The 72,089-nt window shown below is 35.4% G+C and overlaps 2 protein-coding genes, 2 long non-coding RNA genes and 1 pseudogene across 5 annotated transcripts; 3 read left to right on the plus strand and 2 right to left on the minus strand.

Annotated features, from left to right (window-relative positions):
- The first annotated feature begins 21,714 nt into the window (after positions 1 to 21,714).
- Positions 21,715 to 23,929, plus strand: LOC113743240 (GEM-like protein 5; annotated as a pseudogene).
- A 236-nt stretch (positions 23,930 to 24,165) lies between these two features.
- Positions 24,166 to 26,031, minus strand: LOC113743830 (uncharacterized protein At4g26485-like). The gene is made up of 3 exons (XM_027271927.2): positions 25,854 to 26,031; positions 25,362 to 25,566; positions 24,166 to 24,535 (listed from the first exon to the last, which is right to left on the minus strand). Exons 1-3 carry the CDS (start codon positions 26,029 to 26,031, stop codon positions 24,166 to 24,168), a joined length of 753 nt encoding a protein of 250 aa, XP_027127728.2.
- A 9,565-nt stretch (positions 26,032 to 35,596) lies between these two features.
- Positions 35,597 to 38,908, minus strand: LOC140006465 (uncharacterized). The gene is made up of 2 exons (XR_011814095.1): positions 38,606 to 38,908; positions 35,597 to 38,191 (listed from the first exon to the last, which is right to left on the minus strand). It is a non-coding gene; the product is annotated as an uncharacterized lncRNA (long non-coding RNA).
- A 14,988-nt stretch (positions 38,909 to 53,896) lies between these two features.
- LOC140006205 (uncharacterized) lies at positions 53,897 to 57,285 on the plus strand. Its single transcript, XR_011813838.1, has 2 exons — positions 53,897 to 54,434; positions 56,763 to 57,285. It is a non-coding gene; the product is annotated as an uncharacterized lncRNA (long non-coding RNA).
- A 4,899-nt stretch (positions 57,286 to 62,184) lies between these two features.
- On the plus strand, positions 62,185 to 71,113 carry LOC113743298 (uncharacterized membrane protein At3g27390). Of its 2 annotated transcripts, XM_027271279.2 has the most exons (10): positions 62,189 to 62,614; positions 63,051 to 63,159; positions 63,293 to 63,485; positions 64,311 to 64,447; positions 64,541 to 64,829; positions 64,970 to 65,076; positions 65,218 to 65,374; positions 65,847 to 66,042; positions 66,130 to 66,370; positions 70,715 to 71,113. In XM_027271279.2, exons 1-10 carry the CDS (start codon positions 62,521 to 62,523, stop codon positions 70,938 to 70,940), a joined length of 1,749 nt encoding a protein of 582 aa, XP_027127080.1. In that variant the 5' UTR covers positions 62,189 to 62,520; the 3' UTR covers positions 70,941 to 71,113. The 2 variants fall into 2 exon arrangements, with proteins under 2 accessions (XP_071904493.1, XP_027127080.1); XM_072048392.1 differs by lacking the exon at positions 63,051 to 63,159 and having other exon boundaries at positions 62,185 to 62,614.
- The last annotated feature ends 976 nt before the right edge of the window (positions 71,114 to 72,089 follow it).

Raw genomic sequence — 72,089 nt, forward strand, 5'->3', positions numbered from 1 at the left:
CCTCGTAAATAGGTTATTGCACGTTTAAAGATTTTGGTATATTGCATTCATAGATTAATAATGCCATGCCATTTTTAAGCCTACCTTGGCGTATAAAAGGTCCTTTTAGGTCATGATTTCATTTCAAATTGCATGTTTTACTGCTTTAATAAATGGCATAATGCATAAACCATAGAAAGGGAATGCCACATAGGGAATCCCGTGTTTAGGAATAAGCCACCTTGTGTCTCGGATACTTAATCCAGTGAGACTTGCACGTTTACATTTTTGTACCATCCAAAGGGGTAGTGCACAAGGTAAGGTAGGATCCGATCGTCTTCATAAGAGCGACTTTTGGAATATGAGCGTCTAATAATCACTTTTTGGCCATTTTATCAAAGTTGGTAAAAATCCCTTGCGCAAAGGACATTAATTTGAAGAAATTCACAAATGATTCCTCCTATTGAGACGATAAATAAATTGAGGCCAAAATTTGATTTTAGAAGGCTCATAGGCTAATGCATCGCAATAAATTTTTGAACTACCAGCGGATAGCTTGATTTTTTAATAAGCTCCCAATTCCATTCAATCCATTGGACCTTTTCATTCATCAATTTCATCCAGTCCATTTTATCAACTTGTTCATTTTTAAGGCAACCTAGTCGATTTGGAATTCATTTGACCAGTTTACCCTTTTTTTAGGGCAATCTAGTTGATTTTGAATAAATCATCAATTTCAATCAATTCATTTGACTAATTTACCCTTTTTGGGTGATTTGGTCGATTTTTGAATAAATCATCAATTTCAATCAATTCATTTGACTAATTTACCCTTTTTGGGTAATTTGGTCGATTTTTGAATAAATCATCAATTTCAATCAATTCATTTGACTAATTTACCCTTTTTGGGTAATTTGGTCGATTTTTGAATAAATCATCAATTTCAATCAATTCATTTGACTAATTTACCCTTTTTGGGTGATTTGGTCGATTTTTGAATAAATCATCAATTTCAATCAATTCATTTGACTAATTTACCCTTTTGGTGATATTGGTTGATTCTTGAATAAATCATCAATTTCATTAAATTCTTTTGACCAGTTTACCCTTTTTTAGGGCGATCTGGTCAATTTTGAATAAATTCTCGATTTCATTCAACTCATTTGACCGATTTCTTTTTTAGGAAGATCCGGTCAATTTTGAGTAAGTTATTAAATTTCACTCAATTCATTTGACCCGTTTCCCTTTTTAGGGTAATCCGGTCGATTTTAAATAAATTGTCAATGCCATTCAATCCATTTGACTAATTAGGGTTTCAATGTCGAATTCCAAATTGAGAAATTTAGTCGATTTTGGGAAAACCATCCATTGCATCCAGCCATTTGATCAGTTGGGGTTTTGACCCGTGATTCACTGAGAAATCTAGTCAACGAATTCAAATTTTTTCGATAGGAATTTCGTTAAGGTCAAACCCATGCGTTTTTTGCAAAAATCTTGTATTGATCAGAAGTGGTCAATCCATTCGGACGTGGACCTCATTTTGCAAAAAATTACTTTCACTCAATGAGGTGATCAGATCCATCAGGTATGGTATGGTGCCTACCCTAGAGGATTGCATTTTCATGCTTGGCCTACCCTTGGCACAAAAAGGGTTCCCCCATAGGACATGCATCCGAATTTCTTGGATATCTACTAACTCTTGCCTTTTTCTCTTTCTTTTCTTTATTTTTATTGTAATAACTAAGCAAGGGGTTAAATCTAAAGGCAATCTTTTCAAAAATTCTCAGGTAATATTTAAACATAGCTTCTCGTCAAAGCCCCATCATAACACGATCCCGTAGCCAAGCTCAAAGGAGTCGTGTAAACATGAGTTCACAGCCGGAACCGTCGGATAAGTCTGCTACTACAGCCCAACCTGAGACTGCAAGTTTGGGGGTCCAACTGACCGAGATGCTCACGAAGTTTGGTGAGATGGCATCTGAAATGGCCGCCCAAAAGAAATTAATCGATGAGCTTATCAGTAGCGGAGTTCAACCCGAGCCTGTACTCGTCAGTCAATCGGGGCCAGAATCATTGGTCATGCCCACGACCCAAACCACTTTTACTCCACCCTTCATCATTCCACCCGAAGGAACTTTCACCTATCCCACCATAAATCTGCCATACACTTACCCTCCTAATCCTTCATTTTTTCTTACTCACATGCAAGGCCCACAACCCCAAACCACTTCAAACATACCCCCCGAGCCTCATACTTTTTATCACACTGCCGCTGAGCCATTCCTACCAGACCATATTATTCAAACCAAACCAGAAATGGGAGAATCTTCTGCTCCCGTTGATGTGAAGCTGCTTAAGCGCCTTGACCGCTTTGATGAATTTATGAAGAAAAGTCAAGGCTTGAACAAACAAGGAGTCTTGGATTACGATGAGCTTTGCCTTTTCCCGAATGTGCAATTGCCTGAGGGGTTCAAAACTCCGAAGTTTAACAAGTATGATGGGACGGGCAATCCCAAGACACACCTCCGATTGTTCGCCAACAAGTTGGGTAGGCCAACAGATGATGAAAATCTGCCTTTGAGGCTATTCCCAGAAAGTCTGGAGGGGGATGCACTCGACTGGTATTCCAAGCTGAAACCCGAAGAAGCAAAGACCTGGCTGGATCTGTCCAATGCTTTTGTAAGGCAATACGAGTATAATTGTGAGCTAGCTCCAACACGGACTACGCTGGAAGGAACAAAAAGAAAACCCTCTGAGGACCACAAGACTTATGCCAAGAGGTGGAAGAAAATAGCTGCCAAAGTCGAGCCACCAATGACTGAGGACGAAATCATACGAACTTTCATTAAGGCACATGATCCGCCGTACTTTGAAGAAATTTTCCGCATGACTGGATGCTCATTTGCCGCAATTGTTAATAAGCTTGAAGAATTCGATGACTTCATGAAAGCTGGGAAGATTGTTAATGTCTCTGCCCTCAAGTCCCAGCTGGATGCTTTGCAAAGCCAAGGTAGTAATGGAAAGAAGCAACAATTCCAAAAGAAAGAGGGGAAAACTGCTTTTGTCTGGAATCGAAACCCTGTTCCAATACCCAGACCTCGACAATACCCTACCTACTCAAACCCTTACCCTTACTATTCAAACCCTCATCCTGTTTATCACATTAATACCCCTCATCCTCAACCTCGACCAAATTACCCAAACACACCTATAACACCATTTCATATTTCTCCACATAATTTTCAAACTAGACCTCGCTCTCCTTATCATCCAAGACCCACATTACCCATCAACCATAATTATAACTATCAACAAACCGCTGGCACCCAAGATCCGGCCCGATATAGAACTTTTACCAATTTAGGTCGGCCCTTGGATCAACTATATGAGCAGCTCAAGGCCGCAGGGAAAATTGGTACAATACCTCCTAAAGCCTATGCTAAAGGATTTCCTCCTGATTATAATCCTCAATCTTTTTGTGCCTATCATTCCGGAGCTCCTGGACATTCTACTGCTAATTGTCGGGTACTTAAGCACAAAATTCAAGACATGATTGAGGCCGGAGACATAATTTTGAGGGGGAAAGAAGAACAAGGACCAAGTATAAGTACAAACCCCTTTCCCAGACACGAGGACACCTTTGAGGCATCTACCTCCAACGATGAGATTTGAAAATCCTGAAGAAGCTCTGCACAATTTGGATGGCTGATTATCCTCCCTCTCGAAGGAAATTTCAATGAATCTAGGGGTTGTCATTTACTAAGATTCACGAAAACTTTTTTTTGCATATGTAAATAGCTTAACGAAAGCATCTTCTGCAATTGAGTTTTGTCTTGTTTCTGTTTTGATTTGGAGTTTCATGAAATGCATAATTTGTTTATTTTGTTTATTTGATTATTCTTTGCGATGGCCAAAGAGGAAATTATTTGACCCTTTGAATAACATTGTTCTGGAATCCGATAATCCCTTCTTTGAGAATTCCTTCATTAAAAAATCCCTTCATTTGAAAAATCTCTTCATCGAGAAATCCCTTCTTTGAGAATTCCTTCATTAAAAAAAAAAAAATCCCTTCATTTGAAAAATCTCTTCATCGAGAAATCCTTTTTTTGAAAAAGCCTTCATTGAGAAAACCCTTCATTAAGAACTCCCTCATTGAGAAATCCTTTCTTTGAGGAAGCCATACATTGGAAAATACCTCCATTTGGAAAATTCCTTCATTGAAGAAAATCCCTTTCCGACCAGGTTGAAAGCTGATTGGTTAAGGCAGTATCATCGACGATTGATTCTGATTAATGAAAAGCAGTTGAATGCTATGTACCATGACCAATTTTGTCAAAATGCATGGCCTGTGTTCATAATAAAAGGGGCCGCCACTGATCTTCCGAAGAAGGGAACAAAGTGCTAAAGTAATGAAAGATGAAGTCGAAGGCAAATTTGCTTCAAATAGGCAAAGCTCATTGGGCGTTCAAAAGGTATTACCTGGCGGAGCATTCATGGATAGACAGACATTCTCTCAAACCTGTCAACTCAGACACGTGTAAGAAATTCTTTATTTGATTATGCAAATTCCTTCTAGGAAATCATGCAAGAGACGAGGCAAAAGTCAGGCCATCTTCCTTTCCAATCAAAACATTTCATCCCTAGTCGTCCCTTTTGAGCTATCAGAACAATAATTTTTTTTTCGTTTGGCAGCCCCTGAAGATTGCAAACCCCACACTGGGGCAAATTTATTTTGAAAAGAGATGATTAGAAGGGGAAAGCCCTACACTGGGGCAAATTTATTTTTGAAAATGCAAAAAAAAAAAAAAGAGAAAGGAAAAGAAAAAGAAGAAAGAACCCCACACTGGGGCAAATTTAGTTTTGAAGGAAAAATGCAAAAAGTAAGAAGAATGCAATGAAGAAAATGCAAAGAAAGAAAAATCCAATCAGACTGGGGCAAATTTCCTCGGTTTTGTTCAGAAATTGGAGATAATTGCAAAATGATGCAATCTCAGGTTATTTCACCTCGCATAAGCACAAATTACTTTCAAACCTCAACTCTTCTTGAAAACACCCCACCTGACTTCATTACAAAAGCCCAAAGTCCTGGCTTTCGTCACTTGATGTATTTCTATTGGGAAGTTTGCTAGTCAACTGACAAATGATGTCCATGATGCCTTCGTTTAAGTCTATAAGGGAAGCGCGTTTTACTGATGTCAGTAATTTTTCAACTTACATTTCTGAGTCGATCATGGTTGAGCTCTTCCATTTGCTTCTTTAGGTGAAAACCCGAAAGGATACCTCAAAAGAAAAGAAAGAAAAGAGAAAAACACGAAACAAAAAGAGAAAAAAAAGGAAAAAGAAAAAAGAGAGAGAAAAACAAAACAAAACAGAAAAGGGTGGGGGCAACCTTGGTGAAGACCCGAAAGGGCGCCAAGGTAAGGTTTTTGCAGTAAGCGAGCACGAGGAGGAACGGTTGGCGACCTGGTTCATGTGGATTTCTCCTCATTTTTGTCATACTTCTGTCAATACTGAATCCCAGAACAAGGATACCCAGAGATTCGAATATGACATCCGTTGGCCAAAACTCTGTCATTTTGTAAAACATTCTTTTGCAAATACATTCTTAGGAAACTCATTTTTTCTAAATTACTTGCATTCATGGCATTTTTTGTAGAATTTAAGCACAAATGGTTAAGTGTGCATTCTTGTGCATAATTATTTTTACATGACATGTGAATTTTCTTGCATACCTCATTCTTTATCATTGAATTGTGGTGAATGACAATCCCCATGGTTTATTGCAAAAGCATGCTTAGATTCAGTCATCTTTTGGAAACAGTTGAAATTCAGCCAAGCCAGCTACACAGACTTCACAATATGGCAAAGCACATACCTGGTCAGTTTGAAAATCGGAAAAGCCTGGGTGAGAAATCCAACTCAATCGGCTGCCGCAGCAAAAGTTGATAAGGGCGTCGAAAGACTCATGTTTACACGATTCTCGAAGGAAAACGGATCAAATGGTGGTGGCAATTTCTTTGTTTTTCTCTTTCACAGGAAAATTGCATGCACAGATGAAAGTAATCACACCTCGCACTGGAATTGGTGTCGGGAAGAGTCCTCCGATGAACAAGGGCAGATTTGAAAATGTTGCAAGCGAATTTGATCAAAAGGTGCAACAACATGGCGATACAGAATCAACTATGGGCTCAAATTGCAAAAATTCATCCAACTGGGGAAAATTAATTTTTGGAAAGGTTCTCAAAAGTCAAAAAGAAAAGTCAAAAATCAAATCAAAAATCAAAAATCATCACCAGAAAAGTCAAAAATCAAATCAAAAATCAAAAATCATCACCAGAAAAGTCAAAAAATCAAATCTAGTTCATCTCGGCAGGCTCGGGTTGTATCCCACTGACCGCTTTTATTTTCGTTTGGGCATGGGTTTTATCCCTCCGACCTCGGCAGGCTCGGGTTGTATCCCACTGACCGCTTTTATTTTCGTTTGGGCATGGGTTTTATCCCTCCGACCTCGGCAGGCTCGGGTTGTATCCCACTGACCGCTTTTATTTTCGTTTGGGCATGGGTTTTATCCCAATGACCGCTTTTATTTTCGTTTGGGCATGGGTATTATCCCTCCGACCTCGGCAGGCTCGGGTTTTATCCCACTGACCGCTTTTATTTTCGTTGGGCATGGGTTTTATCCCTCCGACCTCGGCAGGCTCGGGTTGTATCCCACTGTCCGATTGTCAAAAGCATTTCATTGCTATTGGAGCTGGGTTTGTCCCGCCGGTGAGCATTTCATTTTCTTAGCCACTGGAGCTGAGGTTAGTCCCGCCAGTAAGCATTTCATTTTCATAACCGCTGGAACGTGGATCAGTCCCATTAACACTTCATTTCGCTTCTTTCATTTGCGTCACCAATAAACATGGGTCAACCCCACCAACACTCCATTTCACTTCAATTCATCGAATTTAAATTCCTGTTCGGGTCAGTCCCGTCTACATTTTTGTCTGGGTCTATCCCATTTACATTTTATCCGGATCTATCCCGTGGGTCTATCCCAATTCTAAATTCTTATTCGGGTCAGTCCCGTGTTAGAATTCCTGTTCGTTGGAGTCTTTTGCAGCCCAATAACACAGGTAAGTATTTGGTGTCTACTTCTTTGTCTCAAGTTTTTCCAAAACTCAGACAAAGAGGGGCAAACTGTAGACACCAAATTTTTGGTGTAATTTCATTTTTAGTTTTTTATTTGTTGTGTTCATTTTTAGTTTTTAGTTTCCAGTTTTATTTTTATTTTTAAGTTTTATCATAGAATTTGTTGAAAAAAAAAAGAAAAAAAGAAAAAACATTCAAAAAAAAATATGATTTAGTCGTTTGTAATTTAAATTCAATGCTTTCTTAAAAGAAAAATGAAAATGAAAAATCATAAAAAAGGAGAAAAGAGAAAATTGAAGAAAAAGAGGGAAAAGAAGAAAAATTCAAAAAAAATAGGCTTTAGTTGGATTGGAAAAATGAAAAAAAGAGAAAAAGAAAAAAAGAGGAAAAATTGTTCACAAAAATATGTTTATTTCTTTAAATTCAATCTTTGGGCACTTTAGTTATTTTTATTAAGTTATTGTGAGAAAAAGAAAATGATGAAAAACGAAAAATTGAAAAATTAAAAATGGCCATTTTTTTGTTTAAGTTTTTTGTTTAAAATTATTTTTGTTTTGTTATTATTATTACCCGGTTTGTGTAATCTTGTTATTATTATTATTTATGTTTTATTTTATCATTTCTGTAATTATCAAGTTGTGTTAAAAAAAAAAAAAAAGAAAAAGAAAAAAAAAAGATTTTGGCCGCGCATGCACGCTGCATTTTGTTTTTGCAGCGTGCCAAGGACGAGGGGCTGGTTCATCGGATGGCCAAGAAAAATGGGTTGAAGGGGATGATTTTCTGACCATTGAATACAGGGTTTAGGGGTTGTGAGTTGATATAAATAGAAAAAGGCAAGACAGCCGCAGGGGGGGGGATGGAAGAAAGGTCGACGGCTAAAAATTATCAGAGAGAGCCGAGAGAGTTTCTTGGAGAAACAAAAAAGTGACGGCGAGAAAATTTTAGGACAGGGGAGAGGGCTGATGAACGAGCAAAACCAGAGAGACTGAGAGTGGTAGGGGGCTGAGTGAAAAGCTGTGAGCTTGAGGATGGAAAAAGAAGATTGTTAGGGGAGCTGTTGGCTGCTGGAGAGGAGCGAAACCAAAAGGGTCTTCAGTCGCGAAGACGAAGAAGGGCTTGTGTCATCGCCTGCGCTCTTTCGCTGACGTTTTGAGGTTTCTGGCCGAATCATCTTGAGCCTTTTCTCCATTCAGGTATTGGATTCTTACCTGTTTTACGTCTTGGCCGAAAGGGAATTGCAGAAAGCTTGCGGCTTTGCTTGTTTTTATGCTTGGATTTGTTTAGCTTGGACTGGTTTTGAGAGACAGAAACTCGAATGTGGTCTATCATGAATGTTCATCCCAAGTCCCTCTCCTAGCCTCTATGCTGAACTTATGACTCTGATGGAAATAAATTAATGCATAAGGCTCGGATAAGTTTCATCTGCACGAACAAATTTGCAGAATTTTTATTTCCCTAGCTTTCTGTATGCGCATTCTTTTCCCTGATTCTGTGAATTCCATGCTCAAGGCTAGTAAAGGGTTTTGATGAACCTTGTCGCCTGTTTCTAGGATGTTTTGTGTCTAAATGTCTAATGATGTAAACTCTTGGTCACACGGTTGCATGGGTCCTCGTATGGTTGCAGATTTTGTGCATGAAAGCTTGCTGCAACAAGCTTGACGTTGGCTTGTTGCAGCAGCGTGGATTTTCTTTTTCGATTGCCCAAAGCTCGAAGTTTTCTTTCCTTGGCTTTCTGTCCAGCATGATTTTGTATAAAAGAGAGTAGATCCATGTTTGAGGATATTTGACTAGTGCTGGGTTTCTTTGGCTGAACAATTTTGCTGAATGTTTGCATCTGCATTTTATTATTTTTCTGAGTTGCTGTAAGCTGCGGAAGTAGCAGCAGCAATTGCAGAAGTAAAGAGGTCTTTGGCATTTGTTTGCTTGCGTGCAAAAATCAAAAACTTTGTTCAGGTTATGCTAACTAAACGCTTGAGATATTTACTGGTTTGGGGTTGATAAACCTATGAGCTTAGTGCATTTTTTTTTGTGTGTATGAGTGGAGCCGCAGGGTTGCAACAGGAAGCCGCAAGTGTCGTCCTTTCTTTTGCTGCATTTCGTCTTCATCATTTGCTGCTTTCTTTTCTTCCCATAACAGCCCATACAAGCTAGTTTTTTTTTTTGGTCATCTTGTTAGCTGAATCTGGTGTAACTAATTAAGGATAGAATTGCATGTTTTCGTCTAAATGTCTCATGATTTGCGGATGCACAAACAAGAGGGAACATTGCAGCAAGATTGTTGACCGAAAACTTTGCAGAAACCTGAGGACAGTGAAAACGCAGCAGATTCTATTTTGTTGTTGCAGCCACTGTTTCTAGTTGTCATTAGCATGAAGTGCTGCCATGAATTATATTTTTCAGAGGTGTTTAGCCATGTTTGTTAATTGAAGTTGGTTGAAAGCTTTGAATGGATCTTGCTTGCCGAATCTTGTTGAGAAATCATGGAAGCTGTTGAATGAATTGGCATGATAATCACTTGGTTTGTTTGATGCAGAGAATGCTTTCGTACGTTTGCATGCATGCATGTACTAATTCCAGAAAATTGCATCCTCACCCCCCAAGTCTCCCCTTCTCCTGCTATGGCCCAATCAATTGAATAATTTCATCAAATTGGTCCTTGATAATTTTAATTTGTGCAACTTCATTGCTTGTTTGCTTCAATTAACTACCATGCTTAGCTTAAATTGGACTTAAGTTATGACTTTAGGGACTTTATGACTAAGTGAGCCTTGTTTTGCCCATTTCTTTTAATTTTTCTTAAATAAAGTGGTGCCTTGACCTTTTTATTATTTTGGAGGGTAATTGAATAATTTCACTTCATTGGGGCGTCAATTCAAGGGAGGTACACTCTATCCCTCATTTGCACTACATTTGACCTTACGTGCTCCTACGTGTTGTGTGAATATGCCTGTCTACTTCGCTTTCCTTACCTCCTTGCATGCATTTACTTGCTTTTTACTGTTATTTAAGTTTTTATGGGGTATGTGTACACCTCTTGGCTTGTAATAGATAGTGCTCGGAGAGCATCTGGTCCATTCACCCTTTCCCTTTTATGCTTTTATGGGGTATGTGTACACCTCTTGGCTTGTAATAGATAGCACTCGGAGAGCACCTGGTCCATTTCCCCTTCCCCTTGGTTGCTTGTTTTTGTTGCTACATGTTTAATTGCTTTATTAGGCTCTTGCATCTAGTCGAGCATGCTAAGTGCTATGTGCTATGTGTTTACGAGTGTTTTGGCATGTCTACTTGCTTTCATAGCCATGAATGAGTGGAATGGATGAATGTACGTTTCCGCTAGTCCAGCGCTAGTCGGAATTCATAAAATGGGCTAGTCCAACGCTAGACCCTTAGGGATTTCCCCTCGTTAGCACATCATTTGCCTGTTCACTACATATCATGCATTTTTCCTTAGTTTTATCATTTGGCATGATCCTCGACCCCCTTTTCCCCTCATTTTAGGTTTTGCATCCCATACTAGCTATAGGGTTCATTTTGCTTGAGTGTCCCCTTCCGATAAGGGAAACGAGCGAGTGTGGCTACTCGATAGCCTTAGCACGCTAGTTTCGCCTTCTAATCAAAGGGAAAATCAAATCACGATTTAGGTCTCCCCGTACCCAATATGCATGAATTCCCTAGGCTCATGCATTCTCAATCCACTCTATCATTACACTTTCACTTTTGTCTCATTTGCACACATGCACCTTTTTATCACCTTCACTTGCACATGAACACTTTTTTGTCTCCACTTGCAGACGAACCCTTTTATCTTCACTCGCACACGAACATTTTTATCTTCACTCGCACACGAGTACTTTCATCTACATTTGCACACCTTCACTCTTATCTTATTACTTTTATCATTTTTCTCACTTCATACAAACTCACATTTTCGCATGGCATGCATTCCACTCATTTTTCACGTCATTTAGGTTTAGGTGTGACCTCTCCAAAAGGATCATTATTGGGCTTCACAATTAATGTGATTGGCACCACTCAACCTTTGAAGAGAAATTTCCCCCAATCCCCCTAGGTCTAGGTTTTTGCATTCATATAGACATATCCAATACGCGATACATACCTTGGGTAGAAAAATTAGGAAAAATTGGTTCAAGTCACGCAACTAGCCTTGGCTAGGTCGAAGGGGTGCCTTGGATTTTTATCCTTGCCTTCCCCTTCGTCAAATGTGACCCCCGATCCCTCTTTTGGTTACGTAGACCCAAAAGTTCTTAAAAAGGTTTATTTACTTTTTTATTCAAAAACAAAAAATCATTTTTGGGTGACTTGGTACACCCTAACTCTATACCAAGTGGCGACTCCATTTTTGATACAAAAAACCCTTTTGAACTTCACTTGGCCAAATCGTCGCATTCTAAGTCCCATGGCCTTTTACTTTTCATTTTACACACGTTCACACATTGCACACCACACACCACACAATTCAACTCGAATCAAAAAGTGGGGCGCGACAATTATGACTAATATTTACCAATAGAACCTTAATTTGCATATTCTTATTGTATTTTGACCAAAAATAGCTTTATTAGCCAACTTGACAATGAATGCAAGATTTTTTACTAGCTAATACCAGACGAAATCAAATGATCACGTATAATATATGGTATTCGTATTGTTAAGTGAAATCAAATAGACACATACATATATTTATGCTATTCGTATTATTAAGCAAAATCAAATAGACATATACATGTGTTTAAACAAAATGTATTTACACACTTTTTTTTTTAGGGTTTCCCTCACACACATAATTAGTGAGGGATGGAAATATTCATTTTTTGAAATGTGAGGGATGGAGAAATTCATTTTGTGAAATGTGAGGGATGAAAAAATCATTTTATAAAATATGAGGGACGAAAAAATTTGTTTTATAAAATGTGGAGGACTATAGATTAGATTATATAAAATATAATTTGACAAATTTACCCTTAAAAAATGATCACGTGCCTTGCACGTGATGGATTCCGGCCAAAAAATGATCGGAAACCTAGTTATGGACTAAATTTGACCGATGTGAATATGTAAGGGATATAAAATTACACTTTTAAAAGTGAGGGACGAAAAAAGTCATTTTACAAAATGTGAGAGACGTTTTAGACGATTTTCCCTAATATTATTTATGCTTGTAGGCTAAGAAATGGGCTGTTTGTTTATTTTTTGTTTGGGTTTATGGTTGGGCTGCAGAATTCAAGCCCAATATTTTGCTAAGTTTGAGTCTGGTAAAATAAGTTGGGTTGGAATGATACGATCTAGTTTAATTTTTGCGGACCAAGGTGGTGTAGCCCAATTACCCTAAGATAGCCCAACATTTTTTATGAAATTTAAACAAATTTTGTAATTTGGCTCCTAATCTTTTGAATTATTTTATTGTGACCCTAAAATTTTAGATTTATTTCACTTAGTTCCTTAATTTCATTGTATTTTGGTCCCAAAACTTTATTTTTATGCACTTTTGACCCTTAATTTTTTGAGAATTGTAATTTGACCCAAAAACTTCTCAATTTTTTGTAATTAGTTCCCTGATCTTTATTATTTTTTAATGAGAATTGTTTATCTTCTTTAATTGTTAATCATGCTTCATTTAAATGCATTTAATTTATAAATTTTAGGAATTTTTATGTTCATTCATACTTCTTTAAAATAATAAAGTGAATTTGCTATGTGTTTACATCTTTTTCAAAGTGTTATCAATTAAATTGGTTCCTTGACCTTTTTGTTGATTTTAGAATATAAATAAGGCAAACTCTACCTCATTTAGCCATTACTTCAAAGGAGGTATCCTCTATTATTTTTTTAATCTCTTTTTTTTATGTGCTCCTATGCGTTTTATGTGTGATTGCATGTTTTAAATACTTTTTCTTTTATTTACTCATTTTATTTATTTTAAGCTTCATTTATTTAATTTTGTTATTTTTTTGGAAGGCATTTTAATGCCAAATTGTAATGGATAGGTTTTCCCCTTTTACCCAAGAAAATATATTTAGATAGATAAATTTAATAGATAGGTTTATTATTTCCAAAGGTCCCCTCTTAGATTGTTGTTAGTGCTCTCAAATGTAATAATTAGGTCTTATTTGCTTGCATGCTTGTGTGCTTGGATGCTTACGTGTTTCTTCGCCTGCTTAGGGTTTTTTTTACATCTAAATATTATACTTTTGTGTTATGTGCTCTATATGATTTATGTGTTTATTTGCATTATGCTTTATATGATTTATTTATTTATTTATAATGAGTGTATGGCTTCATTACACTAGTCCAATGCTAGCTGTGACTTTTCTCCTGATTTTTCACTAGTCTAACATTAGTGAAAACTTGTAAAAATGAGTTACTCCAATGCTAGATCCTTTAGGCCATTCGTGTACTAGATTCATACTTTGTATGACACTTATTGCATTTCATTCATTTTTTCCATTTTTAGGTTATTTTCATTTGCATGGAATATCCTCTTGTATTATTCCCCTTATTCTTATATGCATGAATCATACCATTTAGACTTACATTTCATCTAGATCATTTAGTTCATTTGCTTGTTTAGGTTAGAAGAGTCACCCTTTGAATATGGAAAATGGGTAAGTATGACTTTTTAACCTTAGCATGCTATTACCTCTCTATAAGAAGAAAATTGTGTCACAAATCTTAGTCTCCTGTACCCGTTATATTGCATTCCCCACTTTTAGGTCATATATATTTATTTATTTTTCTTTTTCTGAGTTTCATCTGTTGCATATTCGTGATCTCTTTAAAAAATCATTTTTGGATTTCACAATTAATGTGATTTACACCAATTAAACTTTTAAAAGACATCTCATCCCTCTCGATACCCCTAAGTCTAGGTTTACACCCATATAGAAGCATCCAAATATGATAAATTTTATAAGTTATATTAGAAAAATTTTCTACTAAATCTCACAAATAGTCTTAGTTAGGTTGAAAAGGTGTCTTAGATCAAATCTTTGTCTTTCCGTTCTTCAACTATGACTCCTGAACCCTTTTCTCTCGTTTTCAAAGATCTGGAGTCGTCTAAAACCCTAAACTCCATTAAAAATATATATTTTGAATGACTTGGCACACCTAAACTTCATACCAAATGACGACTCTTCTTTTCTAAAAACCCTTTTTAGATTAATATTTTGGGTCCAAACCGTCGCATTCTCTAAATCCCATTTTAGGCCTTTTTTCTTTATTTTTTAAAATCAAAAACTCATTTTTCTAACACTATTATTTTTATTTTCAAAAATGGGGCGCGACAACAAGTACTTCAAATGTTATGATGGAAGTGAAGAAGAAGTTAGCAACAAAAGAAGAGATGACAATTGAGTGAGAGAAAAAGTTAGCAGCAGGAGAGCAGATGGCAATTTTGTGAGGCAATTGCAATTATTATTGTTAATTACACATAAAAAAATTTGGAAGAGTGACGGTAATTTTAGTTATTGTTGTAATTACATGTCAAAAAATAATTATTCCTCTTAAACATGGTTATATCTTTTGATTAATTCATGGGATAATTTTTTTTCAAATAAATGTTAGTAATAAACCCAATATCTTTGGACACATAAGTAATTTTAACCTTGATGATATAGGTAGAGGGTCCAAAAAATCTAATAGAGAAGGTCAGTGTAATTTTTAAAACTCAGGGGAGGTCAATAAAAGTGTCAAAATCTTAGGAGAGGTTTCTAAAATCATCCCTTTTTAATTTAAAAAATGCAATAGTGGTGTCTATAGAAACTATAATAATGATCAAAGCACTATTGTTTATTATTGCCATTTGGCTAGAGTTTTTGTTACGTTATACGTTGTAGACACCAAATTTTTGGTGAAATTTCATTTTTAGTTTTTTATTTGTTGTGTTCATTTTTAGTTTTTAGTTTCCAGTTTTATTTTTATTTTTAAGTTTTATCATAGAATTTGTTGAAAAAGAAAAAAAAGAAAAAAGAAAAGCATTCAAAAAAAAAATATGATTTAGTCGTTTGTAATTTAAATTTAATGCTTTCTTGAAAGAAAAAATGAAAAATGATGAAAAATGAAAAATGAAACAAAAAAGATGGAAAAATGGCCATTTTTGTTGTTTTTAGTTGTTTAGTTTTTAAATTATTTTCATTATTATTATTATTATTATTACCTGATTTTTGTCAATTTATATTTTATCATTTCTGTATTTATTAAGTTGAAAGTTAAAAATAAAAAAATAAAAAAAAAGAAGGAAACGCGGCAAGCTGCGTTTTGGTGCAGCTTGCAAGGAAAGATTGAGACGGCTCCTTTGGCTGCAAATATGGAAAGAGGGCTGAGTTGTTTGAGGGCTAGGGATTCCCATATAAATAGAAAGAGAGGAGGTAGCCGCAAAGAGATAATCTGGGGGAAAGACAGAAAACAGAAAAGGCAAAAGAAAAGAGCCGAAAGAAAATTTGGGGAATGGGGGGCTCAAGAAAAGAAACCTACGGGCTGAGGTCTGAGAGAGAAAGGGAGGAAACAGAGGGCTGTGCAAAAGGCTAGAGCTTTGAAGGAGGGTTTAAGTGGGCGGCGGAGAGCAGAAAACAAGAAAAGGGTTACGAAGGTTTTGGGGAGGAAGCGGCGGCAGTGAAAGAAACAAGAAAGGAAAATGGAGTGACGGGGGAAATCTGGAAAAGAAGAAAACAGAAAAGGAGAGATCGAGTGAGAGGACCGAGAGCAAGAGCTGGAGAATAGCATCAGGTGGTTGGCGGCTGAGAAAGAACCAGAAGAGTGGAGGAAGAGAAACCCATCGAAGGAAACCGTAAAGAGATGAAGCCCAAAGCTCGAAGCTCCACGGCCCTTTGTCAAAGTTCGCAGTTCGGGTTCGGCCAATCCGGGACTACCCACGGTGATTTAACTCCTGGAGCAGCGAAATAGGTAATCTTCAATCTCTTCTCTGTTCGTTTTAAAGTTTGGGTCGCAAAGCCAGTTTCGTACGTCCACCCTGACTGCATTTTTGCTATGGATTGTCTCGTGGGTTTGTTTTAAAAATCTGGTTTACTAAAGTTGAAGTCAGACAAGGTTTTGCGTTGTTCTGTTCTTTAAAGATGAAGTATAAGCCTGGGATTGCGTTTGTTGTATGTTTGACTAAATAAAGTTCTGTGCTTTGTGGTTTAAATATGTGAAGGGTAGTTCGCATCATCAGCCTGGGTATTACCAGAAGTTCATGATCGTGCCTCTGGTTTCCTTTTGTGCGTGAATCTGGATTGGGTTAGCTTAGAACCACTGAAGCTTATGTGTTTCTCTTGATTTGATCTGACTGTAAAAGGGGGGGGGTTCGATGGATAAACCCACGAGCTTCATGACTCCATTTCCGTTTGCATGATAGACTGAAAATTCTGGACAAGTCATGGCTAAAAATTGCAGCAAGGTTTCTGATTTTCCAGATTTGCGTGATAAGCTTTCTTGAGTTTTTTGTTTCCTTGTTTGGGCTTGCGGTTTGGCTAGCTGTTGTTTACTCTAAAGCCTTTGATGCTTGGTTAAAAATTCTGATTCATTATGGGTTGCCGAAAGCTTCCTGGTTTTGCAGAAATTCTTGCGGCATGCTGTCTTGCTGTTTTTCTTTATTTTGGGCGGTCATCAACTTGGATTTGCCATCTTATTCTTGCAAACAAAATGTCATGTTTGATTTGGGTTAATAATTTCTGTTTTGGTGAACTTGTTTGTATGATGAATTGGGTGTAGTTGTTGCTAGACATTGCCGAAGCTTTGTGCATACAAGGAAGCAGCCTTTGTTTTTTAGTTGCAGAATTTTAAGCTTCTACGTAGCATGCATGTAAATGCTTTTAAAAAATTGCACTCCAACCCCTTGGCTTCTATCTAATCCTTCTAAGGCCCGTAAGCTTTGAAAATCAATCAATTGGGTCCCTGAAATTTGGCAGCAATATTACAAAGACTCAACTAAGTTCTAATTTTTGCAAATAGATCTTAGAATAGTTGGATTTCAAGCCATTACTTGACTTTATCTTTGCCTTTGGATTTCGAAGTGCCTAGAAGTGTTTGATAAGCTTGAGTGTTTGGTTAATGTTCGCATTTGAGTCCTTGGTAGCCTCAATTTTTCAACTCGATTGCTTGTTTGTTTTCATTTGTTTAAGTGGCACTTAATGCATGATTTTGTGAACCTTATGTCTACATGAGCTTATGTTTGCCTTTTCTCTTTAATTTTCCTAAATCAATTTGTTGCTTGACCTTTTTCTTGCTCTGGGACCTTTAAGGTTTTTAAAACGTTTTAATTGATTTCGGTTTGATTGATTAATGGTTGCTTTTGGATCCCAAAATGCAAGTGAAACCACTCATTGACCCGTATTTGATCTTGGGCCCTTGAAATTCTATAATAATTAATTGGACTTGAGGGGTTGTTAATATTCATGTTGAGATGGTTTAGATGATCGATTGGTCTAATTTGTTTTTTATTTGATCATTTCTAAGTTGCAAAGTGAGGACGGATTCGATGCTTGATGGATTCCAATTGTCATGTTTGTATTTTATCATTATATTGGTGCATTAATCCTTTCCTTTGAATGGTTTTAGCCCAAATTAGCTTCTTCTTTAGTGACCATAGCCCAAGTTGAGTCTCGTTCACCTTACTAGCATTACACACGGGGGAGGTACAATTTCTTTTTATCTCTTTTCGTTTCTCCTATGTGCTCTTATGTGTTATGTGAATATGCCTGTCTACTTCGCTTTCCTTGCCTCCTTGCATGCATTTACTTGCTTTTACTTTTATTTAAGTTTTATGGGGTATGTGTACACCTCTTGGCTTGTAATAGATAGGGCTCGAAGAGCATTTGGTCCATTTTCCCTTCCCCTTTATGTTTTTATGGGGTATGTGTACACCTCTTGGCTTGTAATAGATAGGGCTCGAAGAGCATTTGGTCCATTTTCCCTTCCCCTTTATGCTTTTATGGGGTATGTGTACACCTCTTGGCTTGTAATAGATAGTGCTCGTAGAGCATCTGGTCCATTTCCCCTTCCCCTTGGTTGCTTGCTTTTGTTGTTACATGTTAAATTGCTTTAGTAGGCTCTTGCATCTAGTCGAGCATGCTAAGTGCTACGTGCTACGTGTTTACGAGCGTTTTGGCATGTCTACTTGCTTTCATAACCATGAATGAATGGAATGGATGAATGTACGTCACCACACTAGCCTAACGCTAGTTGTGGCTCATTATTTCATTAGGAATTCATAGAAAGGGCTAGTCCAACGCTAGACCCAATAGGATTTTTCCTTTGTTTTTCTTCATTAATGCATTATTTGCCTGTTCACTACATATCACGCATTTTCCTTAGTTTTATCATTTGGCATGATCCTCGACCCCCCCCCCCTTTCCCTCATTTTAGGTTTTGCATCCCATACTAGCTATAGGGTTCATTTTGCTTGAGTGTCCCCTTCCGATAAGGGAAACGAGCGAGTGTGGCTACTCGATAGCCTTAGCACGCTAGTTTCGCCTTCTAATCAAAGGGAAAATCAAGTCACGATTTAGGTCTCCCCGTACCCAATATGCATGAATTCCCTAGGCTCATGCATTCTCAATCCACTCTATCATTACACTTTCACTTTTGTCTCATTTGCACACATGCACCTTTTTATCACCTTCACTTGCACATGAACACTTTTTTGTCTCCACTTGCAGACGAACCCTTTTTATCTTCACTCGCACACGAACATTTTTATCTTCACTCGCACACGAGTACTTTCATCTACATTTGCACACCTTCACTCTTATCTTATTACTTTTATCATTTTTCTCACTTCATACAAACTCACACTTTCACATGGCATGCATTCCACTCATTTTTCACGTCATTTAGGTTTAGGTGTGACCTCTCCAAAAGGATCATTATTGGGCTTCACAATTAATGTGATTGGCACCACTCAACCTTTGAAGAGAAATTTCCCCCATGTCCCCCTAGGTCTAGGTTTTTGCATTCATATAGACATATCCAATACGCGATACATACCTTGGGTAGAAAAATTAGGAAAAATTGGTTCAAGTCACGCAACTAGCCTTGGATAGGTCGAAGGGGTGCCTTGGATTTTTATCCTTGCCTTCCCCTTCGTCAAATGTGACCCCCGATCCCTCTTTTGGTTACGTAGACCCAAAAGTTCTCAAAAAGGGTTTATTTACTTTTTTATTCAAAAACAAAAATCATTTTTGGGTGACTTGGTACACCCTAACTCTTTACCAAGTGGCGACTCCATTTTTTATACAAAAAACCCTTTTTGAACTTTATATGGCCAAACCGTCGCATTATCAAGTCCCATGGCCTTTATTTTCATTTTGCACACGTTCACACTCCCATCTCACACCACACTACTCACACGCACACACACACATCATTCATTCAAAAAGTGGGGCGCGACATACGTGACCTACAAGGAGCTTAAAAAATGGTTGGGGAAATAAATAAATAACTAATGATCTCGTCAAAAATTTTGTTGGGATGCAATTGGCTAGTCAAATTGCTTATTTATTAAAAGTTTGGCTATTTAAATTATTTTGGACTAAATTAAACAAACAATAGGGTTCCCACGTCATTTGGACAAATCTCAGGAGAGGAAATATAATTTGGCCGAATTTTCAAGGGAAGTCAACGTAATCGACTCAATTTATAAAAAGGTACAGCTTTCGTACATATATTTTGCTGATACAAGCTTTAGGGTTAATTTTAGAAACCTCTCCTCAAGTTTGCAATAATATCACTCGATACCTATGACTTCGAGAAACCTCAGCTACCTCTCTTATTTTCAACTTTCAGCAACTTTATCAACTCATTCCAAAAAAATGATTTTAAAACTCATTTTAGGAGAGATAAAATATTTCTATTTCAAAATTACCATTTGCTTATGGACTTTTAGTTTTCATAAAATGCCAAGTTAAATCCTTAAGAATTACAACATATGAATGAGATTGAAAGACCTTTTGTAGTTTTCGAAGTCACCGGCCCGGACAAGAATGTAAAAGAAAACATTGTTATAATTAGAAAAAACATTTGGCACATTAAAAATACCTCAAACAGGTTTCTAAATATATTGTTAATAATTTATCTTTCTCTTTTTTTTTTTTTCAATTTATTGATCTGGACAAAAAGTTAGAATATTACAAAAATTCTAAACAATTTATAAAATTCTAAATTCATCCAAAAATAATTTGTAATAAAGAAAGTTAAATTTATGTTTTGTAAACACCTCAGACGAGTTTATAAACATAGTTTTAGACATTGTCCCTGTTTCTCATATTCAAGTCATCGATCTATACAAAAAAAATTTTAAAAAGTTCAAAATTCTTAAATTTATAAAACTCCTCTAATTAACAAAAACGCCTTACACTGAAAGAAATAAATTTTTTATACTTTTACAGAGTCTGAATAATTTTCCTTCCCTTATTCTGCTAATTATTTATTCAACCATCTTTCAAATGTTTTTCGTGTGTACATGTCCTAATCTATAAATGGATTCAGATTTTTTTTGTCCTATCTTAGATGAATTTTTAATTTTTCTTTCTGTAACAATCAGAATTTACCGAAATATGAACATTCCTTGTAAAAATATCTAATATGTTGACATTTATGTATAATGTCATCAAGCTTTGGTTATTATAAGATCAAATGAAATGGTACAATTGTTATGGATCACTGGGTGATCTCTTTTTTTTTTTTTTTTTTTTTTTTAAGCATTAAGGATGAGATTTTTGTGGTTAATTCATAAGAGAAAACTCTATGTCGTTGTGACCATTTTTCAGAAGATGCTTTAAGCTGTGGTAAGTATTATATAAAACATGGATTGTATTTATAAAAGTAAAGGAAAGGAAATAATTGAAAGAAAAGTGCTATAACATGGATTCTTTTTTTTTTCTTCCTATTTCTGATGACAGTTAACATGGACGCCATTTGATAAACGTTTTGTTATTCATGACGTTTGACTGTAATTTCGTCAAACTATGGGGTATGGTAATTTGATCAAACAGCAAATTAACCCAAACAATTTTTATAACAATTTTTACCCAAATTATCCACTTCAATTTTTCAAATCCAAAAGTAAAGAATACATGTAAAATGATAATCGATTTGACCCAATTTTTTTAATCCTCGTAGAATCAAGAATATATCCAATTTTCCCCTTCCAATTACCTAAACCACTTTAGAATAAAGTCCCCAATTTCCAAGTTTTAACTGAAGGACAGAATCTTTTGAACACTTGCCATGGCAGGCTCATCCGGCAACAACCATCCTCCTCCACAGCCTACGCCACCTTCCAGGGCGGCTTCGGCGGCTACTCCGCCAATTGATGAGGATCAGGCCAAGTGGGGCACTCGCATCATGGGTCAGCCTGCAGCTCCAACAACTCATCCAGATAATCAAAGGGCAGCCTCATGGAGAGCTGAAGATCAGCAGCAGCGGTTCAATCAGCAGCACCCTTATGTTGTTTATTCACCTGTTGGAAAGCCTAGCGATAACCCTTTGGAATCTGTGGTTCATATCTTCAATTCTTGGAGCTATAGAGCGGAGACTGTGTTATGGAATTTCTGGACCTTGTATGAATAGGTTAATCTTTTCGTAACAATGGTATCAGAGCCAGGCAACGAACCCAACGTCCCAGGTTCGAATCTCGCAAAGGCTCTGCCTCGATGAAGGGGGAGTCCCAAAATTACCAGGCCGTCGAGGACGTCGACCTCTAAGGAGGGGCGTTTGTTATGGAATTTCTGGACCTTGTAGCAAAGAACATCTGGTACAATTGTGAGTTGATTATCCAATATGGCATTTCTTTATTTCTGTTTGTGCCTAATTGATTACTATGGATATCTAGAATTGGCTTTCTTGATTGGTATTGAGAATATGGATGATGGGATTTTTTTCCCGGAGTTGAAATTGAAGAGTTCCTTTTAGATGGTTCATAGAAGCACATAAACAAAGAAATAATATATTGGCAGCTCTTGGGACATGGTGTATCATGTTTGTGCGATGAAGATTTGATTTAGAAAAATAAAAAAGTGGTTAGAAGACGTGTTTATGGATGTTCCATTACAAATTTTTTTTTTCGGAAAATGTGATTTGTTTACAATACAAATTTCTGTTTCTTGAATTGATTTCTTTACCTTAGACATTTCATGCTAGTAATGTTGACTTTAGAATTGCTTGGCTGATCATATTTAGAATAAAGACAACTATTTTATATGCCAAAACTTGAATTGACGATCGATGTTAAGACAAGATGATACTTTTTGCTGCAGAGTTTTCTGTTTTTTGGTTGAGTGTGTTTCCATGTATGTAAAACGCAGGGAACATGTGAGATTGTTATATTTGGATTGGTTTCTGTAGAAAGGAAAGACGATTTAACTTTGTGTAATTGCAGTGAAAACTGGACCATTTGTCTCAAGAACTGCGTGAAGAAACTTAATTTGACCACAAAAGCATTGACTGAAGGGGGATTTGAGTCTCTTTACAAGCAGATTTTTGCTACGCATTGAATTGAAAGCTTGAAGAAGACTTTTGCTTGTTACCTTTCAACCTCAACAGGTCCTGTTGCTGGAACTGTCAACGCTTCAAGTGGCCTTCTGCAGTGATAGTCCCTTGTCCTTTAGAGCTCCTTCTGGACAAGAAACTTGAAACTATTACATGGTAAAAAGACAAACTCCTGATGGTAGATACTGCTTTTAAGTCATAAACAGTGACGAGTCTCCTCTGTTTTTTTGTTAAATTGGTAAATCTCTACTCTGTTTTGTGGTTAATTGGTAGGATCTGATTAGGTTAAGTATAAGCTAGGTTCCAAGTTTATCAGAAACTTTACTGTGTACCCAAAAATTTTCACTTTCTGATGCTGGGCAATGTTTGGATTTTGTGTTTGACTAGCTTGTTTCAGGTTTTGCTGGTTCTTGAATTTATAAATTGGGGTTTATTCTTGTTCTTTGCCTCTTTGATAGGATCAATACGAGTCAGGGCAGGATAATTCTAGAGATGATGATTTTGATGACCAAAACTATCTTCGAAGTATTTATTCTTGATCTTTTATGAGTTGGGCAGGATAATTCTAGAGATAACGATTTAGATGACCAAAACTATCTTCAAAGTATCTTCAAAGTATTTATTCTTGATCTTTTACCAATTCTTGTTAGGTTAGGTAATTCAACCATTCAGAACTGTGTCACATTTGATTAGGCTGATTTGAGCTTGGCAGACTTTCTATGTGACCAATTTCTGGTTATACAAGTCGAAATGTCATTAACATCATTGTACAGAATCCAGTAGCTAGTTATTGTGATGCAAACAAGATTGGAGAAATAAATATGTTGATGACTCTTCTATGGAACTTCTGATGATGATGAAATCTCATTGCCTTCAAGTTACAAAAATTTGCTAAAACCCGTTAAAAACTGTCAGTTCTCTGACATACAGATCCATGTGACAGGTTATGATACCTTTGGCAAACATTGCGAATGTAAATCCTGTTGTTATGAAAGAAGGTCCACCGGAAAAATACATCCAGATTGTGACAATTGATTGACACGAGTTCTGGTTCATGGGATTTGTGCAGTTTGAGATAGCATCACTTCATCTCTTAGACAACATTTCTGATTTCAGAGCTCATCAAAATGCTTCAATACCTATCACAAGCTAGCCAGTGTGTTGTACATTACTTTTGATGCATCCTTACCTCATATGCTTGGTTATATTGTTGTTTGCATTTATCCCTTTCGCTTATTTTGTTTAATGCTATTAGGATTGTATCATTGTATCCTAATTACAGAGCAATTTATATAGTATGAGTTTTGTTTGTTTAGACTGTGCTAGAAGAAACTTTTGTTCTATTTCAGGGCCCAACGAGGGCAAATGCCACATGCAATACATGAAAATCTTCTTCTTTTCTTTTTGGACAATTAATTAAGTTTTCCAATTCCAATTTACACATTCCACCATAACATCAGTGTAAGGAAGCAGAGTCTATGATATAGCCAATAGCAACATAGGATTTCCAGAAATTAACCATCCTTTTATTAGCAATAACCTAATAAGCCCTCAAATTTGTAGATCCTCCACTGTGGTTATAATACTAGTGAGTTCACTGCTGGCACTGTCATTCACTTCGCTGCCATCACTAATCTCCACAGCACTCACTTTCAAAGTGAATTTGTAAGTGTAACATGCTTTCAGTGGAAATTTTTTGTTACAATTTATGTTGCCTCCTCTCTTGTTATGGTACCCCGGATAGTTCTCCTGTCTAAATTCAACTTTGTCTTTCAGTTGTAAACCTGCACATTCTGCTAGCTTCTCAACTTCCCATGTGTTGTAGGGATAATCATCCCTAACAGTTACATGAATTTCACCTTCTTCTTGCACCATTTCTTTGGCTGTTTTGAAGTAAGCTGCTATCAGATCTTGGTGCATCCTGTAATTTTGTCACGCCATCCCAAAGGAGCCAAAAAGAAAGTGGAGAAAAGAAAATAGCAAAGATTACTAATTAAGTAAACAAATTACATGCAGATCAAACTAAAAGGGCGAAAAATGGCTGGTTAAGTACAATGAATTAGAGGCCTTTTATAGCCATTTGGCAACTAAGGAATTTTTTGTTACCCATGTCATTTTGTTCATTGGACGAGATAATATAATATAATATATTCACTCGGTATAGTAGCTTTCCTCAATGAACTATTCCAATCGATACTTAGGGACTTTTGTTTCTTCACAATACTTGAACATTGGTACATTTATTCAGAACTTAAACAACTTACTTCCATTTGGATTGACCTATTTTTCAAAAATAAGTTTTTCAAATACAATGTTACAGTAATATATAAATAAAAAATATTTTATCCATACAATATATTAAATATTCCAAAAAAAAAATCTATAGTAAAAGTTTTTAATATACACTATTACAGTAAAATATTTCAAAAACACACTAAAAAACAGCTAATCCAAACGAAGCGATAAAGTCCATCTGAAAAACAATAAACCATTGTTATTTGCTTAAGATGGAGGTCTATTTCATGAGCTAGCTCGAATATCTCGAAAGGGCAAAATACTTAGGCCAATAACCTGTAATAGCAGTATAAGGTTTGGTTACAATAATACTAATAATTCAATACGACAACTGCAAAAGTCACAATTTTCCAAGCAAGTTAAGTGACAAATGCAAAAGGCTTTATAGAGGGGACAAAAAAAAAAACTTCAAAAGGCTTCTGTGTGCTTAATCAATAGAAATCTTCACTTACCGAATAAGAATGGAGTCTCTTTCATGCAACCAAGAATAATGCCCTGCGTGCGGAAAGTTAAATAGTATGACATCAAATTTCATTTGCTTCAAATCTGGATGCTCGTTCATGTTGTGTACATCAACTTCATACAAAACTAGGCATCCCAATTTTTCCAAGTCCTGCAGATGTGCTGTGCTTGTCCAATGCCTCACCGGCAACATCTCTATTAATATAAAAACAAAAATAATGTGAAATGAATGCCTAAAATTAAACGCAAATTCAGTGTTGCTGACAAATCACTAATGCATGCATGCCCATTAAATTGAACCCTCTCAGTCGTTTTTGGCTTTCAGAAACTTAGTTTAGAGAAATAACTGAAAACTAATAAAAATCAGGCAAAGACTTGAAGAGAAAACAGAAAAAGGACCGATGTAAGGAGTATATGCATTAGTTTCTCTGTCCCTAATTTATCACACATAAAAAACAAAGAAATGGAAACAAATGAAATACCCATAACTACTAATAAACCACCTTTAGTATGAAGACATGTTGCCACCATGTTAGCAGCATTGCGAAAGGCTTTGGCTAAACAAGCAGAAAATGAAAAATCTCCTTCACCTATTAACAGTATCTTATGGGAACTGCTATAGTGCTGAATCCATCTTTCTTTTTTCTTGTTATTATTCATCTCTCTATCTCTTAAATTCAAAGGTCAGCCTCTGAATGTTTGTGCTTGGGGGGAAAGAGCTGATCTACTCTATATTTCAGGGCCCTTTAATTGAACCCAAATGTTATATACTGAAATCAACATTGCCCATTGCAATTCCCAAAATGTTAAAAAATTTGTGTTGGAGTTAAGATATAGGGGCAGACAAACGTTCAACTTCCATACATTATGGTTCTTGTAAGTTAACTTTGTTTGTTTCAATGTATCTACCACGTACCCAAGTCAGATTTTCAACCTACGATTCAAATGATACTTAAGAATTTACTTTAATCAATCTTTTAATGAAAAACCAGGATTAATTACATCTACCTCCCTTATGATTTGGCCAAACTACTAGTGGAACTCTTGAGCAGTAAAAAATAACAATCATCAGCTTTCACTTCAAAACATTTTAACAAAAGAACAGTTAGTTGACTAACGACTGTTATTCACAATTATTTAAAAGGTAGTAGTAAAATCTCAGTATTGCCCCTCCAAAAATCTTTAATTACCTTATATTAACTATTTTCTTTTCCATGCAATTTTTATGCTCTATAATTTTTATTTTTTGAACAAAAATTATTATAAACAGACATAAAATGCTATTTTATAAAATTTAATATACTAATTGTAAGACAAACATTAAGATTAAACATATTAAAAATGGTTATCTATAACATCTTGATAATTAGTTTCAAGCAAATCTTAGCCCGTATTTCAATTATGTTTAATCTAATGAATGGTGAAAAGTCAACATATAAGTGAAGTAGATATATTAGGAAATAAATGCAATTAAATATTTGATTCTTTCATGACTAAAACGAATTTTAAAATCAAACTAATAGATGATAAACTTATTATTTGCTCAAATTATTAAAACTAAAGAAAAGTAATTTGGAAGAACTTTTACAATCCAGTGTTTATATGAATATTACTTTGGCCTAAATCAAATTGGAATGAAGAGAGTATAAAAATTAATAGAATATTTTAGGAAAGAATGACTATTTATACAATTTCAATGATTTTTTTAAATTTAAATGGACTTATATGAGTAATATGCTAAAATTGTGTAATATAGATTCATTAAAAAAATGAAAATTGTCACAAATTTAGAATTACAAATAAATAATCAAGTATAATAATAGAGATAAAGTGAGCATAATTGAAAAAAATTAAGAAAAGAAAAATTGTACATAAACATATAGAAAGTAGGAAATTATTAAATTGAAATTTATTACAAATAATGAAGTATAGAATGATAAAAAAAAAAGTTTGACCATATTTTAGTAATGGTAATAAATAATCAATGTAATTGCATGTAAAGTAGGGAATTGATAAATTAATATTTACTATAAATAAGGAATTATAGAATAATAGGAAAATTTGAAAGTTTTTCCAAATTTTAGTAATGGTAGTAAATTATCAATCCAATAATAGGAGTACAGAATATGATTGTAGAAAATTAAAATAGGAAAACTATTGACAAAAAAATAAATTGAGGCATAAATTATAAAAACATATATAAAATAGGTGATTAATTGATTTTTCAAATTTACTATAAATAAGGGATTAAAAAAGGACTGTAATTTATTGCCATCGAGAACAGAAAAATATAAAATTTACCAAGAAACATAAGCAAGCACAATTTTTTTCACATGGCAAAAAAAAATTTCATTTGATAAAATATAGCTAACTCAGCAATTTACCAAAATGGGAAGTGAATGGGGAATTATATATATATATATATATATATATATATATATTCACATAGATGAATCTTCTAAAGATGAAGATGAACCGAAAACCTATTTACGTGAGTATTAATCTGGCATACTTTGTTCAAATTTAGTAATAGTAATAAATAATCAAACTAATATTAGGAATAAAGAACGTGATTGAAGATGATTAGAAAAGGAAAGATATGAGTTGATTGATAAAAAATAAAGAAGGTACAATTAATACAAATTTATATAAGGTAGGTCATTAATAGATTTGTTGAAATTGACTGTAAATAAGAAGCCATGTTATAAATAAGGAAGTGAAAAAAGAAGGGAATTAATTGTTACCAAAAAATAGAAAAAGAATAAAAAAGACACAAACGTTAAATATGTTCACATGGAAAAAAAATTAGATAGTCCACCGGGTAGAAAGTTAGAGTAGCCAACTTACCAATTTACTAGAACTGGAACTGAGCATTGTTTTATACATATATTGATATACGCTAGTTCCATTCCTATGCATTTGCACAAACACTTTTTTATGTTCTATAATTTTTATTTTTTAAACAAAAATTGTTGTAAAAGAACTTAAAATGCCATTTTATAACATTTAATATACTAATTGTAAGACAAACATTAAAATTAAATATATTAAAAATGGCTAATTATAACAACTTAATAATTAGTTTCAATTGAATCTTTTCCCATAATTCAATTATGTTTACTCTAATTAATGGTGGCAAGTCATATGAGTGAAAGAGATATGTTATGAAATAAGTGCAATTAAATATTTGATTCTTTCACGACTAAAAAGAATTTAAAAGGCAAACTAATAGATGATGAACTCATTATTTGCTCAAATTATTACAAACTGAGAAAAGTAATGTGGGAGAACTTTTACAACCATGTGTAAAAGAATGTGATTGAAGAATGTGAACCACCATTAGGAATAAAGATTTTTGGAAAAACTTTTATTGCCCCATGTAAAAAGACGTGATTAAAGAACATGACCCAATATTAGGAACAAAGAATGTGATTGAAAATGATTAGAAAAGGAAAGATATAAGTTCATTGACTAAAAAAATAAAGAAGGTACAATTGATACAAATTTATATAAGGTAGGTTGTTAATAAATTTGTTGAAATTGACTATAAAACTATAATATAAATAAGGAAGTAAAAGAGGAAGGGAATTAATAATTACCAAAAAATAAAAAAAAAACACACAAATATTAAAGACCTTTACGTGGTGGCAAGAGAGGGCGTCCACTTGGCTGAAAGTTAAGATAGCCAATTATATATATATATATATATATATATTTTTTTTTTCTAATGGGTGCCTTAAAGACACTCATTAATATACCTAACATTCATCTAACCTATCATATATATACACATACTAATAATTATCATCCTATTTTACATTTATATACTTTCCCTATTTAATTTTTCCTACCCTCATTTATATTTATTTGCTTTCCCTAATTTATCTTAGATTTTAAAAAATATGGCACCTGACATATATATTGACATCCGTTCGACACACACAATGTAACAAATCGATCAAATTATCAAAACAAAGGCCTTCCCCCCAATAAACCATTCCATCACAAACCCCACTACTATCACTCCTGGATAAATCCCAACCATCTTCAGTGACTATCCTGTTTCCTTCTTCTTCATTACTTATATGAAATCCCCTTCTTTTTGTATTTGATGGGTTGGATATATCATATGTACATGCCTATGTCAATGAAAAATCGAATAGATGCTGTTTGTTAATGGCGGATGCAACCAAATGAAGTGAGAAATCCATCTTTGAAGCCCCACCAATTTGGAAAAACCAAAGCCGATCCCTGCATCATAACCGCTAAGTAGATGCATCAATTTTTTTGGGCTATGCTTTTTGTATCAAAAAACTGATTGCGGTTATTGGAAATGTTTTTGGGCAGGGTATCAATATTGAGTTGCAGAAAGGGATGAATTAGTTGGAGGTTGGGGCTTTTGTTTGAAACAATCTTGAATGTTTATAGAATTAAAGAGAGATTTTGGGAAAATTGACTGCTATTTTCTAAAACTCAAGAGGTTTACTAATAGTCGGGTAAAACTACAAGTGAAGTATGGATGTAAATAACCCCGAAAAATCACGAGTTCAAAACATTGAAAAACTAGCCAAGTTCAACCTAGTTAACTATAGCTCAATGATTATGAATTTTAAAGTTCAACCAAGTTAACCATACTTGGTAAAATGATCATATATAACTCAATGATTATTGAGTTTTAAAACGAACTCAATACGTGATTTATCTGGTCCAAGTTAACTTAAAATATATAGATATAAAAAAAATGGATAATTTCAACAATCTCTTCTGAGGTTTTTAATAATTTCATTAAGCAATCTTGAGGTTTTGAAAATTATAGCTGCCACCCTTCTCCATTTAAAATGACCATAGTAGCCTTTTCATGTTAACTATGATTTCATTGTTTGCTGCATTGTTTGGTATGCTTGTATCAGGAATGAGTTTTAGAAGTATTTATTTCTTTTCCTTTTCTCTTCTTATTCCTCCTTTTTACGTGTCATTAGCAGAAACCTAACCAACCATTGTTGCCTATAACCTCACTAGTGACCTTCTTTGACAAGCTAATTTTGAATCTAATCCACTTTTTCTTTTTACTAATTTTTTAAGAAAACCAACAACAACTCAATAAATATGGTATAAAACCGCTAGCAAACAATAAGAGCTCCATCACTTCAAAAATTTCATAGACTCTAAATATTCATCGCAACACTATCTTTTTCATCTAAAAATTCACAATGATTGTTTTGGCTGATTGAGGCATTCTAGTAGAAGTTTGAGGCATTCTATACATTCAAATGCAGAAAAATTACAAGTTATTAAACCTATTAGATAATTCAACAGTAATAACTAATAGCATTTTGATATTTTTAACCTTTAAAATAAATATTTACACTAATGTATCCATGAATTACATTACTGACGCATAAACTTTGACAACTTTTAGATATTAAAGTTTGTACAACTAAGAGTTAAAAATTTTAAAATATGAATTTTGCTATTCATTTGATTTTATGCATAGAAATGCAAAAGCATTTGTTTATAATTTGTAACCTTTTTGCACCACAATGTCGACAATCAGATACATATAATAGGAAAAGTCTGAAGTAACGACAGTTACGATAACGAAACTATTTTTACCTGATATAATAGGTAAAAATACTTTTAGCGACCATTTGATTACCTGTTGTACTGGTCATCTAAATGAAATAGTACCTAAAATTTTGGTTAGTAAGTTTTGCATAAAAAATAGTAAGTTAACTCGATATATTAGTAACTTTTATGTCTCAAAAAGTAAACTTGAATAACTATGGAACTATTTTTTTTTTTTTGAAGTAAAATACTACTCTATATCTGAAACTTAGTTTTTGGAGAGTAAGTTTAGTTCAAGTAATAGTAAGTTTTTATAGATTAGTAGTAAATATTGCTGATAGAATAGTAAATTTGGTTAATCATCAAAACTTAATAGTTTGTGGCATAAATTTACTATTTTACTTAAAGAAACTTACAATTGTACATATCATTTATAAATGTTATATGTTTGAAGCATTTTAAATATACTATGAAATTTTTTTTTTTTTGCATATGACCTTATAAAATATGTAAGAATAATTTGTCATATTTTAAATTTTTAATTATGGGAAAATAAACAACTAAGTTCCCAAAATATTTCACTTTTATTGTTTAAAAAATCTCAACTTGTTGGTTAAATTCAAAATAATTCTATTGTCAAAAATAGTTTTTCTCAAATTAACTTTCATGATTAGATGTCAGATACTAAAAATGGTAAAGTATCCCTCATACGTATGTCAAGTATATTTCAGACTTTTAGTAAAAAAAATTTTTGTTGTTAAAATAACATTGTATCATAGTGTACTAATTATTTTAGGACCATTTTATACGTGAACTAAATGTAATTTAAATTCTACAATAGATTATATATGCATGTGATTTTCATTTATAATTATTGGATCCTATTCTTATGAACAATCTCCCAAGGAAAAAAAATCCAGAGCATACTGATTTTCTTATATTAATTGTTATACATTTTGTCATTTTTATTATTATATTATTTCTCATTTGTTTAGGCTTTTACTCTTATTATTTATTGTGTCTCAGATGTAAACTTATTAAAACTTTATCATCTTATTATATTCATAGGCGTAAAATTATAAAAATTTTGATATATAAACAAGTAATATTCTATATATAACTAGGAAGATTTGTTGTAACAGTTATCCAAACTTTCAAACTTTTCAAAAATTGAAAATGATTTAAAACTTATAATACAACAAAATTTTATTACATATTTACAAGAATATGTGAAAATTCAAACTATTTTTCATAGTATTTTAAAATATACAAATAATTTTTTTAAATTATACCTATAATCATATATTATACAGGTATCTTATGAGTACTTACTAACTAAGGTACTAAGAATTAATGATTAATAAAACATTTTATCGTTATTTCAAATAAATTTCCTGATACTAGTTTGAAATATGTTTTAAAATAAAATAGCACATGTGTCCCATAAATCAGTAAGTTTTGATTATTAATCAATTTACCATGTTATTAGTAAGGGTTACTATTTATGTATAAAAACTTACTATTACTTGAATTAAACTTACTCTCTAAAAAGTAAGTTTGGGATATAAAGTAGTAATTTATTTATTTAAAAAGTAAGTTTAATATTTATTCCAACTTACCTTTTGAAGTATAAAAGTTACTAATTTATTACTGTTAACTTATTATTTTAGATAGAAAACTTACTTTCTTATTTTTAAGTGTTATCCTAATTAGGTGGATAGACCTATCAAATAATTAAATGGTCGCTAAAAGCAAATAAAAAATAAATCGAAAAAGGTCATCTAAGTGTTATCCTATTTATGTCTTAAAAAGTAAATTGAAATAAAAATGAAAGTTACGTTTTTTAAAAAATATATTACTACTCTATATTCGAAACTTACTTTTTGGAGAGTAAGTTTAGTTCAAGTAATAGTAAGTTTTCACGGATTAAAAGTAAATCCTATTGATAGAATAGTAAATTTGGTTAACCATCAAGACTTACTAGTTTGTGGCATAAATTTACAATTTTACTTAAAGAAACTTATATGAAACAAGTATTAGGAAGTTTATTTAAAATAATGCTAAGATTTTTTAAGTAAAATGATTGAAACTTAATATTATAGTTAGTAATTGCTGGTAACGTAAATGTATAATATATGATTGTATGTATCATTCATCAAGGTTATGTGTTCTAATAAATTTATTTTCTAGGTCACAAGTATAACAGTTAAATTTGTACTAATGTGGCATAATCTTTGAAAACTATAATAAATTTACCCACATATTAAGTTTCGTGAGATTCAAATATATTTTGTATCATTTAAAGTATGGATTTATATGCACTTTTTTTTTATGAAACTTACTTTTAATTGGCAAATAGTATGTAAATTATTATAAAATAGCATTTTATAATAATCATAATTTTTATAGGTGAATGGTATATAAATTGTTAAAAAAATTGGTAAAATTGCCAATTTATAAATGATCAAATCTTACTACTTTATGGCATATATTAGTTTGGTCAACTACAAAATTATCGTAATTAAGTGTACGTTGGTTGTTGATTTGAAATTTGCACCCCTGTTACTATTTCGTTATTTCTACCACAGGTTTTTCTAATCAAAGTAAAACAAAGTCAAATATATTTTCCTTTTGTATGTAGTATTTATATTTAGTAAAAAATTAATAAACCATGATTACATTTCAATGCTTCTAATGGAATTAGTAACATTTTCTAAATAAATTGGAATAATTTGTAAAATATGTTATTTTTTTACCAATATAATTAGGGGTGGCAACCGGGTCCAAATCGGAGTGGCGGGTCGAGTTGAGACCCAGGTATAATAGAAAACTGTCTGACGCGAACTTGACCCGCCAACCCGAAACGGGTCAGGATATCTGACCCGAATCTGAAAATTTCAGGTTGTCGGGTTGGCGGGACGACCCGAATGACCCAAAACGTAATTTTAATTTATTAATTTACCACTGTAATTTCTAATTCGCACAAGACTAATTACATAATCAAGTAATAAAAATTAAATAAATAATCCCAAACCTAATCTAAAATAAATTAAAAACACCGTAAAAGTGTTTTATTCCGAACCAAATACAAAATAAATAAAAGCAATATAAAAGTAAAAAATAATATAATACATTATTTGTCCAAATATAATAATTTCAACTTCAAATAAGTTAAATAAATTCATTTAGGGTTAAGTGATGAATGCCTTTGAAAAAAAAAGAATAACTTAGTTTAGTTAGGTAAAATAATTTTTAATTCATAAACAGGTGATCGGGTCGTATCGGGTCACCCACGGTTTGACCCGAATTCGACCCATTTTCTTTTCGGGTTTGTCGGATTCGACTCGATTCTGACCCGAACCCACGAAACCTCAATCCGAATCAATTAATTTCGTGTTAGGTTCATATTGTATTTTCAGGTCGTATCGAAAATTACCACCCCTAAATATAATCAAAAGAAATTTGCACTACTAAAAAGCAAGTGGAAGAAAGGATGATGGCATAAGTATAAATGTGAGCAACTATATACATATCACACCATAAGTTTAGGTTTGATTTGTTCAAAACATAGGTAATTTATTCGTTAGTAGATATAAAATGCATATTAATTTTCTACAAATGGAAAGTACAATTTCATATATACTAACCATTAACAGAATATGTAGTTCGAACACGATCAATTGAACGCATATTTCGTTTGTTAAGCTATCATTTATTTTGTTACTTAGGTTGAATATTTACATTTGAATAGAGTATTGATATCGGAACTTCAATTATTCTTAACGAACTTCAATTAAGACAATTTTAAGGACAACAATTGCTAAAATATAGATTTCTTAAATTTTTTTGAAAAATGACAAAAAAATTACACTTTATTGTGAAAATATCAAATTATTAATTCAATTCAAATTAATTTTATAATAAAAAATATTATTCCTCAAACTGGTTGCTTAATCCGTATCTATGCCCGTACTAGTGTCGAATGAATAACTAAAATTTGAAATTGCAACAAAAAATATTTTTTACAAGAAAGGTGAAAATAAGTAGAACTTTTGCTAACTTTAACCCAAAATTTAAAAAAAAAAGGATAGGCCTTTTTGTAGTTTTGAATTCAAAAGTGTTGTGGTTGTGATAGAATTCTTTATTAAATTTTGAAACAGTTAAGAATTCAAGAGATAAGTACAAAGGTGACTTTTATTAGCCATTAATTTTAGTTAGAGTAGGAAAGGTCGATGCACTAGTAACGCTTGAATTTCTTTATGCCAAAGAATTCATAGTACCTAAAGCTGGTAGCCTTTTTACGGATTCATTGAAGGTATTTATGAGACCCCCACAATTATTGTTTCCTCGGTTACGATAAATGGACAAAGAAAGTCGAAACTAGTTTGTCCCATTATTCCTAATGGCAGATTGTCATTAAATAGAAAGGTGGATTACTTGTTTATTCGTAGAGGACGTGGGAAGATACTATTTGTTTGGACTTCTGCTAATCGGTTACTGAGGAAATCACAGCACTTAACTTCACAAAGGCCGATGCTCTCTCATAAAAGTGCCGTCAGTCTATATAGGAAAGCAACACACTTTATTTTTGGTCGCACCGAAACGAATGGATAAAAAGGAACTTCTAATGCTCGCAGAAATAAATAAGAGTATGTGCTCCTACGACAGAATGGATGTTACACCGCTATTAATGTGGTAAGGGCAAATCCCTTTAGTACTTTACAGCAAAATGTAGCATGTAGTAAGTAGCTGCTTATATAAAACCACTGAGGTTTTTCATGGTTAAGCATTAGAACAACTACTGCATAATAGTCCCTGACTAAGCTGAACAAAATGTGAGAGGGTCACAACTACAAGAGTAGTAGCGCAATCAGAAAACACCTATAAGGCTATAACAACTAAGACCAAAAGCGAGACTGTGTCCGATGCACCCCATGTTTAACTAGAACCATCCATATGGAATTCCATGATTAATGCTAATCTTCCCTGCTTCCTTTCACTTATTCCATCCCGTTGAGATATCCAGTCCTGAAAAAGAACATGACTTTCAGTTTTAGCATATTTGGAAGCGGAAATAACCAAATGATGACAATAATAACAGTAAAACGTATGCGTGCTTCAAGTCCCTAAGCTTTAGCAGCAGAACAAGCCATGCGAGGAACATTTCTATAGTAAACCACCTGTACCAATTTTGAGAATATAAGTATAAAAAACCAGAATAAGGCTGAAAGCCACAACAACAACTCAGAGAAACCAAACCACCCTTCTCCAATCATCAAGACAATATTAAATTTATCTAATAATATTCTCAAATATCTAAGAATGATATGAGATTTAATAAGTAATAAAATAAAAAACAAAGCATATGGCCGCCATACAAAAGCAGAACCCCAAGAATCCTAGAGAGTCCAAACCTTCTGTGCCCAGTAAACCAACAATACTAGCTTTAGGAGTAAGAACAAACAGTTTGAAGTAGATGATCAATATTATCAACAAAAGAGAAATGAATACTTTTACCTAGATATCTTGCAACACTGTTTCCTATTTTGTTTCAGTTTCCCTTGAACCAAGAAGAAGGGGGAGATTCAATCCCATGTAATATAATACGGTTCCGATGTCCAAAATTTTCCCAAAACTCTTCTGACCATTAGCTGTCCTGCCGCCAAACCTGTTGATCAAGGGACCATTTCAAAAAGAAAAAGGGCGGACAGGGGACCCCTGAGTTAGCTTCAGCTGAGGAATTACACTTTGTCCCAATTTCATAATCTTCCTTTCTTGAATTTAAAGGGGCTTGGGTTCCCTTGGGGAGGATCGTATAGCCTGCACTGTCAAGTCCTTTTTTCCTTCTCTGCTCTTTTCCTTTATTAAAGTAACAACTCTAGCAATCACATTCTTGTCTATTAAGGCATTTAGTTAAATCTGATTATATTGGAATATTCCTTGCCCAAAAAAAAAAAAAAACTTTTTCTTCATAGAAGCGCTCTTTTAGTCTCTGAATCATTCCATCAAGCACAGAGCAACAAGCAGCAGGTAATTGGAAACTGAAGACAGAGATTCACAGGTCTGTATTTAATTTTCTTGATCTTTCTTTATTATTTCACTTTCATGTCAGCTAAAATCGTTCAACTAAACTGTTGTATGCGGGCCCTTTTGCAGGAGTTTAGAGTATTGTAGTATATTTTGTGTAGCAAAATTATGCGGTTAATTGTTGAATAGAATTTTCAAAACAAGAATAAATCATCACTAATACAAAAGGGATCTTTTCAACATGCATGAAATACATAAATTTTGGTCAGAAATAATTGTATGTAAAATCTGACCGCCAAAGCTGTAACTCCAATTGCAGGAAGTTACGATTAAAATGAAATTTACTGCCTTTTAGCCCTGTAGCCGAGAATGCTGTTATATTGGAGGATAATTTGGCTCAAAAAAAAAAATCAAAGATCCTACTTATGAGCATCAGTAAAGATTTGAAAAAGGATATTTAATTGGAACTTTTCTGTTTTGACTATCTGAAAGCTTTTATTGGAGGGAGAGTGGTCTGGATTAGTTTATTGGATTACTAATGCTGGAAAAGATAGCCATTAATCATGTAACCTTTCTTTAATCTTAAATTAATGCATTATTAAAACATAGGCAATAGTGGTCATTTGAAACAAGAATTAGTTTAGTTTTTGTTGTGGTACTTATTCGTATCTCCTGCACCACTTTCCCTAGAGCCTTGAAGTCACTTGCTTTAGCTATGCTAACAATTATATCCGGAATCCATGAGCTAGTGGAAAAGTATTCATTGCATTGCTTTGTCATCAGTAGTTTTATCTTTGACATTATAATCTTCCTCTGTTTAAGAAGTTGATTAGGGACATGAACCATGACTTTTATAAGGAACTGGGGAATATCTATACCAGATCGATGGATAACCAAAAGGTGCATGTGCAGATAAATAAAGGGGGGAAATAAAAACTTGGCATTTGATTTTTGTTCATGTACACACTCATGAGCTAATAGGCATGTACTTTATGTTAATGTGCACATAAATGTTAGCATGTTACAAAGTATTTGGTGGACAAATAACTTTCATCAATTGGTCAGGCACTTGATCTGATGGTGATAATATTATTGTTTCATTCCTGAGCAGATTTCAAATTCATGCTATAGTATTACAATTACTTTCTTTCTTTCTTTCTAAAATGAGTAATCATTTATACCATCAAACAGGGGTCTTGCAGCGGCAATGGACCAGAATAGTGTGGAACTGCAGGCAGAAAAAATTCTTACACTTCTCAGTCCTTTCGCACCGAGTAGCAATCATAACACAGAAAAAATGCCTTCGCACCGAGTAGCAATCATAACACAGAAATTTCTCTTTGACATTTCACCAAACATCTTATATGCATTCACAAATTAATCACATTTAACTTAAACGCCTAGTCTCAAGTCCTTTCCTAGATGTTTCATATGGCTATTAATCATATTTTACCCGTAGACAATCAAAACTACAACCATTTCCTAGATGTTTCAGTGGACATTTTCAGCCCCAAAATTGCAATAAAATCTTCAAATACTCAGCCTTGATTTCGTAAGAAAATCTTGACAAACAAAACAAATGAAATATAAATAAATTACAGCAATATAATCAAACGATTTCAAGTGGACATGATGGACTAACCTCGGCACTGCTCTCTTTGATTGGCTACCACCGTCGCTAACCCTTTTATTGTATCCGCATATGGCAGCACCCAAAAACAACCGATCGATGAGAAATGATAGAGGGAAAGTGGGAACTGAAGATGAAAATTTGGAAGTGGGAAAATTTATGCAATTGAAACCAAGAGAAAGTGTGGACTAAAGTGGAATCCTTTGCCTGGGAATTCAATTGTATCGTTGGAACTGAGAACTAAGTAATAAGAAGGCAGATGACTTTAAAGAGATGATACCCGGAAGTGTTTCAGAACCCAAAATCGTTTTCAGAAACCGGTAACTTTTTTACTTAAATATGAACATTTTTTACTTTTAGTATTAGTAAGTTTGATTCAACCATAAGTAAATTTTGTCAAATAATAAGTAAATTAAATTACTCAAAGTGTAAATTTCTATTTTGACTAAAACTTATCTTTCAGGCATAAACTTACTAGTTTTAATTAAAAACTTACTAAAGTTAATATTAATTATTTTAATATAATATTTAAAAAGTCGCTAAAAAATTGGATCTGTCACTAAAGGTAATAGAAACCTGTAATAGCATGTTTCCTTAATATCGTTACCATAACTATAGGCACTGTAGCATTGTCCCATATAATAATTGAGATGACTCAACTGCAATATCTTTAAGAATATCATTCAGAATGTTTCAACAAACAAACCTAACTCGTTTTTTAGCACCACCACTACGAGTTCTTACAGCATTGGGCATGACAAGACTGCTAGAACTTGCAGCGATGGCATCATAAGTAGTATTATTTTTGGACAAGCTACTTTTAGATTGATGATGGTTATGTGCAATGCCACTAGTACTGCAGTTTAGAACTAGAAGCAATATTAGAAACAATAGGACAAAATGATGGCTTTCTAAGACAGCCCTCTAAGCATTAGATACAACGACATAATTATCATTAGTAGAAACTTCACCATAAATAACATTAATCTCACATAAAAAAACTTTCAGATTGGCTATACTAATGAGCATCAGCAGCAACAGAAGAAAAAGTAGAACCACTTTCTAACTTAACAGTATTTTAAACTAATGTTGGGAGGAAGAAGAGCGCAACTAGGGTGCTCTAAAGCACCACAATCAAAATAACCAGAAATGAATGCAGCAAGAACACGCTGTTAATTATGATCCTTCTTACTTAATGAACTAATACAATCAGACAAAGGAGTATGATTTCATCGAAGTTATCAATAGACTTGATACCCTCTTCACCAAAAGTCACACTAGCAACTGAATTGACTTTGGCATAACCGACATCTATTTCATGCAAACCATATTCAAATTTAAGGGCCACTAGCCATTTGGTCCAGTGGTCATCACCATTAAAGGTGATGCTGGAGGTCAGGGGTTCAATCTCTGCCTCCCACAAATTTGCCACAATTTGTGGCGGTCTTAATTGACTTTCATCGATGGAGTCTGTACTTACATCGAACCCCTTCCCCCTAGACTAGGCTAGATTAGGTTATATGACATCTATCGTTTCGACAAAAAAAATATATATTCAAATTTAAGGGGCTTTGAATTGGAAGCTGCAACAAAAGTAAGAGAGCCACAATTTCTCACCATTAAGGGTTATTAAATCCTTAATAAAGCATCATCGGAAAGGTCGTCTGTGGCTTTTCTAAGAGTCGATTGTTATTTGCTTTCTCGAAAAGTCGTATGTGACTTTTCTAAAAGTCGTTTGTTATTTGCTTTCCCAAAAGGTCATTTGTAACTTTTCAAAGAGTCATCCGTAAAGATCTCTCTCTTGTATAAATATTAAGTTTCAATGAATAAAGAGGCAGTGTGGAATGAAGTAATTTTCTCTATCCTAGAAGATTTCAATGATAGCTTAAAACCCTTCTTTTTCCCACAAGCACCATTATAATCATCCTAAGAAGCACCTATACCAGAATTAAAATGAACTAGTACATAAACCAAATGATTAGCATCATTATGCAATAAAGAAGCAAGCTGACTTAGCTTGCCAGTCATGGACGGATCCTAACACTCAGGATATAAAGAGCAACTATTCTGTTGAGATTGGTAAGAGCAACTAATTCTCCAAGTACAATAAACAAGCAAAAAAAAAATAAAAATAAAAATAAACAACCAAACACAAACAATAATAATAAGCACAGACCTTGATTAAAAAGAATGATAAAAGAATTACAAAGCACCAATAAGCAAATGGCATACTTGTAACTCAACAATCAAATTTGGCAAGCACCTATTCTAACAAGTCTAGTAAACAAGCAGAAAGAAAAGAATTAGCCAACTGATCCCAAGGAATTGCAAGTCCAAAAACCCATTAAATTCCATAATAAAGAACCAATAAACTGAAAAAATAACCAAACAAAAAAAAAACATAGCATAAATCAGAAATAAGAAAAAAAAAGGAATAAATAACTCAGCCAACTAACAAGCAGATTAAAAAAAAAAACTCAGTGCTGGCACCCTCCCTTGTGTGCGGAGTTTGCCAATAAAAAATAGATTAAAAAAATTAATACATGTAACAATTCAACTCAACAAACTGCCAAAGCAATAGTTACATGAAATACTATGATAAATCGAAGTAAATCGATAGCATGCTGATCCAATAAGCAAGGGAATAAAAAAATTAACCACAGATCACACGAAATTGCAAGTCCAAAAATTAACTAAATCTTAAATTTAATGATCTCAAATAAAAACAGAACGATAAAACCAAAGACACAGAGTAAACCAGATGTAGACAAAAAGATGAAAAAAAAATTCATGCAACTAAAAAGCAAATAATAAATAACTCAAGTAACCAATAATCAGATAAAAGCAAAAACAGCCCAAATCAATACGTGCACCAACAAACAAGTATTGATAGAACGCTAATTTAGCATTAATTTTGTTATAATGTCCCTTTCTTATTGGATTGGATATTGCATTAATAGACATATTTTGTTTGAATTGTATGTTTAGGGGATGTTTATCCAATTGGAGAAGGAAAGTGCAGAAATAGCAGCTTTTAGAAGATTTTCCTCCAAGTGTGGACGCGTGAGAAGACATCAATCAAGCTTGGAGTGTGTGGGATTCTATGCAGGGCAGTATCCTAATTCAAGTGGGAGTCGTCATCACAACTGGAAGATGATATTATCTGCCAAGTTTCTAATTAGTAATTGGGTTGGTTTAGGAGACTTTTAAGCACTTTGTTTTGCTATCTTTTAGGAGTTAGTTTTCCTATGGTAGGAGATTTCTCTGGCATCAATCACTACGGATTGTGAGGGAGGAAGTTGAATGCGTTTTAGAAAGCTAGAAAATAGGAAAAGAAGGCCGGATCCCGCGTGAATAAGAGTTCGGCCAGCAACAAAATTGAGGACGGCTTGTCTTTGTATTTTTCCTTTTTACCGATTTTTGGAGAGAAACAATAGAGAGGCTTGCAACAATTGTAAGCTTCGAATAGCTTTTCCGCGTGGGTTGTTCTCCATTAATGGAGGACTAACCTCTTAATTCTAGTCAAGGGGACAACTGAAGACTTGGTTCAACAATTACTGTGAGATCGAAATTATTTTAATCGCTTCCTCATTTATTGGTATTTATGTGTTTCCTGTTTTTAATTGTTTTAGTCCTTATGTATGATTGATTAGTGCGCAATAATTAATTATTCATATAGGCTATTTTGCTAAATAGAGGTAATTGAATCCGTAATTGTTCGTTATCTCTATTTTAGTAGCAACTGGCGTAATTGGATTTATGTCAGGGGAGCATACGATCTAGCTTAAACAAACCCTCGTAGCGTGTTTGTTAGTTAGGATTGGGCCTTTCTAATTATTAATGCAATCTAGAAATTAAATCCTACGGTCGTACCTAGGGTTGTTTTTGGGTTAGAGAAATAGTTAACGGTCGTACCTTAACTATCGAGAAATTAAGGAAAGGTTGGTTGTTTATCGCGTGCATGACAACTATAACTAATCTATTAATAAATGTGGAATTATCTGTGAATCAATGATCAGTGCCTGAACCATTTCTGAAGTGAACCCTTGGCTAGAGTTTTCCCTTAATTATTCCTCTAAATCAATTATTTTCTGCAGTTAATTTATTTAGTTAGCACTTAATCCAAAACCCCCCATACTTTGGACTCTAGAAGAAACGAATTATCCCCAATCCCTGTGGATTCGACCATACTCACCGTTATATACAAAATCTGTATTTTTTTCGAGTAGGTATTTATTATTGCACAGATTCGGCACCTGTCAATTTTTGGCGCCGTTGCCGGGGACTGGTGCCAGATTAATTTGTTTCTTTTTGAGTTCATCTTGTTTTTATTTTTTATTTTTTTTTCTCTTATTTTTTTTATTATATAGTTTATGGCTTCTAACGCTCCGTATTTTGGTGATTTACTGGATTTTGTTTCCGAGGAAGGCAATGAGACTGATCTTTTTTCTAAGTTTGCATATTTAGAGGCACTAAACTCTATTAGAGAAAGAATGGCTGCTGCAACCTGTGAAATTTGTTATGCCAGGGATCATTCGACCGGTATGTGCCCCGAATATCAAGATAATCTGAGTGTCCCACTCAATAATTATGGAGATTTTTCACCATGGTCTCAAACGTGGTATAACCCTAATCCAAACGGGTATGATCGAGGATGGTGGGATAACTCCAGTTATAATTATACAACAGGGCCAATGAATTTTCAGCAGCCAATGAATTTTCAGCAGTATGAGTCTCAAGAACCGTCATCCATGTCAGGTATGTCTCTTGAAGAAATAGTTGAATTAATAGCTACTAACACATATCAAATTCAACAGGAGGTACATCAACTTCAACAGGAGACACAAATGATGAGTAAAGAGATGAAAGAAGCAAGGCTTGAATGGGCATTTAAAACGAGCAAATTGATTTCTCCAGTTTATGAAGAATTGCCCTCACCGACTATTATCGACCATGAGGAAGATGAGAGTGCAATTATTCTGACAAATGACATGGTACTGCAAGAGTCTCAAGAAGAAGAATCTAAAGATGTAGTTGAAAAGAAAATTGAAGAGCAAGAATTGAGACCCCAACATCAAATGGTTCAAGTGAATGAATCCAGTGAACAATCTCCAAATGCGGTGACATCTCCTCCATTCCTTGATCAATATTTTCCTGACTCTTATTCTTTAATTCCTGTTAGTGAGATTGATTTTATTATACCAGACGATTTTGAATTTCATGCCAGGAATAAATTAAGAGTCATGATGGCAAAATATCTCGAACCAATAAGTGCTCTTGATGGAGGAGTGAGTGAAGATTTAAGATCATCACTTGTTTGTTTGGTGCCATTTACTAGTCCATGGAAGCCCGTAGCTCGTGTGCCCAAGAATTACTCTATTTACGAGGGCTATCAGGATTACATAGAAGATGAAGCACTGAAACGAGCCACAAGATTTTATCCTCCATGAATACACATGAAAATGTCTAGCCAAAGACATTAAAGAAAGGCGCTACTTGGGAGGCAACCCATGACTATTTGTTTCAGTTTTCATGCATTTTTTAAGTTTTTGTTAAGTGTTAGTGTCAATTAATAGTTTGATGTTTGGTGACAGGAAATTAGCAGTTAAGCGTGCCCACGCCAGGGGATCACGCCTGAGGGGAAGAAATTTTCGTGCAAGTTCTGAGGACTCTATAGCAGTTAAGCGTGCCCACGCCAGGTGGTCACGCCTGAGGGGAAGAAATTTCGTGCAGGTTCTGAGGACTCTATAGCAGTTGAGCGTGCCCACGCCTGAGACAAGGGTTGCTTGTTTAAAAAAAAAAAAAAAAGGTGGTGAAAAGACGAAATTGCCCTTACCAAATGAAAAAAAAGCTAAACAATTTTTCAAAGGGCACGAAGCCCTACTCTCTTCTTCTTCTCCTTTCTTTTCTTTTTCTTTCTTCTTCTCCTTTCTTTTCTTTTTCTTTCTTCTTCTTCCTTCTTTCTTTTCTTTTTCTTTTCCTTCTTTTCTCCTTGTCCGCCGCCGCACCTCAACCCACTGCCCGCTGCTCGATAGCCGCAGCCCAACACCACAGCCACGATCGGCCGCCGCCCATCGCGCCGCCCGATCACCTCGCTTCGCGCCGCCGCTCGCCGGACCAGCCGTGCGCGCGACCACACCGCCCCCTTGCGCGCGAACTGGCAGATCGCGCCGCCTCCAGGCAGCGCTTGCACCAGCCGCACAGCAGCCCACCGCGCGCGCAGCTCGCCCCCATCGCGTGCGACTCCGCCTGGCACTCTGCACGCCGTCCATCGCAACCCCGACGCGAAACTCAGGCGCGCGGCGCCTGCCCTCCCAGCGCAGCTCAACTGTCAGCACCAGCGGACACCTTGCGCGCTCTCTCCACTTCACCCACGGCCAGTAAAACGTCCCGGTGAATTCTTTCTTTATTTTTCTGTCGCTGATTAGCTGTGGCCAGTTTAGTAGTTTTTATCAGCTGATGCCAGAATTCATTTTCGTAGCTGAGGCCAGATTCTTCTTATTTGTAAGCTGAAGACAGAAATTTTGTGCTTGTTTGGGTGTCGTGCCATATCTGTGGTTGATTGTTGCGTATTAGGTATATTTTGTGTTCGACCAGGGTTATTAGGGGGAGGTTCTCACTTTGGTGGCCTGCTTAATCAGTTTTTGGGGGAATTTTGCTGTATTTGTCTAATTCGCTGATTTTTGGGTTAAATTGGTAGTATTTGAGGAGTATTTTGCTGTTCACAGGATTAATTAGTTTTTGGGGAGAGTTTATTCTCCGTTTCTGCACTTGTCTGTGATTGGGAGCTGTATTTAGTTGCCATTTGCTTTGTTGGCTGTTTGTTGACTTCTTTGGAATACCATTCCCTTGCTTCCACCCTGCCCTCTGATTTCAAATGACTAAACCAAACAAATAAGGGCAAGAACAGGTCCGCCTTTCCCTCCACAGTCGTAGTTCATTTCTGCCCTCCTCCGTTTTCAGGGAAGTTTCGTTGCCCCCATACCTCTATTTTGATCTTTCTTTGCTTACATTGAGGGCAATGTAAGGTTTAGGTGTGGGGGAGGGTTAACTATGCTTTAACTGTGTTTTTAGTTGTCTGATTAAATTTTTCCTTGGCTTAGTAGTTTCCTTCTTTAAACGGTGATGAATGCAATTGAGATATGGGTATAAGTAGCAAGTTCATGCCATGGGTGCTCTATTTTCCTCGATGATGAATTGATTGATGAATATGCTGAACTTGACATAAATTTGACCACTTGTGCGATTTTTGGGCCTAATTTTTTGTTTGTTTGAGTGGTCATTGCACATGGTTTGTCATTCTAGAACTTGCTCGGTTATGCATGTCAAGACCACATTTAAATGAGTTTAATGCGTTGAAATGATAGGGCACCTAGGAATGAGCCATTTTTGGACTTTCTTAAAACCAACCCTTGGATTATTTACCACTAGAGAGCCAAGTTGAGCCTTAACCCTTATTCTTCGCTTGAGACCCTAGTTTCTAGCCGTAAAACCTTTTTTTTAGACTCTCTTTTTGAACCTCGTGTGAAGAAGTGCTTTGATTTCATTATACAGAATTTTGGAGTATTATTTGAAAGGCAGTACACCTATCTATGAAAAAAAAAAGAAAAAAAAAAGAAGAAAAAAAGGGGGAAATGTGAAAAGAAGACAAAGTGCAGGAAATCAGCAAGTAAAGTTGATTTTTATGGTGCTGGTTGGGAGTTATTGAAAAAAAAAACAAAAACAAAAACAAAAAAAAAAGAAGGGAAGTAGATGAATAAAAAGAGGAGAAAGAAAAAGTCGAAGGTTGTGGCAAGTGCCAATTTACTTCTCTCGTGTGATGGTTGAGATGCCTTGAAGTTCCCAATGTGCAAGAATCTGTGTAATGAATTTCTGAGCACTTTCTTTATACCTTTTACACCCCTTTGACTCCTTTTTATCCTACCCTCTCACCCTAGCCCCATTACAACCTTTCAAAGTCCCTTGATTGCTGCATTGAAATTCATAAGCAAGTGGTGGCGATATGATATATGAGCAAGCCTATGGTAGTGTCATTCTATTGTGTTAATTTGAGAGCCATCCTATATACATATCCTATACACTTGGAGTGAATGAGTGCATTTTAACTGCGAGAATTGTCGAGTTGGTATATTCTGATTTCGATGAGGTTATTGGGGAATTTGGAATGCCATTTTTGGTATGAACTGCTGTAAAATACTTGGTATCTCGATCGCACCTCTGAGTTAAAGTATGCTTGAGGACAAGCATGGTTTAGGTGTGGGGGAAATTGATAAGTCATAATTTGTGCTAAATTTATAATTATTTTTCCCTTTGATTTTAGCCAAATATTATCTTAATTGATATATTCTACTTATATTTGGTATTTGGGATTAATTGCAGGAAGTGGTGAAGAAAAAGTACTGAAAATCGTCATTCCAGCAGACTCCTTGATAGGTTGGCGTGCCCACGCCTAACTCCAGCTTTCAAGGACGGATTCTCGGGATAATTTGCACACGTGAAAGTTTCCAAAGCTGAATGAAGTAGCGGACTTCAATGCTGAAAGGCAGTGGGGCCATTTCAAGAGCTAAAGAAAGCTATCTATAATAGGACTCCTATTGTTTAGGAAAATTGGTACTGGGGTACCAATTTTGAAGGAGAGGAATCCGGATGGGGATTTGTTTATTCTCTCTGGTGGGCCTAGCCTAAAAGAAAAGGAATTTCCTTCATCCCTTTGAGTGGCCCAAAAACGTAGAGGATGAGGAGACTTAGTGAAGGCTTGTCTTTAAATTTGTTGGGACTTGGAAAAGCTAGGGGGAAGGTACGGAGGTCGGGGACTTTTCCTCCGTAGCCGACTTTTACTTTTCTTCCTTGGCCGATTTGGCCAGGAACAATTTGGTCAGATTCGGATAGCTTTTTCGCATGGTTGTTCTCCATTAATGGAGAACTAACCTCCTAATTCTAGTCAAGGGACAATTGAAGATTTGGTTCTGCAATTACTGTGAGATCTAATTTATTTTAATTGCTTCCTTAATTTATTGGTATTTATATGTTTCCTTCTTTTAATTGCTATAGCTCGTGTGAGTGATTGAATAGATGCGCAATATTTAATTATTCACATAGGCTATTTTGCTAAATAGGGATAATTGAATCCGTAATTGTTCGTTATTATTATCTCAGTAGCAACTGGCGTAATTGGGTTTATGTCAGGGGAACATACGATCTAACTTAAACAAACCCTCGTAGCGTGTTTGTTAGTTAGGATTGGGTCTTTCTAATTATTAATGCAATCTAGAAATTAAACCCTACGGTCGTACCTAGGGTTGTTTTTGGGTTAGAGAAATAGTTAACGGTCGTACCTTAACTATCGAGAAAGTAAGGAAAGGTTGGTTGTTTATCGCGTGCATGGCAACTATAACTAATCTATTACTAAATGTTGGAATTATTTCTGCATCAATGATCAGTGCATGAACCATTTCTGAAGTGTACCCTTGGCTAGAGTTTTCCCTTAATTATTTCTCTTAATCAATTATTTTCTGCAGTTAATTTATTTAGTTAGCATTTAATCCAAAACCCCCCATACTTTGAACTCTAGAAGAAACGAATTATCCCCAATCCCTGTGGATTCGACCCTACTCACCGCTATATACAAAATCTGTATTTTTCTCGAGTAGGTATTTATTATTGCACAGGTTCGGCACCTGTCAATTTTTGGCGCCGTTGCCGGGGACTGGTGCCAGATTAATTTGTTTCTTTTTGAGTTCATCTTGTTTTTATTTTTATTTTTTTTTCTCTTATTTTTTTTATTATATAGTTTATGCCTTCTAACACTCCGTATTTTGGTGATTTACTGGATTTTGTTTCCGAGGAAAGCAATGAGACTGATCTTTTTTCTAAGTTTGCATATTTAGAGGCACTAAACTCTATTAGAGAAAGAATGGCTGCTGCAACCTGTGAAATTTGTTATGCCAGGGATCATTCGACCGGTATGTGCCCCGAATATCAAGATAATCTGAGTGTCCCACTCAATAATTATGGAGATTTTTCACCATGGTCTCAAACGTGGTATAACCCTAATCCAAACGGGTATGATCGAGGATGGTGGGATAACTCCAGTTATAATTATACAACAGGGCCAATGAATTTTCAGCAGCCAATGAATTTTCAGCAGTATGAGTCTCAAGAACCGTCATCCATGTCAGGTATGTCTCTTGAAGAAATAGTTGAATTAATAGCTACTAACACATATCAAATTCAACAGGAGGTACATCAACTTCAACAGGAGACACAAAGGATGAGTAAAGAGATGAAAGAAGCAAGGCTTGAATGGGCATTTAAAACGAGCAAATTGATTTCTCCAGTTTATGAAGAATTGCCCACACCGACTTTATCGACCATGAGGAAGATGAGAGTGCAATTATTCTGACAAATGACATGGTACTGCAAGAGTCTCAAGAAGAAGAATCTAAAGATGTAGTTGAAAAGAAAGTTGAAGAGCAAGAATTGAGACCCCAACATCAAATGGTTCAAGTGAATGAATGCAGTGAACAATCTCCAAATGCGGTGACATCTCCTCCATTCCTTGATCAATATTTTCCTGACTCTTATTCTTTAATTCCTGTTAGTGAGATTGATTTTATTATACCAGACGATTTTGAATTTCATGCCAGGAATAAATTAAGAGTCATGATGGCAAAATATCTCGAACCAATAAGTGCTCTTGATGGAGGAGTGAGTGAAGATTTAAGATCATCACTTGTTTGTTTGGTGCCATTTACTAGTCCATGGAAGCCCGTAGCTCGTGTGCCCAAGAATTACTCTATTTACGAGGGCTATCAGGATTACATAGAAGATGAAGCACTGAAACGAGCCACAAGATTTTATCCTCCATGAATACACATGAAAATGTCTAGCCAAAGACATTAAAGAAAGGCGCTACTTGGGAGGCAACCCAAGACTATTTGTTTCAGTTTTCATGCATTTTTGAAGTTTTAGTTAAGTGTTAGTGTCAATTAATAGTTTGATATTTGGTGGCAGGAAATTAGTAGTTAGACGTGCCCACGCCAGGTGGTCACGCCTGAGGGAAAGAAATTTTCGTTCAGCATCTGCGGACTCTATAGCAGTTGAGCGTGCCCACGCTAGGTGGGCACGCTAAAGAATCAAAAATTTTCGACGAATGGTTAAATGACTAAGGGAAGTTAGGCGTGCCCACGCCTAAGCCAGAGGTTCCTTGAGTTCAAAAAAAAAAAAAAAAATTCAAAGGACCGCAGCCCTTCACTTTCTTTCTTTCTGTCTTTTTCTTCTTATTTCTTCTTTCTTTTCTTTCTTTTTCTCCTCCTTCTTCCGTTTTCTTGCTGTCCGCCGCCGCCACCTTGTTTCCGCCGCCGCAGAGCGCAAGCCGCCGACCCGCGCGACTGCCCTCCTCGCCTCCAACGCACTCCGCGAGCCCAGCAGCTCACGCCCGAGCTCGTAACAGCGCTAGCAGCAGCCGCCGTCGCTCGTGCTATTCGTCGCCACATCGCGCCGTCCGCCACCAGTTCTAGCCCAGGCGAGCTCGCGCCCACCTCGCGCGTCATTTCTGCCTAGCGTGAGCAGCGCCTCTGCGCAAGCGCTCCAGTCGCGAGCCCCAACCCCTGACCGTGCGTGTGGACCAGGCAGCAAGCAGCAGCTGCAGCCATTAGCAGCCTTCAGCCCCTCGCCAGGCGCGGCCCAACACACGAGCAGTAGCCGCAGCGCGCACCATCAGAGACGCGTAACGTCCGCGCCTGTCTTCGGGCGTACAACCCACGCGCGTCTCTGTGCCAGAGGTTCCTCCGTGCCACCCCTGCGCTCCGCTTCACCCCTGCTCTCCGCTCCGGTGACTTCTTATTTAATTTTCTGTCACTAATTAGCTGAGGCCAGATTACTAGCTTTTACTAGCTGATGCCAGAATTTTACTTTCTTAGCTGAGGCCAGACTTTTTATTTGCTAGCTGAGGACAGAAAATTTGTGCTTGTTTGGGTGCTGTGACATATATGTGGATTGATTGTTGATTATTTGGTTAACGTTGTGCCCAACCAGTGACATTTGGGGAAAGTTTTTACTCTAGTAGCCTGTTTAATTAGTTTTGGGGAAAATTTTGCTGCTGACAGGTTTAATTAATTCTTGGGGGTGTGTTCATCGGCCGTTTCTGCGCTTGTCTGTGATTGGAAGCTGTATTTAGTTGTCATTTGCTTTGTTGGCTGTATGTTGACCTCTTTGGAATCCCATTTCCTTGCCTCCACCTTGCCCTCTGATTTCCAATGACTAAACCAAAAAATAAGGGCGAGAGCAAATGGACACTCGAATGGATCGGATGGAGCGTCAAATGGGTGGGATGGCCCAGAATTTAGCACAGTAACTCCATCACGTGGGTTTCCGCCCGCCTTTCCCTCCACAGTAGTAGTTCAGTTCTGCCCTCCTCCGTTTTAAGGGAAGTGTCGTTGCCCCAATATCTCTGTTTTGCTGTTTCTTTGCTTACATTGAGGGCAATGCAAGATTTAGGTGTGGGGGGAGTAGTATATTGGCATTTTATTGAAAAGTGCAAGTGTAGGCATTTTTGTTGGATTTTTTTGTTTGACTTTGTCGAATTTTGACCAATTTTTGCCTATCTTTGTGTTTATTTGTGATTATTCCTGATAAACGATGGTTAGATGTCTCAAATTTTTCTATTGCTAAGATTTACACTTTAAGGTGTTGAGTATGACATGATTGATTTTAAGGGTATCTCTTTGGTGAATATTTGAGATTTTGTGACTTTTGCCATTTTCGGTTAACTTTTCTAAATATTGTAAATATTTGTCTAGCATTTTTTTTTTGTGCAAATTGGTTCAGTCATTAATCTTAGTTCTCCATGTTTAAGAAATGAAGCGGGTTTGTGTGGTTTTTAATTTTATTTTTGGTGCTTATTTATGAATAGTATTCAGCTATACTCCGCTAGTATCGTTGTCTAGTAACCGGAGGTCTTCACCACAAGTGTCGACTTTCGCGTCAAACAGCTACGATAACTATGAGTATGTGGTTTTTAAGCGATGATGGCTGAGTAACCGGGCTCCTTCATGTGGCCAATGTCGGAGTTCGCGTCAAAACGCTTGAATGGCTGAAAACTAAGCATTCCCCCGAGAAAAAAAATCAATCAAGTGGAGGTATTAAAAAAAAAAGTGCTAATAGTGAAAAATATGAATGAATTGCTAGCCCGCTGACCCATGAATTTTATTGTTGAGATTTTGCTTAATAGTCGAACCAGCTAGCCCGCTGACCCATGAATTTTATTGTTGAGATTTTGCTTAATAGTCGAACCATTTGCTTTTGGATGCGGGTTGAATATTTTATATTCTTAGATTAGTTAGTCATAAATTGAAAGAGTCCTTAATCGTCAAAACTAACTGGAGAGATATTTCTTGAAAAGTGCCACTAATACTTGACATAAGTTTTAATTATATCGTGGCAATAGAAAGTTTGAGCAATAACCATTGTTTGAATTTGATCGTTTGATTTGTTGTTCTCATGCTTGAGGACAAGCATGGTTTAGGTGTGGGGAAATTGATAGAACGCTAATTTAGCATTAATTTTGTTATAATTTCCCTTTCTTATTGGATTGGATATTGCATTAATAGACATATTTTGTTTAAATTGTATGTTTAGGGGATGTTTATCCAATTGGAGAAGGAAAGTGCAGAAATAGTAGCTTTTAGAAGATTTTCCTCCAAGTGTGGATGCGTGAGAAGACATCAATCAAGCTTGGAGTGTGTGGGATTCTATGCAGGGCAGTATCCTAATTCAAGTGGGAGTCGTCATCACAACTGGAAGATGATATTATCTGCCAAGTTTCTAATTAGTAATTGGGTTGGTTTAGGAGACTTTTAAGCACTTTGTTTTGCTATCTTTTAGGAGTTAGTTTTCCTATGGTAGGAGATTTCTCTGGCATCAATCACTACGGATTGTGAGGGAGGAAGTTGAATGCGTTTTAGAAAGCTAGAAAATAGGAAAAGAAGGCCGGATCCCGCGTGAATAAGAGTTCGGCCAGCAACAAAATTGAGGACGGCTTGTCTTTGTATTTTTCCTTTTTACCGATTTTTGGAGAGAAACAATAGAGAGGCTTGCAACAATTGTAAGCTTCGAATAGCTTTTCCGCGTGGGTTGTTCTCCATTAATGGAGGACTAACCTCTTAATTCTAGTCAAGGGGACAACTGAAGACTTGGTTCAACAATTACTGTGAGATCGAAATTATTTTAATCGCTTCCTCATTTATTGGTATTTATGTGTTTCCTGTTTTTAATTGTTTTAGTCCTTATGTATGATTGATTAGTGCGCAATAATTAATTATTCATATAGGCTATTTTGCTAAATAGAGGTAATTGAATCCGTAATTGTTCGTTATCTCTATCTTAGTAGCAACTGGCGTAATTGGATTTATGTCAGGGGAGCATACGATCTAGCTTAAACAAACCCTCGTAGCGTGTTTGTTAGTTAGGATTGGGCCTTTCTAATTATTAATGCAATCTAGAAATTAAATCCTACGGTCGTACCTAGGGTTGTTTTTGGGTTAGAGAAATAGTTAACGGTCGTACCTTAATTATCGATAAATTAAGGAAAGGTTGGTTGTTTATCGCGTGCATGACAACTATAACTAATCTATTAATAAATGTGGAATTATCTGTGAATCAATGATCAGTGCCTGGACCATTTCTGAAGTGAACCCTTGGCTAGAGTTTTCCCTTAATTATTCCTCTTAATCAATTATTTTCTGCAGTTAATTTATTTGGTTAGCACTTAATCCAAAACCCCCCATACTTTGGACTCTAGAAGAAACGAATTATCCCCAGTCCCTGTGGATTCGACCCTACTCACCACTATATACAAAATCTGTATTTTTTTCGAGTAGGTATTTATTATTGCACAGGTTCGGCACCTGTCAAGTATCCTTAAAAAAAAGTATTGATAAAAGTGGACAAACCATCAAAACAAACACAAAAACAAAGAAAATACCAATCATAGCAAATCATTAAACCATTCAAACCAAAATCAACTACCAACAAATTTTTTCTTTCTTTTATTGCTATTTCATTTTTTCTAAGAAACATCATTTTATCTTATTTGATTTTTATGTGCTTGGTTTTTGTCGGAAAATCAAAAAAAATGAAAAGAAAGAAAAAAAATAAAAAATGCTGTTTTTCAAAAAAAAAAAAATTTCAGTAGCTGCATGCTCCTTCTTCCTCGACGAACTAACGGAAAACAGACATGAAGAGTTGGCATTTTTGGAGGCAGCAAAAACGCATTTTTCCTCTCTTTCTTTTCCCCGAAGCTTAATAGTACAAAAGGGACACCTCAATCCTACAAGAACCATCAAGAATCCTCCGGAAAAAGCCATCAAATAGCCCAAAATAAGCCAGCAAAGCCGGTTCCCATCCTCACCATTGAGGTGAGGGTTTTGTGATTTTCATTTCATTTAAAATGAAAGGATGCATTTCTGGTAGAGGGGGAGAGTAAGAAAAAATGGCAGAAAGAAAGAGACAGCAAAAAAGAAAGAAAAACAGAGGAGAGTAAAGGAAATTTTTCTGCAAAATTTTTCCAGAAAAGGCTGACTTTGCAGCCCTGTTTCAACCTAGTTTCCTCCTTCAATATAGCTTCATTCGAGAAAATTTTGATTTCTGCACAATGTACACAGTTGGAAGAGCAAGTTTCATTTAGAAATTCTTCACAAAAAACGTCCAGAAACCCTTCGTATTTGGCCACAAACTTGCTGCTTCGACTCCACTGGTGCTGCCGCGATTTTGCGTGAAACTCCAACGAATTTGCTTCTCTCATGATTTTCTGGTCTCAATTCAATCCGAAATCATCCCCAAGGTATATCCACGACTTTTCCCTTTATGATTATGCAAGAGATTTGAGAGTGTTTATGGAAGTTTATGTTCAAGAAGCTTAGATCCATATTTTGTTATAATTACTTGGTTTTTGGATCTTGTTTGATGCTTGGTTGAATCCATAGCGTTATGAGCTTCGTGTGTATAAAAAATTCAGTCTCAAAAGTTAGAAAATGAACTTCCGGCTAGGTTGGCCAATTTGGTCAGAATTTTTTCAGTTTCCAGCAGGTTGACCCGTCCAAAATTTCTTGCTATTTTCTCCTCATTTTTTGTTCCAATTATTCTTGTTTGTTTTATTATGTTTGATCCATTTTGGGCTGCAAATGGCCAATAAAACATGTTAGTGGGCCAAAGAATTGGGTTTCTTTTTATTTTTCACTTGGGTTAGGGATTGAATTTTGCAGTTTAAACCCAATGTTTTATTAGATTTGATTTAGTAAAAAAAGAGTGAGCTAGCCCTTTTTTAAACGGAAATAATCTGATTGTTACCTTGGGCTAGGGGGTTTATGGCCCAATACAAAGCAAAATAGAAAGGGCTCAATATTATTTTCTCGGAAAGCCGAAACAAAATTTGTAATCTGGTGCCTGATCTTTTGAATCATTTTACTGTGGCCCTAAAAATTTTTATTTCTTTCAATTAGACCCTTAATTTAATTGCATTTTGATCAATTTTATCTTTTATTCAATTTTGACCCCTAATTTTTTGATAATTAATTTGACCCCAAAAACTTCTCAATTTTTTACAATTAGGTCCCTGATCTTAATTATTTCTTTAGTACAATTCCTTATCTTCTTTAATTGTCAACCATGCTTCATTTAAATGCATTTAATTAGTAAATTTCAGGAATTTTATGTTTATTTATATTTCTTTATAATAATAAAATAAATTTGCTATATGTTTACTTTTTCTTTTAAATTATTAATTAAATTGGTGTCTTGACTATTTTGTTAATTTTGGAGTATAAATAGGGCAAACTCTACCTTATTTAGTCACTATTTCAAGGGAGGTATCGTCTATTTACTTTTTCTTTTAAATTGTTAATTAAATTGGTGTCTTGACTATTTTATTAATTTTGGAGTATAAATAGGGCAAACTCTACCTTATTTAGTCACTATTTCAAGGGAGGTATCGTCTATTATTTTTAAGTTTCTTTTTATGTGCTCCTATATGTTTTCCATATGTATGATTGCATGTTTTAAGTGCCTTTTCTTTCATTTTATTCATTTTTTTAGCTTTCATTCATTTTAAGTTTTCATTTATTTTATTTATTTTTTATGATTATTTGAGAGGCATTTAAAGACCAAATTGTAATAGATAGGTGTCCAAAAAATATATTTAGTTAGGCCATATAATAGATAGGTTTTATTTTTGGTCAAAAATATAATTAGTTAGATAAATGTAATAGATAGGTTAGATATGTTTATTATCTATATTTCCCCTTTTAGATTGCAGTTAGAGTTTCCTAATATAATAGTTAGTTTTTATTTGCTTGCATGCTTGTGTGCTTATGTGTTTTATTTGCTTTCTTTAGAATTTTTATATCTAAATATTATACTTACGTGTTATGTGCTCGACATGGTTTATATGTTTTATGTGTTTATTTGCTTTAATTATACTTTATATGCTTTATTTATTTATAATGAGTGTATGACGTCACCACACTAGTCCAACGCTAGTGAGAATTTGTAGAAATAAGTTAGTTAAATGCTAGACCTTTTAGGTATCGATTCGCTAAATTCATGCTTTGGTGTGGCATTTATTACATCTCATACGTTTTTTCCTATTTTTAGGATTTCTTATCATTTGCATGATATTTTCCCTACTATTATTTCCTTACCCTTTATATTTTTGGACCATATCATTTAGAATTGCATCTCATTGTAGCAAATTAGAAATAGGCTAATCCATTTACTTGACTAAGTTAGGGGAGTCACCATTCGAATATGGAAAATGAACGAGTATGACTTTTTAACCTTATCACACTATTACCCCTCTATAAGAAGAAAAATTGAGTCACGAATTTTCGTCTCCCGTATTCGTTATATTGCATTCCCCCCTTTTAGGACATGCATATTTATCTATATATTATAATTTCCTTTTGTTGAGTCTTATCTTTTGTATTTTTTCATGATCTGTTCAAAAAATCATTATTAGGTATCACAATTAATATGATTGGTACCAATTAAATTTTGAAAAGTGATAGGTCATAATTTGTTGCTAAATTTATAACTATTATTCCCTTGATCTTAGTCAAATATTGCGTTAATTGATATATTCTGCTTATATTTGGTTAATGGTGCTAAATTGTAGGAAAAAGAGCAAAACGTGACAAAAAGAGACAATCTTCCAATTAATTTGATGGTGGCACGTTCGGGACCGGTTTCCAAGTTCGATTCAAACTCTGGGCAGCTTTAGAGGAAGATTTGGAAGACTTGAATTCTAATTATTAGTTTTATGGTTGAATTAGGAAACTTGAAATACTTTCTTTTGTGGTTTATTTTTCTATTTAGGAGTCTAGTTTTATTTGGTAGTAGACTTCCATTAGAAAACAAAATAGAATAAGGAAAGCCGGATTCCCGCTTAATCAAGAGTTGGCCAGCAACAATCTCGCAGGAGATTAGATTAGTTTCGGCCGCAAGGGAAGCAAAAAGGGAGCCGTCACTTGCTTATTCGGCTTGCTTTCATTAGTTTTTAGAGGAAAACCAATTGCAACCAGATTTCATGGAGTCTGGCGGAATTTCTTCTAGGATGTGTAGCTAAATCTCCATTTTCTAGTCGAAGGTCAATTCGAGAACTCGTTCCAAACATCTGTGAGATCGAATTATTTTACCTATTTCTTTTATTCATTGGTATTTATATGTTTTTCGCTTTTAATTGTTATAGCTATTGTGTATGACTGAATAGTACGCAACATTTAATTATTCATATGGACTATTTGCTAATTGGGGGTAGTTGAATCCGTAATTGTTCGATTACTTCCGTCCTGGTAGCAACTGGTATAATTGGGTTTATGTCAAGAAAACATATGATCTAACTTAAACGAACCCTCGTAGCATGTTTGTTGGTTAGGATTAGACTTTTCTAATTATTAATGCAATCGAAAAATTAAATTCTACGGTCGTACCTAGAATTGTCTCTTGGTTAGAGAAATAGTCAACGGTCGTACCTTGATTATCGATAAAGTAAGGAAGAGTTGGCTATCAGAGCTTGTTGATGGCTATAACTAATCTGGTAATGAGTAATTGAATTATCTTTGCATCGATGATCAATTGAATGGACCGTGTCTGAAAAGTTGCACCTTTAACTAGAGTCGTATTGGTTATTGATTAATTTCTGTTTATTTCTATTAGTTATTTTATTAGTTGGTTAATTAGTTATTTTATATTTTCCTAAAACCCCCCGTTTGTCTTGACTCGAAAGGAAACGAACTTTTCTCCAGTCCCTGAGGAGACGACCCTGCTTGCCACTGTCTACTAGTTAGTAAATTTTGTCAATTAATTCATTCTGAAATATCGGATTAATCAAATTTTTCGGGAATAGGGTGAATCAAGTAACTCATTGCACACCTGGAGTCCCTGTTCCAGTACCTAGAATTGATTATTGACTACTTTTGGTGGTAGTTAGGTTTTATTATTATTATTGCACATGTTCGGCACCTGTCAAAAAGACATTTCGACCCTCTCGATATCCCTTAGGTCTAAACTTGCATCCATATAGAAACATCCAAATGTGATAAGTTTTATAAGTTAGATTAGGAAAATTTTTGACTAAATCTTGCAATTAATCTTGGTTAAGTTGGAAGGGTACCTTAGATCAAAATCTTTGTGTGACAGCCCCACCTCCCCCTAAGGCGAACCAGAGGGTTCGGCGGGCCACCTGCCCAGCTCTCGCCGGGACTCAGTCGTTCACTAAAGTTCTCAAATGAATTACAAGAATAAACCTCAAATATACATCACATGGTCCACAAATATACATCCAAGTCTCCAATAAATACATGTCACAAATGCAGCGGAATCAATTCCCAACTATACATAAAATGATTTCAAATCCAAATTGTACTACATAAAGGCCATCCATTCACGTGAATAAGCACAACAAGTCCTCCCTTCACCTTGAGCCCTGTGGAGGGGAATAAAATATTTTTGGGGTGAGGTAGAAGCTCAGCGAGTAACCAGTAAAACCAGAAATCAAATATATTTCACAATGTTGCATTTCGATCATTTCGATGATGTCATGATTCAGAGATCAAATGTACGTTTATTGCTCTCGTGAGCTAGTGAAATCATTGCACTTGAACACCCAACGCTCAAATAGATCATAACACACGAACAGAGAGAGGGAGCCCCTTTTTGAGTTCCAGATAACATGAACATGAACCACAAACAGAGTGGAGACGTTGGTGTCCAGCACAAGACTTTCCCAGAACTCATTGAAGCCAAAATCATATCATGAATTCACATGCAAGCACGCATGAGATGCAATCGAGTAAATAATGCAAGAAACATTTCACAAGTACTTTGGAAATAGTTTAGGGTCACTCACCTCCACGGCTCTGAAACCATCCATCATATTGCATTACTTCACTCAAGTCCAAGCCCTAAAGCACAAACGCAAAGCAATCAAGCCCATTCCAAATTCGGACAGCATTTCCCCTGAATTTTCTTACTTTTCCAGCCACCACGGCTTCATTATATCCTCAGCCAGTCCCAAAGGTACACACACAACAACAAGTTCATCCAATAGCCATTCAGCAAGCTCCAAGTAGTACTCGTACAAGTCAAGCTAGGGAAAAGTCCGGAAATGAAAGTTAAGCTCAAAACTAGAAAAACAGTTTTGACGTTCTTTTGCGGTAATGGTACAAAAGGTACTATGAGTATCGGATGGAGGTCCAAGACCCACCGTTTCGAAGCTAAGAACCAGGGCTACAACAATGTAGAAGGTCACTCAGTCCAAATCCTAACACAACTAGGTCAAAAAGGCAGAAAACCAACCCAGAACCGTAATTGCAGGTTCCCAAATCACACAATGCTGTAATTCGTCCAACTCAGTATACACAGGTCCAAATGCATTGATTCCAAAGGCATATGATAGCTAAGACATCAAGATACATTTCATCAGAAGACACCAACATCCAAATCCAAAGCAATTCCAGTCAAAACAGACTATTACAATCACAGTTCGCACATTCTGATCACCCAGAACAGCAACAGAAAAAATGACATATCTCACTCTACACTAATCCAAATGACCTGAAATTTTGTAGGCACCTCTAAAATGTCATTCCCTACAACTTTCATGTTTTGAGCTAAGGCCAATTCGGCCTCTAACCCTATGATCCAAAACCGGACAGAATTAGGGAATTATGAACCCTAACTTTCCATTTTTTCCATCCAAATCCAAAATTGATTGCATTTATCAACAATTCACACCTACTAGAGTCATTTTAAACCATTACCATTCATCATACAAGGCCACAACATCCCATTCATATTAAACCAGAAAATTCATCATAAAATGAAAAACTTCACCAAAACTCTTCAAATCAAGAAATAAATCACATATTCCATCACTCAAGCTACTTCTAAGCATAATATAAACATCATTAGGTGTAGTAGAGTGTTCTAGCATCACTTACCAAGTAACAAGAGAGATAGGGATTGTGGACACCTTGGCTCTTCAAAACAACTTCACTAGACCACTTACTATCACTAAAAGGAAAGATTATACACTTGTCACTCCATTAATGCAATCTTATCACTTCTGTCTCTCCAATAAAAATATCTTAACACCTTGTAAAATAATATCACTTAATATCTTGAAGATACAAAATTCCAACAAGTGGTTAAAAATATAATGCATTTACCGCACTAGCGGGTCCCACGTCCGATATACGTTCTTAATTTCTCAAAATCTATCCGATACTAGAAAAATCATTTAAAAGCTATAATGACTCATAAAATTCACCAGAAAAATTTCCTAAACCAGAAAATGCAGAAAACATACCATTAAAGGGGAAAAACCCTAGGGAAAAAAATATTTGGGAACTACGGGCTCTCACACTTTGCCTTTCCTTTCTTCAACCGTGATTCCCAAACTCTTTTATCTTATTTTCAAAGACATGGAGTGGTCTAAAAGGGTTTTTATTTGTTTTCATTTAAAAATTTATTTTGGGTGATTTGGTACACCTAAACTCAATATCAAGTGGCGATTTCTATTTTTTTTAAAAACTCTTTTTAGACTAAATTTTGAGTTCAAATCATCGCACTTTATATTCCTTATTTTAGACTATTTTTATTTATTTATTTTTTAAAATTAAAAACTCATTTTTAAACATCCTTTCTCTTTTATTTTAAAAAAAGGGGCACGACAACAATCAACAACCAAAGCCAATAACAATGCCTCCTAAAACTAACAGCATGTACCATGGCAACGAAATCAGCCAATGATGATAAATATAATAAACCATACTTATCAATCATATAAACACCAATAGAGAAATGCATTGCAATTCTTCAAGCAAAGAGCACCAATCGAGTTCCCTATCAAAGATAATTCTAAGACATGTAACGGAAACCAATAGAAAAAGATACAAGCTACCGTCGTTTACCGCCAACCATCGAATACCCAATTTAATTAATTAAACTTAAATGACCAAATAACCAAGCTAGCAAACAATACATCCTCTAGACAATAAGGGCATAATTGATAACAGAGATAAAAAATGGAAACCCCTCACCTTTTGACATATAAACCCACCGCCACCTACAAGGGACAATTCCCTTGCCATCACATCATTCAATATCGAAAAACCTCAAGACACCTATCTCAATTACAAAACCAACCAAAAAATAAGTGGCCATTTTAAGTCAACCGCAATTGGAATCGAATTGCCAATTGCCTCTTTTAGTATTGTTAAGATTAGATATTTAGTTTTTGCATTTAGACGTGGTATTGACTGATTATGCTTGTTAGCTAAAAAATATATGTTTTCCTAGAAAATTCTCCTTTATATTTTCCAATTTTACTATATTTATTTGTATTATTATAATATTTTATTATTATAATATTTTATTATATATTAAAAGATTTAAATTCATGGGACTTATGCTCCGCCTCAATAGAAACAGTGCACCCGTTTTTTTTTTATTACGATAAATTTACACTTATTTTATACTAAGGAGAGAGAGGTTGAAGAATCCTAAGAAAATTTTGAATGAGACTGAATCACCGCTAACTTAAACAGATGCCTACACACCAGCTCATTTTCATGAAAGTTTTGTGTTTGGATTGCATTTTCCATGATTTTTCATGAAAAAATTACTGTAGCGATTTGATGTATGTGAGAGAAAAAAGTAATAGGGAAATGTGATCACGGAAAACGACGTTATTTTTCGACGAAAAATCGCAATCCAAACAAGTCCTTAGAATACAGAGAACGGATTTTATAATGTAGCCTGGATTTGAGAAACAGAGCACCCATTTGATACTCTCACTTTCTAAAACGTTCACACTTACTAAGTCTTAATGACAGGCTTACATAATCCAGATAAAAACAGGTCATTTTTTTTTTCCTTTCCAAATTCGTTACGGAAAAGCGTGCCTAGTGTTACACGTTCGAAGTTCACTCAGGCTCCGCCAAAGTCGTGATGACGGCAGAAGCGACAGGAGGAGCAATACAAAGTACTCTCGTGAAGCGCAAAAGCTATCTTCAATGTGTCACTTCCTCCAACCTTGACTGTATTTCCCGGGAATCCTGCTCCTTAGTCACTCTTCTTTTTGCTGACGCGTGGCAAAAGGGTCTACATTTGTTGCCACGTAACCTCACTTCCTTCGCTGACGTTCCTGTTTCACCTTCATGGAATCTATAATCATCATCATGATTTAAGAAAAGCAGAACAGATTAGAGACTAATGGCAACTACGGAACTATGATTCAGTTTTATGAGATCCAAGAAAGCTTTTATACAATTTCTACCCTCCAATAGTCCTAGAATTTGCACAAAGCTGCATAGAAAAGGTGGGGGAGAGGGAGGCAAGGGAACACATTTTCATCAGCATCATAATCATCAATGGAGGTACCAGTAGGATTTCTGGCCAAGCTATGGAGCTTTGTGTCCTTCTTGCCTTTCTTCTTTTTGCTCTTCATCCTTGGCTCTGTGAAAGGTAGGTTTGATAATTCTTTGTTTTTCTTTACCATTATAAGTGCACATGTGGTTCAGTATTTGTGCTTGTTTCATAGTTTGGTTTGCAGTTGCACTTAAACACCATTTTAGTTTCTGTTTGTTCGTCCTTTTTAATTGTGGGTATGTGAACTGCCTTGAGAGTGGATTTATTGGGTTTTTTTTTTCTTGGCTAATTCGATCTGCCGTTTGAATTTTTAAGTAGTAGTTTGGACGCCATTGCGCTTATATGTATGTGTTTATTAATTTTTTTAAATTTGAATTTATATTTATATGCACTTTTGGAACTGCATTGAGGGTGGGTTCTTGACAGATTTGGAGTTTAATGCTTGAATCTTGGAGATCTAGATTCGTAAATTTATATTGCTTGATAAAAGTTATACAGATTAATGTGACTGGAAATTTATTTTGTTGAGCAGGTATAATCATTGGTCCGATTGTAGTACTCATTATTCTGATTGGGAACACATCCGTGGTTATTGGCCTGTGGCCTGCTCATTTTGTCTGGACTTACTATTGTGTGGGAAAGTATGTTTCTCAAATGGGACAGGGCTAGCAATAATTTACAAAATTTACTCTCTTGTTCTATTCTTTATCTATGTAAGTTTCACTACCAAGCAATTTGAGATGTTTTTGTTGTCGTGTTTGGACACCAATTCAGAAGCAAAAGGCTTGGATGGGTTCTGAAGATTGTTGTTCTCATGACCTTGCCTGTGCCTTTGGTTCTTTGGCCGATTGTGGCAATAATCGGAAGCCTGCTAGGCGGGATAGGGTATGGGTTTTTGGCTCCCTTGATTGCAACTTTTGAGGCTGTGGGGAAGAATGTGACAGAAAAATTTTACCACTGTTTTGCGGTGAGTCACTCACTCCTTTCGGGCTCTGTTAGTTACTCCAATATTACTCTTTTTCATGAATGACCTCCTAGCAGCATTCTCTTAAGGATTGCTTTAGAGCAATAATGTCTTTTGGACAATGTACTTTTGGTGTACCCCTGTCTGCCCTGCTGCCCGAATCACACAAAGGAAAAGCGAAATATTTACCAGACCTCGAAAAAGAAGCAGAGGGTTCCGTTATTATAGTAGTTGCTTTTGTAACTGATAGAGGACTTCATTGAGCTCTTTTAATCGCTTCTATGTAATTCTTGGTTTTGCTCCAGTTAAGGTTTCTAAAAAGTTTTTGTAGTTTGCAATATGTCATTCACCTACCCTTATAGTCCAGGATTTCCGGTCCAAAGGATGAGGTCACTCATGCTTCTAAGTTGTTGATATAGAGAACACACATCATATATTGTTGCTGGCTGGATCTCAGTTGCTTGACCATTTCGCTTAGTGAAAAGAAACTATACTTATCTGTGGTAAATAAAGACATTATCAAACAAACTTTACTCAAAGAATATTGTTAATATTTTTTCCTTTTTGGCTTGTCATTGTCCTTATTCAGATCTTCTTCAAGCTTTCAATTCTAGTTTCATTATTCTTTTGCATTAACTTTTGAAAATAATGTTTTTCAAAATTTATCTTAGCACGAACACCAACCATGCATGTGTAATTAGTATTCGGTACCATCACCTATTCTCTGAACTTGAAAGGTTTATGCAGCCAAAATACATACTTTACTGTGAGTTTATTCGCACTTTGAACTTTAGAGTTGTAAAAGCTCATAAATGACATGATTATCAGGATGGTTGCATTTCCACACTCAAGGGAAGTTGCACAGTTGCCCGAGACTTCACAGATTTTTGTTTCCATTCGTACTTCTCCTACATGGATGAACTTTCTGAGGAAGTACCAGAAGATGAGGCACCAGTGGACCTAAAGTAAGAAATTAGCTGATGAAACTGATTAACTTTTGAAATGTGCAAGCGTTGAATGTACAGTGCTTATGTTTACACCTTTTGTCACTCTTTAAGGTTGTCAAAGTTGCCAAGCTCTGTTTTGGTCTCCCTGGTGGCTATACTTGTGGATGTGCCTGTAATTACGGTAGTTGCTATCTGGAAAAGCCCTTACATGTTGTTCAAAGGATGGAAAAGGTTGTTAGAAGACCTGATTGGACGAGAAGGTCCATTTCTTGAGACTGTATGTGTCCCATTTGCAGCCCTTGCAATCCTTCTGTGGCCTTTAGCAGTTATGGGATCTGTGATAGCTGCGTGCCTGTACAGCTTCTTTCTTGCACTATATAGTGGAGTTATTGTACATCAGGTGCATTTTGTTTCCATTTCAAAATTGTGCATTCCCCTTCTTTACCTCCATTTTATTAGCTTGGGAACTTGAGAATCCAGAAGTTTTTCTGTTTAATTTCAATGCGATTCTGTTGGTGAGATTTGTCTACATATTTCCAGGAAGACTCATTCAAGATGGGACTTGCGTATATTATTGCCAGTATTTCACTTTTCGATGAATATACCAATGATTTACTTTACTTAAGGGAAGGTTCATGCTTTCCAAGGTACAAGCTATTTTCAATCTCAAGCTGGGCATGCAGGGAACGAAGTTTGTTTAATTGCTTTTTTGGTTGCCTATGGTGTTACGAGACTTAAATAATCAACATAATCAAGTTGTTGATAAAACTAATCCTTATGACAGCCAGGCCCTGCTATCGGCGCAACACAAGGCCTCCTGATCCCACTGACAAAGGAAAGTTAAATCATCAAACGAATGAGAGGGAAGGACCATGCAATTCCAAGCTGGTTTCTGAAGGATCAAGAAAACTGAAGGAAACCATCCAACAATATACTCCAGTGCAGGTTCTTATATATCTTCTGCTTTCTTATTTCCTTGTTCCTTTTTTCCAGTGCTTCTAGTAAAGCAAGATCTTTGTGTGTTCTCTTTCAGAGGGGGAAGAGAGCTTTGGCATTGACCTCTTCCTGTTCATTAAACATACAAGATGCCTTAGAGGGCGAGGATTCAACTTTATCTCCATATGTACATGGAAAACCATCTTTTGAACAAATATAACCTAGTAATAATCTACCATGATCTTTTAGAAATAAGAAAGTTTGAACATCGTGAAAAAATTGTATCTTTCTGGTGTGCAAATCTGAATATAGCCTAGGAAACTGCTGATTGATTAGTTGTCCTGAAGTGTGAAATCTAATCATAACTTTCAAAGATCAAGGAAATGTATTTTGGTGCAAGATCCTAGTGAGTCATGGTTACATGAATCTTGATACACCTGGCATTAGTTTCTGTTTAGTAGTTGATTTAGCATCCATACAGGTATGGGATTGGCTCTTCAAATCCTGTGAGATAAATGGTAGGATGCTTATCCGTGAAGGTCTGATAGATGTGAAAGACATTGGGGAATGCATTGTGAAGGGAAAGTGTAAGAAGTTGGGCATCAAACTCCCTGCTTGGTCGATTCTTGACTGTCTTCTTGCATCAGCGAAGTCCAACTCCAGTGGTTTAGTTATCTGTATGTTATCCCTTGAACGGCTTTTACTTCCTGTGTGCTTTATATATGGAAAACAGAAAATTCTTATGTTCATGTGAAATTTTTTAGCTGATGAGGTGGAGTTGACAGTGACCAATTGGCCAAGGGACAGAGTTTTTGAGTGGTTCATCTCTCCACTTTTTGTAATCAAGGAGCAAATAAAAGGATTACAACTGTTGGAAGATGAGGAAATTTGTCTGAAAAAGCTAGTCATGGGGTGCAAAAATGAAAGGCCAGAGGATTGGAATGACAAAGGCTTCCCATCTACTGACAGTGTCAGGAGAGCACAGTTGCAAGCTGTAATTAGGAGGTCAGTTCCAAAATTTTTCTGTTCTTTTAAGATTTCAAATAGACTTTCCCTTGCATAGTTTGCATTAGCTTGGCACACAGGTTCAGTGTGATATCTAACCATGTGAAAATCTTGGTTTAACTTCCAAATAATTATGTTTAGCTTGGAGACCTCAACAGAAGGTCCAATAGTTGTGCAGTTTGAAGTACGAAGTATATCTGAGTAGTATATCTGAGTAACCGTGTAACTGTTCCAACTTGGTGGAAACTCGGTTAATAGTAATTTGTAAATTACTAATAGCCCTTATGAAACGAACCATTCATACTGAGTTTTCATTTTAGAGATTTAATTATCTTAATCCAAGTACCAATGACTCTGAAGCACCCTAGATGGGTTTGCCTTGAAATTTACGATAGGCAGTCTGTCTGTAATTAGTATCTTTATTTTGTGCGGGTGAGTGCGAATCTTTCCCACATGTTCACAATTACGATCATGCATGGGGCAAGTTCGAATCTTTCCCACATATTCACACTAGGATTATGTCCAATCTTATTATATACTGATAGCATGATACAAATTTACTTGTGTAAATAAATTTCGCTACTGACAGCACATGTGAGTATGTTTGGAAAGTTATATTTTGTCAAGATATTGAATGCTTTTTTGAGTGTCACTTCTTTCACAAAAAAAAAAAGGATCACTTCTTAAATAAACCAAATCAAATAGCTACTCATATCACTTTCCAGGATTCTCAAAATTTGCAAGGCCATGCATTAATGAAAGCCATTTTTTCTGAGTTGATATGTTGACAACCTATTGGTATTACAAATTTCTTATGAAAAAAATTATTTTATAATTTTTATTATATTGCCTAGGTAGTATTTTATGTGTTTTGATTAGCCATTGGACATCCAACTATGCAAAGAGATTAGGATCTTGTCTTTATGACATTTTTGTGAACGGTTGAAAATGGTTAAATAATAGCCCTGGATGACTGCTCTGCAATAATAGAGACTTCAAGTTCAGGGTTTGTGACCTTTTTCTTCGCCATAGAGGAGACTACTCTTAACCCATTATGTTAAATTATGCGACGTGTCAATGTTATAACGTCGCCTTCCATGTAGATTTTGATTCCACTTTATTCTTGCCATACTGTAGTTTTTATTGCAGTGGCTGAGTAACAACGAATCACTCTCAGGTAGTCATCATTGACATTGCTCTGTCAAACATAGCACATTGTAGAGGATAAGTTTCTGGAATTACAAATAGCCTTCCCATGGAAATTTAGTGGACTAACATATAGTAATGACAAACAGTTGACTGATGAATATGATCGAGCTAGTTATGTTTCATCAAAGACAAATTACTGGTTGTTTTGGAACCAATATGTAAAGTCAAAAAAGCTAGATTCTTGCAGCCTTAATGATAATATGATTTTCATTAGGTAATAACTTGCTTAAGTTTGCGTCTCTGTGAGTTTGGTTCAAAAACACCATGCAGATTGGATAAAGAGTGAGGATTTGAAGCCAACAGTTATCCAATCTCATATTGCTTTCTGCTGTAAGCAGCAAGGCAGTGGTTCAAGTCCAAGTATTGGTTTTCCAAGGTAGACAATCAGTTCCACTGCTTGACCTGTTACTTGACCTTGCCATTGGTCCTAAAAGGGAACTGATGAACATCTCACCTTTGGCCAAGGATACTAGTCAAACATGTACTACACAAGCCAGCTTTCAGGTTTATCATGATAGTGGAGGCTCAGCTACCAGTAGAGAAGATATTTGATCAAGCTGAATGTGGTTGAACCACATTGACTTCATTAAGTCTATAGAGAGTGACAAGCATCAACTTTCGGCTTAAGGAATTCTAGATTTTTGTTGGAAAGATCAGCTTAATTGCTTTACCCAAGTTTTTGAAACTTGAAAATTGACCCCTGCTACACATTCATATAATTTCCTTTACAGTGATTCGAAGAGCTCGATTTTAAGCATTTCACATTTAGCCCAATGGACAAAAACTATGTTCTTGAACATAATCTTATCTTCCACTCATTTTCAGTTGAAATGCTAATGAATTATATGGGCTCCTACAACTAAATATGAGCTGTAGGATTCTTATTGGTAATCTATCGAAGAGTATGCCAACACAGAAGAAGTCTACTCTGAACCTTTTAGCCTAAATAAAATTCTATTTGATTATTCATGAGGCCTTCATCCTTAATATGGTATGGAACTCCTCATATAAACTTTTTGATGTGGATATATCTCAACACTAAAGTTCCTAATGAAGAGTTTTAAGTATTTCTAAATGGTTTCTTGAATTTTAGCTTTGTTTTCTGCTTATATTATTTTTGGTTCCTTTTGGAATTGAGTACATTCATATCTTATAATTATCTGCAACTCAAGTATATACATTTAAGGTAAAAATAACTCGCCCTCTAGATATAGGTCTTCACTTACCTTTAGAAGTCAAATCTTTGCCTTGTGCCCTTTCTTTAGATGTTGGCCCCACTTAAACTGTGAAGCACTCCATCTCTCTTTGTTCTCTATCATCCTTCAGCAAGCAGTTGCCTAATGACCTGCTAACAGTTAGTAATTTTTATCCTTTCTCCTTTCCTTGGTTGTGTATATTGGGAGCTTCCAGATATACCTGGTTACCAAATGAGATGCCACTTTAGTTTGCTCAAATATTAATAGATTGGCCAAAGTAAACGAACTTTAGAAGGTACATATTCTTTTGGTTCCAAACTCTAGAGAAACCAAAGTCGCAACTTTGAAGCGGCTTGTTCAGTGGAATGTTTAGATCCAAGTGGAAGAAGGGTGGGTTCATTGAGTTTGATTTTTGTACACTTACGGAATTTTTCTGTTAAGTGTCAACATGAATATAGTCAGGTCAACGAATGCTGAAATGCAGTATTTTGGGTTATTCTTACTTTCCTTCTCCCCGGAGAGAAAGAAGGAACTTTACTTGTTCTTTGAGTCACAAAGAAAGTCAGAGCCTTAGTGAGCCTCTTACTAACAGAAATATATACTAAGTGGAGAAAGCGCTCATAGCTTAATCTTTTACTTCAGGCTGGATCTGATTGTCTTCTTTCTTATTTTCCTGAGTACTAGCTGTTGTCAACATTGTTCTCTGACCAGGGCTATATCTTGGTTGGATGTTTCCCCAGCAATTAATTTAGAACTGCCCTGATGTCTGGAGGTACCAACTGGGAATTTGGTTGATTGTTTAGCATTGTTAATTTCTTTTTTGTTTTTTCTGTTTGCTCATTGACCTTTTGCAAGGAGCTGTTCAAGTCTCGTATGGATCAGAATTGTAAGCATTGTTGGTTCTACTAGTTATCAGGGAAGACCAAGTGCACTAGAAGAGCTTACTAAGGCTTGTGGTGCTACATATGATGTCTTGCCATAATAGCATCTTGGCTTCTCATTAGCATGAGCAAATCGTTGTCTACACTGAAAGAAACTCTCTGTATACAGCAATTATGCTGCTAGGATGTGGCAATATTTCCTTAATTGTTTTATACTAGCACAGCATCTTTTCTTTCATTGCCTTCTCTTCTGTGTACAAAACGCTTTAACATCTATGATGGCAATCATGCTTGTGAAACAGACAAATCTTTTGTCAATTGCCAGTTCTCGAAGGTCTTGCGGCCAATTTAACTTTGAATCCTATTCTGCATTTATTATGTGGCCTTATTGCCACTAAGCATTAGAAAAACTATTTGTTCCACTTGTTGGAAGCTGATACCAGAACAGGATCTACAGGTCTTGTATGCATACAATAGAGCAAGTACTGGAAGGCATTTGCACATGGTTTTTTATTTCTGCACATATAACTGTTCAGGTTAAGATATTTGCAAGGTTGCAGCGTGTAGGATGGGTTGGAACTTGAGAAAATTGAAGGGCTTTGGAGAATGATATCGAAAATTTTCTTTCTTTTGTTATTTAGTTATTCGCATGTTTCTGTTAACAAACTTATCTGCCTTTTCCCCTTTTAGTCTCCTAATAAACGGGAGCAGGGCTTCCTAAGTGGTCTACTGTGATCAGTGTTGTACATTTTTAAGGACATTTTGAGTGTGTAAATTTCCAGGTAAGAGTAACAGTAAGTGCATGAACGTGCACTTAGTTTTTTCAAATTTCTGGCCAGCTGCTACTTGCAGAAGTTTCTGCTGATTCTATTTGTAATCACAACAATAATGAATTTAAGAGGAATAGTATAGTGCACATGTCTTGCTTTCTGCTTCTACTTTTTTTTTTTTACATATAAAGCAACTCCTTGTACTTTAGTTTCTGCAAAACCATCTGCCTAATCTCTAAATTCTTGCTGTCTGCCATTCACCAACATGAATGTTTCATTGTTTCCCAGGCTGGAGGGCATTGTAGGTTCATTATCCCGATTCCCAACGTTCAGGAGGCGATTCAAGAATTTGGTAAGAATCTTGTACCTGGAGGCCATGCAGAATGGTCTTTTGTCAGATCGTGTAATAGGAAGGTTGAATTCTGGAAGTTACACAAAGCAGTTTCGTGGAAGAGGTCGTCAAAAATCAGACGAGATCGGGCAGAGCATCCACGACAATGTTGACAATGTCTGATGGTTCACTTCTTCCTTGACTGTTTACGGTCTTGTAGTTCATATTGGAATCAGGCTTATGTGAGTGTATGTGTGTGCGCATTTTACTGCAAAATAGATAAAATTCAAATCAATACATTGTAGAGTATCTACATTCTGTGTCTTATACTAGTGAGACGGCCAGCGTATTTCCCATGTTAAATTGCACAATTTTAGCTGTTATATATTTCTTATAATGTAGCCGTTATAGTTGTTAAAGTTATAGTTGTTAAAGGATAAGTGGAAGAAAGTCAAGATGGCAAAAAGCATAATTGAAGTGATAGTTGTTAAAGGATAAGTGGAAGTTAGAAACTCAAGACGGCAAAAACCATAATTGAATTTAGAAAGTAAAGGAAATGTAGTTACATGCATGGAAGTCAGGCTAGAGCATAGTTACGTTCATGGTTAGGTTGATTGCTACATGAAAGGGGTACAAAAGTGCATCTGGAGCGGAAACAACTTTATGTCTATAGAATGAAAAAAATAAGAATAAAAATAAGGACATCAAAAAAATTGTAAAAATTATATAAACTAAATATGGATATATAGACTAATATATCTTTATAATTGTACGTCTTAAATAGTAGAAGGATTATAAATCATTTTTAGTTTGAAGTCTTGACACCTTAACCAATTTTGGTTACTCGTGATGACAACGTTGGACTTTTTTTTTTGGCGGTTCAATTTTTGGAAATCATGCAATCAGAAGCTTCTGCGGAACATGGTAGACAACCACTCCACCCACGGTGCACCGCAACGAGTAATAAATTGTATAAAAGGATACACTCATAGAGCTTTTATTTACTGCTTTACAAAGAAACCGCCAGCTATAAATAGCCAAAACTGTCAATTGACGAAAATAACCGGAATATCTAATAACAATTGTAAAATAATCGCTTGACAAAAAAGCATCATTCATAAGGCAATTTTCTCTTTTATATATTTTTTTAATTTTTTTTAAGTGTAAGCAGGAGAACTCGAATCCGAAATCTCTCACTTACACTCCCTCCCCCTGTACCACCCAACCCTTCCTCTTTTATATTGTTAGATACTAAAGAGTGTGACTCGTTTGTGTAGTATTCTAAAAGCTCTCTATAATTGAGTAGTACTTCTCACGATACAAATACTCCAG

Source organism: Coffea arabica, chromosome 5e (assembly GCF_036785885.1).
Source record: "Coffea arabica cultivar ET-39 chromosome 5e, Coffea Arabica ET-39 HiFi, whole genome shotgun sequence".
NCBI classification, from domain to species: Eukaryota; Viridiplantae; Streptophyta; class Magnoliopsida; order Gentianales; family Rubiaceae; genus Coffea; species Coffea arabica.

What these genes read in the sequence shown, in the direction of transcription:
- LOC113743830 (XM_027271927.2), bottom strand. Translation starts at nt 26,031, where the DNA reads ATGAATAATAACAAGAAAAAAGAAAGATGGATTCAGCACTATAGCAGT. An exon ending in TGGTTTATTAGTAGTTATGG is followed by an intron (nt 25,567 to 25,853) that starts GTATTTCATTTG and finishes TTATATTAATAG; the next exon opens with AGATGTTGCCGGTGAGGCAT. An exon ending in AGAGACTCCATTCTTATTCG is followed by an intron (nt 24,536 to 25,361) that starts GTAAGTGAAGAT and finishes ACAAAATTACAG; the next exon opens with GATGCACCAAGATCTGATAG.
- LOC113743298 (XM_027271279.2), top strand. Translation starts at nt 62,521, where the DNA reads ATGGAGGTACCAGTAGGATTTCTGGCCAAGCTATGGAGCTTTGTGTCC. An exon ending in GTGGAGTTATTGTACATCAG is followed by an intron (nt 64,830 to 64,969) that starts GTGCATTTTGTT and finishes ACATATTTCCAG; the next exon opens with GAAGACTCATTCAAGATGGG. An exon ending in CTCCAGTGGTTTAGTTATCT is followed by an intron (nt 66,043 to 66,129) that starts GTATGTTATCCC and finishes GAAATTTTTTAG; the next exon opens with CTGATGAGGTGGAGTTGACA.